This window comes from Apium graveolens, chromosome 2, assembly GCF_009905375.1.
Source record: "Apium graveolens cultivar Ventura chromosome 2, ASM990537v1, whole genome shotgun sequence".
NCBI classification, from domain to species: domain Eukaryota; kingdom Viridiplantae; phylum Streptophyta; class Magnoliopsida; order Apiales; family Apiaceae; genus Apium; species Apium graveolens.
In genome coordinates this window covers 89,951,976-90,024,064 of record NC_133648.1, presented here as the reverse complement: position 1 = coordinate 90,024,064, position 72,089 = coordinate 89,951,976, and the positions used below count along the sequence as shown (strand labels likewise).

Here is a 72,089-nt window from a genome sequence, read left to right as displayed (position 1 = left end):
ATTGATTACTTACCCAACGTTCGGGAAGTAAGTCCATCTAATTGAGTCGGATAAGCGACAGGCCGGGGTACGGTCTATCAAAGTGTAAGTGGCTGGGTGGCAGTCCATCAACGCGTAAGAGGCCGGGTGGCGGTCCGGCACAAGGTCCTTATATGGCCAGGGTGATGACCGGTGGGGGATTCATCCATCTACTAGTAGAAAAGGTTACTTATTGGTATCTTTGCCTAATCAGCAAGATATCAGGTTTATGCCAAGGTTTTCTCCTTTCCAAATTCATTGGATATTGCAACTCTGTTTATAATTTTCATAACAGAGGTTTTCAAGGAGTGTATGAAATGTATATATATATATGTGTGTATATATATATCAGGACTTAATGAAGTATCTCGTAACTTCATTATTTATAATGATATTCAAAGATTGAATCTATTCAAATCTTGTCTTGTTGTCTCATCTATGTGATGAACTTTTGAAACTAATTATAACTTGAACGGTGGTAGTTCAAGTAGTATTTGGAAAAGATATAAGTATATTGGAGTATCTTGTAACTTCATCTTTTAAACTTATATCTAGTAAATGATTATCTTATGTATGTCAAAGATTTTCAGAAAAATGTTGAGACAAGGTTAGATATATGAGATCACCTTGCAACGATAGTTTTATACAGTTATAAACTGGAACTCTGTGTATATTATGCATGGAAGAGGACTTCCAAGATTTTGAAAAGTATATATGTATATATACTGAATATTTTGCGACTTCATCGCATTAAGATATCAAACTTGGTTCATTTCTTTTGACCAAGACTTTCATGAGTACTATGAGAAGGCTCATATATTGTTAATCTTTATACATATTATTTTGGTGGGCTTGCTGCTCACCCTTGCTTTCTTCTTTCATCACATAACAACAGATAGAAAAGATGAACAGGACCAAGCTCCCAATTCGCGAGCGGATAGGAAACGTTCCGCAGTTTCCTATAGGCATTGATGTCGCTGTAGCTGAGGTAGGAACTACCAATAGGCTAGGCTTCAACTTTTGATGTACCAGATTTATGTATATTATGAATTGTAATAATGGCAAAGAAATGTAAATTTATTCAGAAACCCTTTTTAAGGTGTATTGGCAGATAATTGTGGAATAAAATGACTTGTGATTCTTTTTGGATATTCATCTCTGAGACTATAACTTGTGGTGTGTGTGTTTATTGTGGGGTCACAGTACAGAGTAGTTGATTATTTATTAAGATTGGGTGTTATTAAGGGAAATGGAACTCGTGACAACCCGGATCCCCGACCCCGGATTTGGGGGTGTTACAATCGAGGGCTAAAGGAAAATATCTACTGACCAGACGTGAAGAGAAAATGGGGGAAAACGTAAATAAATGTTATACCTACCCAAGAATTAAGGCGGTACATCAAGTGCTAGATGGATACTTTTCGCCAAGATATGTCGTAGTGAAATCAACTGAGAACTAAAGGTGAGAAAAGCGTTAATTGCATCATTATCGATAGGTTATCCAAACCTAATCATTCTCTTTTATTAATAAACAATTCGTCCAATAAGTGGGTTAGTTGCTGCTTGAAGAAATGGTGGTACGTCCAGATCCAAAAATTTATTGTAAATGATCAATATTGTTTAATGTGAGATTTGACAGGAGTATTCAGAATACGATGAATTATGTCGAACCAGAATAGTATATACCACTCCTAGATGAACGGGCATTAAGTAAGGAGGAATTAAAAGATAGGAATTTGGCTATGATAACTCAAGGGATTCAAGCTACTCCGAGAATATGATACGAGACATAGATGTCAAAGAAGACTCTCTGATAGTGTGGCACAAAGAAAGAATAAACGTTATATATGACTAGACGTCAAGGAAAGCATTACAGTCAGTTCCGTATGAGAACTTCTTAGAACCAAAATAAATGATAATATGGGTTAGAATAGGCTGGTGATTCCCCCAGGTTAGTGTATTTTCTTCTAAATAGTAAGAGATTTTCACTCAGTAAATAAACTCGATTGTGATTCAAGGAAAATAAGAAATTGTGATAAGTTTATGCGTCAATCATATTCAGTCGATATTTTCTCGTTAATTCTTAATTCTGGAGTAATTTCGAGAATGTTAGAAATCGAATACGCCATGGTTTCAATATATCATTCGCAGATGGACAAGAAGATTAAGAGAACGATTAAAGAGCCTCAAATGCGATTGGAAGCGATTATAAACTAGGTTAATTGAACAGAGAAACATGTGGGAATGGGGTTCAATAACCAGTAGTTATTGCAAACTTTCATGAGCACGAATTACTAGAATTACAAAGAAAAGAGATATAATAGACGTTATGCTGGTGTTTGTGAAACAGTAAAATAGGCAAGATAAGTGTAAGTGAGTTGGCTTCACCGCCACACGTATAGCAGGTTCATAGGCGTTTATGTGTGTATACTCATAAAGACTAATTTCTCCATTATATAAAATGGAGGATTGAATTGAGTTATATGAGCAACTAATAGAATTTGATGTCAGCAAGAGGCTGTTAAGTAGTGAGTGATGCTATGAGTAAACGTTTATGAAAACTTGTAAGGTTGAGGGATCAACCTGAGAAAATCGATGTGAGAGACTTGGATGTATCATTATCTGATCCTTAGTGTGATTCTGAGGACATAATCCTTTTAAGGGGGAAGGATGTAATATCTGGGATATCGCGTGTAATTATTTTTATCAATAAATGATTATTATGTGATTTTTGGTAAATTATCTGATGATTGTTGCGGATATGTGGATGCTTATGTGTGGTAAAGTATAAGTATGTTAGTTTTATTATGACCAGAATAAAATATAGAGAATTGCGGTATTTTTCTGATAATTTTTGGACTGTTATATGATTTTATATTGATTTATGAATTTATTAATTATTTTCTGAATAATTAAAAAATTATTTTATAAAGACGAGAATCGTCCAACTTCAACCGTTTTTACGTTTTTACAACCCGAAACTCTTCCGAAAACTCCTTCCTAACCTAATATGATAATTCCAGACATTTTCCAGTTTTGATTTTTTCGATTCGGATTACGGTTTGACCCGTGCGGGGCCCGGCATAAAATTTTCGATACGATAACCATTTCGATAAACTAACAAAACCCGTATTCTCGAAAGATGGGACATTATTACATTATTTTCGTATAAAGTATTTTATTAGAAGCCCGGTTTGGATAATTATCCAATACATGACACTTTAAAATTACGATCAAAAGTTTCAAAACCTTACACTTTACCCCCTGGAATTTTTATTCTTAAAAATTTTGTTATTTATGTATTTCTTTTTCCAAAAATACTTTTCAATATTTAAAAATTCAGAAATAAATCTGAATTATTTGGTTAATTAATCTTAAATAATAATTAATTAATTAATTATTCAATTAATTTAAATATTAATTGATTAATTGATTTAATTAGTTATTAGTTAATTTTAATTGATTATTTATTTTGGATTTATTTATTTATTTTGTTTTAAAAATCACGAAAAATAGTTTCGAACTTTAAAATATTATTTTAAATTATTTTCAAAACTCGATAATTATTATTTAATTATTTTAAAAACTAGATTCGGGTGTTCGAACCATGTTATTTAATTATAAAATGATTCAGAGACCCGTTTTAACTCCGAATAATGTTCAAAAATTCGTAATAAGTACCTGGAAAATTATTTTGGCCCCGAATCTTCTTTGAAAAATTATTTTGATCGAATATATTGTGTGCTATGTGCTACATGCTATCTGATTGATGTGTTATATGCCTATGTGGTTATTGTTTGACTGTTTTAGTCATAACTTTCAATCCGTAAATCGGATTTGGGTAAAACGAAGTGTAGATAAAAGCCTATGACGTCTATGTGATGATTAGAATGATATGAGATTGAGTATTGATAGATACTTGTGATGCCTAGCAGAGTAAGTGAGGCATAGAAAAGAAGGCCAGTGATCAGTAAATAAAACTGAAGTGTAGAAAAAGAAAGCAAGTGATTGATGAATAGAGGCAAGGCATAGGAAAAGAAGGAAAGTGATTGAAGAGTAAAACTATAAGATGAGTACAAGTAAAGTTGAAAATCATCTGTGATAAGGCAAGTACTTCTGAACCTTCTTCAAGATATATTGAAAATATTTTTAAACTTTCTCATAACATGTTGCTAGTATTCAAAATAAATCCTATTTTATATTGCAAGCGCTTTAAACTATTCAACCTTGAACCCTGATTCTTATTGATCTTGAGCTATAATCCTTATTCTTCATAAACCATTGATTGTTGAATTCTCATATACGAGCCAGACACATACGATACTACTCCACTAATACATATCTACCACATACTGATTTCTGATATTGAATTGCTTGACATACCAACACTTATTCCTTGTTTAACAAAAGACCAATCCTTGGAACCCTTAAACCCTCGGTCTTCTACTTTCTAATTCTTTCCTTGCAAACCTCAGTTATTGCTATTATGACTAGCTGAGTTAGTTAGCTCACTCTTGCAAAACTTTTTATGTTTTCAATAGTTAAAAAGGAAAATTGTTGGTAACGAGGATTCCCAGTCCGATGTGCGAGCTAGGCTTCCAGGTTAAGTTGGATCTAGCTAGAAGGAGCTTTATATTGTAGATGAGTTATGCAAGATTATAAGAATGATATCATTATCAATTGTAAGTTGAACTAGTTGGGATTTGGTACGATGTAATAAAAGTTAAGGTTGTCGTTTGTTTTCAAATTTTAACCTGTTGCGATCTGTGGTTGTGTAAAGAAGGGTCAATGCATATAATATTTTATATCCAGGTTTATATATTGTGTGTGTATGTTGTGAACCCCAAACTTCTGACCCGGGCTTGGAGGGCGTCACATAATATGAGTATCTTCTTCCTCTGGGTCCTCCACAAAATAGTGGGCGTGAACTTCTCTATTTGGTTTTACTTGGATATTTGTTGCATCCTCTTCGGGATGGCTCTTTCCTTCATACCTTCTCCTGCGGAATTCTTTAACGACCTTGTGGTAACAGTCACGTGATTCGTATTGTGATCCCCTCAAGCTGTTAACTTCATTAGGCGTAGGAAACTTTATCATTAAGTGATGTATCGAGGTTATCACTCTGAAGGCTCGTAACCAATGTCTGCCTACCAGCACATTATGCACGGATTCTTGATCCAACACCTTGAATTCTATCATTTGAGTAACTGACAGAGCTTCTTCCCCAAGTGTGACAGGAAGTCTAATCGAACCCATAACCCTTACTGCTTTTCCAGTAAATCCATAGACATGCGCATCTTCAAAATTTATATCACTATCTAGGAAACCCAATTTCTTGTACATGCTATAGTACAAGATGTTCGTAGAGCTTCCGTTGTCAAGAAAAACCTGATGCACATTCATTATACCAATGAGGATAATTATCACTAGCACATCATTATGAGGATGATGCACCCATCTCGACTCTCTTTCTCTGAAAGTAATATCAGCAAACTCCCCTTTAAATATTTTTGGTGGTCTATCCTCCAAGCTATGAATATTGGTGAATGGTTGGTGTTGCGCCTCTCTAGCATTCCTCTCCAACGCCCGATTACTATCGCCGACAAATGGGTGTCCCCTAAGAATTTCCCTAATACTTCCAGCCCTTTGGAATTTGACATCTGCTGGCTTCTCATTGATGTCTACTTGTGGGGGATGCCTTTCCCCTTTCCCGTTGTCATCGCTTCCTCTGCGTCGCTTTACCTTGTCAATCCATTCTCTCAGATACCCTGCCTTGATCAACTCTTCAATTTCATCTTTTAGGTGATGGTATTCGTAAGTATCATGCCCGGTAGACTCATGGTATTCTCAATAGTTCTTTTTATCTCTACTCTGCCATGAGGTCAAGCATTTCGGTTTCTTGAAGATTCCTCTATCCTTATTTACTTCAAAGATGTGATAAATGGATGCCGCCAAAGGAGTATAGTTGCTTACCCTCTTTTCATAATTTGACAGTGGACTCCACTCTCTCCGCATGCTCGTGGCATTGACCCTGTTGGGACTCCGAGCACTCCGTAGATACTTTGGACTTGCAGACCTATCTCTCCTCTTAGCTCGCCCCTTTGAGTTGTTGGTGTTATCATTCTTTTTTGTCTCAGCAAGCGACTGCTCGATCGCCTTGAATGATTCAGCCTGAGCAAGTACATCAGCTAATGACACAAGGTATTTTCCTTGCAAGTGTTTCCAGAAGTCTGTTACCATGCGCAGACCAGCTATAAGAAGTATTTTCAGTGTCTCGTTAGTCACGCCTCTTACCAAGGTAGACTCTGCATTGAACCTTTTGAAGTACGAAGTCAAGGTCTCTCCTTCCTTCTATATCACATTTTCCAGTGTGGTAACAGGCGGAGTATACTTCACTGCAGCTTGGAGCCGAGTCAAAAACAAAGTTTTCATTTGTTCCCACTACATGATAATCCCCGGACCAAGTTTCTAAAACCACTGTTGAACACCTTCTCTAAAGGTGGCTGCCAAAAGATGACACCGTACCAAATCAAGTACTTGATATACATCCATTTCTATATTGAAGAGTCCTAAGAACTCCACGGGGCCAGAGTTTCCATGAAAATGCAAGTCATTAATCGTGTTCCTATATCCAACGGGTAACTGTGCTTTCCTTACAACAGCAGAGAAGGGGGATGGAGCTTACGCAGTTGTTGTGACCCTTCCTCCTTCTAGATGGTTGAGCAGCCTCTTAAGGTCATTCACATTGAACGTCCCAACTCCAAGAATGGTTTGAAAATTGAGTTGTTGGGGTTGCTCCACAATCTGTTGTTGTTCCCCCTAGTTACCCCCCGGGAGTACTGGTGGATCTTTCCGCCCCTCGCTTTGAGGTTGCGCTTGTAGTATATTACCATCTTGATTTTGAATCTCCCCTTATGCATGAGGTATCTCCTGGTCACGTCTCGGTGCCTCATCATTATTTTGCAACCTTTCTTGAATTCGGACGCTGTCTCTGTCATGAGGACGCGTCCTCGATCCATTGCCCATAGCACTGTGAGAAGCTATAGGAACAATAACAGGGGGTTTCTTTAGCTGAGGGTGTGCCCTCTCGTCTCCCGTGATATGGCACCCTTTCACGCTGGTATCTCATCCTTCCCCGTCCATTCCTTGGATAACCTCGGCCATAATTTCCAAACCTTCCACGTGGAGGGGCACGCTCGTGTTTGCGGTGTCGCACCCTATCATCCCTTGGATATGTAGGGGCACACGCGCTGTATCACAGGGCCTTGTTTCTCCATCATTACCTTCCTTTTTCCATTCCGATAACAACATCCTCAAATCGTCATCTTCCAACCTTATGCCAATTCTTCTCTTCAGGGTTGAAAAATCTCTTCTTTCCTCATCTTGATTCTGGATATTTTCCGCACGACGACGCTCGTCCATCGTACGTCCAGAACTATGTGGGTGCGGAACAACCTATTTTTCGATACGAGGCCTCTCTCCTCCGTTGGTGTCCTCGTTAATAAGTTTCACAATAGGTTCAACATCATCAGAATACTCCAAGCGTCATGGAAAGATTCGAGGATTTCCTTCACTAGCTTGGCTTCGAACATCTTGGGTGTCTCCTTCAACCATAGGAGCCTTCTCCACGGCGTGGTCATGGCGGGGAAAATGACGTCCTCTCCTTGTCTTGTGACGCTCCACCATGCTCAACCTTGAATTAAAGTTGTTCAAGGTGTCCCCCATGCGATACAGCTGCTCCAAGATATCAGCGTTGCTGATGAGAACTGATGGTGTTCCTCCCACATTCAGAGCTCGCGGAGGATCCATCATGTTTCTAGGCACGTAGGGTTCATGCTAGCTTTAGGAATGTCCAACTATGAGGCCCAAGCGCAAAGTCCCAAGGCTCGTCCGTAATCATAGGACTTCACGGATAGTGCATCTCCCTCGCAAGGATAACACTCTATTATAGATATCTCCCTTGATTTATGAACGTAGGTATAGCTACGGTTCACCCTAAATACCGGATGCGTCCCTGTCCCCCAAATGAGGATAACCCACCGGATTACAGGATAGGTGATCCCAAGCTCTTGGGTGTAAAATACAGGATGACTCCAAAGTTCTCCAACGGGGACACCCGTTGAATACAAGAACAGAGCTCCCAAAGCACACACCAATGTTCATCCCGCATCACCAATGAGGACACCCGTTGAATACAGGAGAAGACCTTCATTTATCAGGCATACCCCTAGAGGCCTTCTAGATTTAGATGGACACCCCCCTCCTTGACCGACTCAAGGAGGGAATTCTTCAAAGAATACCTACAACAAATATGTTAGTGAAAATAATCCTTCACTGCTCCTTCTATGCTTGTCTTGTCCTGAACTTGTCCTTATTTTCCTTGTACTAGGTGAGGACAAGCCCAACTATTCAAATAAATCCAAAAGTATGCATCTCTCTAGGCTAGGACGCGTCCTCATCTTGTGGAATGCATACTTCTTGCATTGCAACTTGCATGTCATGTAAACTATATCACGAATTTCAACTAACGTGGGCGCGTCTTAGGGGAAGGACGCGTCCTATCTCTATGTATTGAAACTGGTAAACTAATTCCTTATCCTTTTGTCCCAATTTGATTTCTATTGACCTGTTCTTGACCCGAAATGATTTATAACCAAATTTTGGCTATAATATGGACCACCAAGAAAATGACCGAACCACCTTCTCCACAAATAACTGAAGCCTTTAACTATCTTAATCAAATTTCAGTTAGTCTCTCTCACTCTCAATCACCTTTTTTGTTGGATTCTCTTAATTTTTCTCTTCTCTTTGCCTTACCATAAATTTGTAGGATGCTAAATATAAAATATTGCGTCCCGGTTCTCTTACACCTTGTTGGAATAATATAAATATAATTTTAAAAATAAGTTTACTTCAAAAGAAAATTGTGAGACTCTTCATTGTACAAGACCTTTCATTTTGAGATTCTTCATTGTGCAAGACCTTTCATTTTGAGACTCTTCATTCTAAGGCTTTTTAACACCCTTAATTAATAATGTGACCTATGACTTTCTACTATCCTTAAGTTACTAGTTTTTACCCCTATAAAAACTAGCTATCTCCCCTCATTTGAGAACACACAAACAAGTTTTTCTCTCAAGTACTATCATATAAATATAAACATACTTTTGGGCAATGATCAAGAGTGATTTTTAATCTATTTCTTTGTACTACACCAAATAAATAGAGGTCGTGTAACCTTGGAGGTTGATTTCAAAGAGGCCGTGTGTATGTAGCGGGGCAAATTCAACTTTAGGGCAGTGTTAACTCACGCCACGACTCCTACATTCTCACAAGTTATTCAGTTTGCTTTCTCACCTTTTCTTACATTCTAAAGTTGAATTTTGGTGTTATTACATATCTTATCTACCACAATGACTTCCAATACTTTTATTCCTGATATGTCTAAGTTAGACCCTTTTGATGGAAAAAATTATAAAATGTGGTCCGATAAGATGGAGTTTTTCTGGGTCAGATTGGAGTAGATTATTGTCTTACTAATGATTTAGTCCCCAAAAATTCTACAAGAGATTTTGAAAAGGATATTAAGACTTTTTGTTGAATGTTATTACATTATATGACTGCTGCTTATATTTAATCTATAGTAAATCTTTGAAGGCCAAAGAAATATGGGATGCTATAAAAACCAAGTGTGGTTCTGATGATTTTGGGACTAAGAAATATGCATGTAGTCACTGACTAAATTTTCATATGTCTGATGATAAGCCTGTTCTTCAACAAGTTCATAAATATGAATATTTGTGTGCTGATATTATTGCTGAAGGAATGAAAATATGTGAAATGTTCCAACCTAATTGTCTTCTTGAGAAATTACCAGCATCTTGGCAAACATATGTTCATGCGATAAAGCATAAATAAAAGGACTTTACTCTTCAAGAGTTAGTGTCTCATATCAAGATTGAGGAATAAAATCGAATTCAAACAAATGAGACATCACTTGTTCATTCTTCCTTTACTGCTAATCTTGTTGAGTCAAAAGATGTGGGTCGTATAAGAGGACCAAAAGATAAGGGTCCAAATCAGCTTCATGGCACTAAAATGAAGAATAAGAACATCAAAGGGATAAGGCATTTTAAAGGAAATTGCTTCACTTACGGAAAGTTTGGACATGCTGCCAAGGAGTGTAGGCAAGGACATGGACTTGGTTCAAAAATAAAAGAAGAAAAGTCTCAAGCTCAAGCCAATCTCACTGAAGAAATCATAGTTGTTGTCTTATCTGAAGTAAATTTAGTGAGCAATATTTCTGATTGGGTGGTGGATATATGTGCAACTTGCCATATTTGTTCAAATAGGGAGATGTTCGAAGACTATGACAAAGCATTTAATGGTGAATGCGTCTTTATAGGCAACTCAAGCACTGTGAGTATACTTGGAAAGGGAAAGGTTTCTCCTAAACTTACCTCTGGAAAAACTATTGCATTGCATAATGTTTTGCATGTTCCTGATATTCGTAGAAACTTAATTTTTGGAGCTTTATTGAACAAAGTTGGTATTAAATTAACTTTTGAATTTGATAAGCTTGTTCTTACTAAAAATGGTGATTTTATGGGCAATGGCTTTTGTAATGGAGGATTATTTGTACTTGATATTTTGACTAGTAATAAAATTACTACAGCTTCTGCTTATATTGCTGAATCTGTTACTTTATGGCACGCTAGACTAGGTCACGTCAATGTTGCTTCTGTGAAAAGGCTTAAACAACTTAGTCTAATACCTGAATTCAACAATACATTTGTTGATAAATGTGAAGTATGTGTAGAAGAAAAACACCCTAAAAGGCCTTTAATAAAATTGGTAATCGGTCATCAGGATTTCTTGAATTAATTCACAGTTATTTAGGTGACTTTAAGAATACAATGAGCAGATGAGGTAAACGTTATTATATCACTTTTGTGGATAATTTTTCTCAATACACCAAGAACTACCTGTTGAGTTCGAAAGATGAGGCCGAAGAAAAATTTCTCATTTATAAGGCTGAAGTTGAGAATCAGTTAAATACAAAAATTAAAAGGTTAAGATATGATAGGGGCGGAGAATATAATGGGAAAACTTTAAAGAAATTTTGTGAACTAAATGAAATTATTCATGAGGTTACAACTCCATATACACCTGGACAAAATGGAATAACTGGACAAAAAAAATAGAACTCTTAAGGATATGATGAATGCCATGCTTATTAGTTCAGGAATGCCTATTAAGATATGCGGTGAAGCTATTCTTTATGCTTGTTATGTGCTTAATCGTGTGCCATATAAAAGGTCTGACAAAACTCCTTATGAATTATGGAAGGGTTTCAAACCCAACCTGAGTTACCTCAAAATGTGGGGGTGTTTGGGAAAAATAGGGCTCCCGGATTTTCAAAGAAGTAAAATTGGGCCCAAGACTGTTGATGGTCTTTTTTCGGTTTTAATGGTGGTGCATATAGACTCATTCTTAAGGATACGTCTGGCTTTGGTCCATTTAAAGAGTCAAGAGATGTTGAGTTTTTTGAGCATATATTTCCTATAAAAGTTCATGTGCAACCGTCCTTAGCTTCTACATCTTCTTCATCTATATCAGATCATAATATTACATCTTTTAATGAAAGTCCTGAACCTAGAAGGAGTAAAAGAGCTAGAGTTGAGACTAGCTTTGGGCTTGACTTTTTAACTACTTTTTTGATTGAAAAAGAGTTTGTAGGTGAAGAGGAGATAAATGCTTTCATTCTTAAAGAAGACCCTAAAACCTATGAGGAGGCCATGAGATCAATTGACTCTAATTTTTGGATAGAAGCCATTAACAGTAAAATAGAGTCCATTATGAATAATAACACTTGGGTTTTATGTGATCTTCCTAGATGTTGTAAATCACTGGGAAACAGGTGGATTTTCAGAAAGAAATATTAATCTAATGGATCAATTGAAAAATACAAAGCCATGCTAGTGGTTGGTGGGCATCGATAAAAGAAAGGGGTAGATTTCTTTTATATTTATTCTCCCGTGACCAATATTTCCACCATAAGAGCTTTAATAGCTCTTGCATCCATTCATAATCTTATTGTGCATCAAATGGATGTAAAGACTTCCTTTTTAAATGGAGATTTAAATGAGGAGATATACATGAAGCAACCAGAGGGATGTGTTGTCCCTGGATATGAAGACAAGGTATGGTGGCTTATAAGATCATTATGTGGTCTTAAACAAGTTCCAAACGACTTGTATAAAAAAGTTCATCAAACTATCACCTCTAATGGCTTCCAAGTAAATGGTTTTGATGCATGTTTTTATTTTAAATTTGATCAATTTGGTTGTGTGATCATATGTCTATTTGTGGATGATATGTTAATCTTTGGTACCAATATTGTAGTAAATACAAGCAACTCTTTCTAAAGCTCATGTTTTAATATGAAGGATTTAGGAGAAGCATATGTGATTCTTGGCATAAAGATTACTAGGAATTCATATGGGTTAACATTAAACCAGTCTTATTATATTGAGAAAATTTTAAAGAAATTTAATCAATTTGATTATACCGTTGTGAAAACTCCATATGATCCTAGTATTCATTTCAAAAAGAATAAGGTAACAGTGTTTCCCAGGAAGAATATGTCAAGATAATTGAAAGTGTAATGTTCTTAATGAACCATACCAGGCCTGATATTGTGTATGCTGTTAGTAGACTAAGTAGATATACTCACAATTCTAATCGTGATCATTGGGGTGCTTTGATTAGATTGTTGAAGAATTTAAAAGGCACTATCAATTGAGGTTTGAATTATCAAAGAACTCCATGTGTTTTAGAAGGATATTGTGATGCAAATTGGGTGTCAGAAAATGATGAGATTCAGACTACTAGTGGTTATGTCTTTACTCTTGCGGGAGATGCTATATCTCGGAAATCTTCAAAACAAACTTGTCATGCTAAATCCACATAGAAATCTGAGTTTATTGTGCTGGAGTTGGCTGGACAAGAAGCCGAATGGCTAAGATGTTTACTTGCTGATATTCCTTTGTGGGGGAAGCCAACTCCATCAATTTCGACACATTGTGACTCACAAGCTGCAATAGGACTAGCGAATAATCAACTCTATAATGAAAAGAAAAGATATATTCGCTTGAGGCATGCTATAGTTTGAAGTCTGATCATAAATAATGTGATATCACTCGAATATGTAAAATTAAAGAGGAATATTGCAGACCCTCTCTACAAAGGCCTTTGTAGAAAATTAGTGTTGGAGTCAGCACTATGAATGGGTTTAAATCCTATTATGGAGTGAATTATGGTGGATATCCATCTTAGACATGTCTAAGTTCAATGGGTCAAACGAAATCACAAAAGAACTCATTTTATGTATACTACTACCATTCCTATAAAGAAAGTGATGTAGTATTTTTGTTATTGTCATATGTGTAAGATGAGCTAATACTCTTAATTAGTTCATAGCTTCGTAAGAGGTGGTTTGCGGAAATACAAACTTGATAAACTTACCTATTTGAATGTGGGGGCTACGCCCAACCTCCTGTGAGAGTCCTTTAGGCGAAGGACCTCTAGAGCGTTCACGAAAATCCAGGTAACACATGGGGCATTTTTTCCTAATAATGCGAAATCACTTCTTGATTTGAGAAATATTTAAGTGCGCAAGTATGTTCTCACTAACTACCATGAGAGGTTCAAGAACTTTCTACCTAACATGGTTGTGAAGCATGTTTGTATGCACTGGGTATCAATTCAAGTCCACAAGACATTGATGCTTAGAAACCGACTATCCATTGCCTAAATTAATTTTCTTTTGAATCATGTGGGGGAATGTTGGAATAATATAAATATTATTTTAAAAATAAGTTTTCTTTAAAAGAAAATTGTGAGACTCTTCATTTTGAGACTCTTCATTGTGCAAGACCTTTCATTTTGAGACTCTTCATTCTAAGGCTTTTTACCTCCCTTAATTAATAATGTGACCTATGACTTTCTACTATCCTTAAGTTACTAGTTTTTACCCCTATAAAAGGAGCTCTCTCCCTTAAGTTGAGAACATATAAACAAGTTTTTCTCTCAAGTACTATCATATAAATATAAACATGTTGTTGGGAAATGATAAAGAGTGATTTCAATGTATTTCTTTATACTACACCAAAGAAATAGAGGTCCTATAACCCTGGAGGTTGATTGCTAATAGGCCGTGTGTACGTAGTGGGGCAAATTCAACTTTAGGGCAGTGTTAACTTACACCACAACTCCTAGATTCTCACAAGTTATTCGGTTTGCTTTCTCACCTTTCCTTACATACCTGTGGCCTTTTCAAAAATCCAAATTTGTAATGTCAATTTCACTACTAAGAACACTGATATTGAAGATGTTCCGGAGGAGAGATTTTTTGCTGAGCTGACACGTCCTGCCACTACCAAGGTTCTTTCTACCAGGATATACCTGAGCTTGGGGCCAATCGACACTATTGCAGGTTTGTTTTTGAATGTGTTATTCATCTCTTAGTACTATTAGCTAAATTTTTTCTCTTGCTTACTTGTTTCATATGTTTGTTCATCAGGCTACTTGTCTTAGTAACTCCTATGTATTCGTCTTGTAGGAGATAGATTAAATGGCTGCTATTACTGCCGCCACTATAACAATATTTGGCATCCTAAAGGCGAATTCTCACGTGGCTATGATGAAGTGTTCAAAACACTTTAAGACATAATTGAAATCGCAGCTGTCGGTCAGGAGAAGCACTTACCCATGTAGGTGCTTCTCCTACTGTTAGTTATCCAGAATTAACCTGTTATTAGTTTCCGGGTTCCATATATATATATGCTTCATTTTTTCTGTCAATGTTTGCTTCTTGCATTTATTGGTAACTCTCATTGTCCTAATTTGCTTAAACTTTTTGGTGATTTTGGTTTTAATATCTAAATCTGCAGGCTTGAAGAAGTTTCTCAGGCCCTGGAAACAAAAAAGGAAAACAAGGACTTAGCACAACATTTTGATGATGCATGCATTTATGCAACTGAAGTCGTGAAATTCATCAACCAAAGAGATGTTAGTTCTCTTCGGAATGCTATTTTTTTTTCTTTAAATTAAATCATGAATCTCCTTTCTTGTTAAATTATTTGGATATTTCTTTGTCTTCTGATTGCCTTGGACTAAAATTCTTTGATTAAAAACTATGAACTGGTGAACGTGGGTTCGGTACACGTGTGATCCTGTCAAAATGCTCATTCTCCATGTCAACTTCAAAGCTAAGAGCATCTCCAATAGAGGTTTCCAGGGGGTTGCCAAATCTTATGTGGCATGGCACCCTTGGTTGCTAACCTATTGGAGTTGTATAGTTTCCAAGAGGTTGCCTACCAAGATTGCCAAAACTTGACAACTTCCTAAAATGGTTAAAATACATATACAAATGCAAAATGTTTATATCAATAATGCTTTTTTTAGTTTATGAGTCATTTACAATTTAATTTAAGGGATCATACAGGTAACAATTAAAGGTTGTTAACTATTGGAGTAGAATGTTGCCAAGTTGATATAAAATTGAGTGAAAATAAAATATTAATATATATGATGATTTGGCAAAGTTGGCAACTAGCTTGACAACCCCTTATTGGAGATGGTCTAAGGAGAGTGATCATATAGCTCCAGGGAAGTTGTTTTTTGCCGAACTAACATGTACCAATGGGGTTTTTTCTTTTAAGCGTTGCAGGAATTTATGGCCTACAGAGTTGATGTCAGGTTTGTTTTTGGCATGTTGTAGTCATGTGATGTGATTTATCACTCACTGCTAGCTGGTGCATTTTTTTATATCTTTGCCTAATTCTAGATTTGTTTGTTTCGATGATCAAGATTACATGACACTTTTCATTTAAAAAAAGAAAGATAACAAGCTACTTATTTTGATAACCCGATAAATTCGTCTTGCAGGAGATTTAATAGGAGATAAAACGAATGGCTGCTATTATTGCTCCAAGTTTAACAAAGTCCGGCATCCTTTAGACGGAGGATTCGTACGTGGCGGTGATTCATTATACATTTCTGACGAAGACTTCTATTACTAAGAGACACAACTCACTTGAACTTAATCAAAGCTTGCTAAGTTTTAGTACCAAAAATCCTTATTGTATTATATTTAGAACTCTTAGGTTGACTTTCAACTCTTGTTATGCGACCGCAGTAGAACTATTTTATCAGTTCTTGGCGTGTATTTTGTTGTTTATGTATTGTTACGCCCAAATTCCTTCGAATGGATGAATAGGCTTCAGCCTCCGTGAAAATAGCTTCGACTTAGACCTGAAAGTGAAGAGAATGCGAGGGTTTGTACCCCCGATTCACCTCTGTTATAAGAATAAGAATCTGGTTGTAAAGTGGGTAGAACATACAAGAAAAGCAGAGTGTTTTTGAGAGAATGTGTCTATGTTTTGTCTTACTTTTCAAGGGGTTTTATACCCAATTTTGTCATGAATGCTCATCCGTTATTCATCATTAAGGAGGGAGTGAAAAGGGGGCGTTATGTCCCTTTTGCATTCCAACATTCGGGGAGAAAGATGGGCCTCGACCTGAGGTTCTCCGTGGGCCTTTGGCTTTTGGGCCTGGTGGACCTTTGGTCCAATAGCTCAATCGTCCGATGGGGCTTCATTCAGTGGGCCTTATTGGGCTCATAGCCAACATGTCCCTGTCCTTCGGCTGGGCCTTCGGGCGGGCCGATGGACATTAATTCTGGCCCATATTGGGGAAAAGAAACTCTAGGGCGACTGCTCAGTTTTACCTCGATCTTCGTTTGTACACGTGGCAAGCTTGTGGGAACTTGTGGTGCATTAAAGTGACAGCTGTTGGCACGTCGTTTCATGGATTAATCTTAACCATTGAATCTCAACCGTTTTAATCTAGGATGCCCATTTTAAAACCCCCCAGATGTCGCCCTTTTAAAATCGTTTTAGGTGCCTATATAAGAGCCATTTTGTATTTCTTTTCCTTTTTATCACTTTCAGTTTCTCTCCACAACAACAATCATCCTCAAGTTCAAAAGTCACGGGCAACAACAACTCAACTTTTCAAGATCACCCATTTCAATCAAGGAGCATCTTCAAATTAGTATATCCCCTTTCTTTTCTCAGTGTTCCTTACATTTTCATGCAAGTTTTTGAGTTTTTACTGGTTTTGCATGCAAGTCCGGTGGTTTATTTTTCTTTTTTCTGGGCTTTTAAGTATATTTTGTTGTTGTGTTTTGGGGTCTTTTGGTTTATAGGGTATCCCTGGGTAAGCAATTGGAGTTTCTGGGTTTTTTTAGTTTCAGGGGCCTCCCATGGGTTTAAATATGGCATGCGAGGCATTTTTTGGCCGAGAACTCTCTTCGGGGGGTTCTTGGCCTAAGAACGTCCTTCAGGAGCCAACCCAGGGGGCAGATAGGCGGTTTGGAGTTTAAAGATGGCAGGAGAAGGGTTTCTAGGGGCAAGAACTTTCATCGGGAAACTTGCCTTTTGGAACATCCTTCGGGAGCCGACTCCAGATTCTTTTTCTGTTCGCTCGGTTCTAGGATGTACTCGACCATTTATCCTTTTTCATTTTTCTTTTGTCTTATCCCGAGTACATGGACTAATGTCTCTCTATTTCCGAATACAGGGACATGGACCGAGCGAATCGCCCTCCAGAGACTTGGGACCCAAGGTCGGGCACTTTGGCAGTAACATCTTCAATTCGCCGTGAGAGAACGGGTCGGGATCTCTTCAGATTGGAGGCGAATTATCCGGCGGCGAACAACCGGTCGGAGGTGTCGAAGGAGAGGATAATTTAGATGTATTCAGATTTCTTCGTGCCTCAGAACTTCTTCTGGCTCTACGCCCCCAAGAAGAATGAGCGGATGTACGATACTCCCGGGGTGCCGGAGGGATACGGCGATTACGCTATCGGGATTTCGAAGGCGGCGTTCAAGTGCGGCTTCCAAGTGCCGACGTTAAAAATAGTGAAGCATCTTTTCAAATAGATGGGGATTGCTCTGGGGCAGATGGACCCAAATGGGTTCATCCATATTAATTGCTTCCAGAATAGGTGCCTCCATGCTGGAATCACTCCTACCCCGAGGCTGTTCTGGTGGCACTACGACTTTCGAAGGAACCCGAAGAGCCCGAGGTTTTATACCATCGCTCGTCGGGCTGGCCAAGTGGATTAGATGGCCACTAACTCTAGTAACAAGAACACCCATACTCATTGGTGTTTCGTGAGTGGGCGGAGGCTGGCCCCAATGTCAGTCTGGCGGGATGCGAATCCTTCGCTGCTCCTTGCCCCGAGTTTAACAGAGAGGGAGAATAAGGACTACGTGGCCCTGGTAGATGTCCACGTGAGCAAGCTAGGTCCCGAAGAATTTCGGGACAGAGATTGGCTGCTAAGTTTGTGGGGTGGGGGTAACTAACTTCTCCTTCGTCTATCGTAGTCTGCTTTTATTATTTGTGTAGTAGCTTTCTTTCATTCTTTCATACTTTCCTTCATTCTGTCTTCTTTATCGTGTGACGTATTCTGCCTTATTTTTGTTTTTCAGTGTCTTCCATAGAGGCCTTGATTGAAAGGAAGAAGGCCAGGGCGGCCGAGAAGAGGGCCACAGAGGAGGCAGCGAAGAAGAAGGCTGTTGAAGGAAGGGCCACACTGAATTCTTCAGAGGAGAGGCCCGAGGCTGAGAGGGTCTTGCCGTATCGCCAGGCCCCAGCTGCTTCCGAGGAGGATGAGCCGGAGATTGTGAAGGAGGGGAACCCCTCTAAGAGGACCCGTAGCCGGGAGGGGGTCGTTCAGTCTTATCTCCCCAGATGGGGTGTGCTGACGTCCGACCACACTGTCTACCCGGCGAGGCAATCCACGAAGGAGGTGGCTTCAGACTTGTGCAATGGTCTCTAGCTCCCGGCCGATCTGCCAACCTTTGCTTCGACTTCTCCGATCAAGGCTTGTACTAAGCTGTTGTCCTTTTTTTCCCTGGTATGTTTTTGATTTTATTTCTAATTTCATTCGTCTTTATCCCTCAGTACCTTTCTCTTCCCTCATTTAACGCTTTTGCCTTGTCTTTTTTGCAGGCGGCTCCTTGGGATGCGGCCGTGGAGGACAAAGTTCGGGACATGGAGACTCGGATGGCCGAGGTGAAGGAGCTGGAGAGGAGGGCCACGTCGGCCGAGGAGGAACTCAAGAGTGTGCAAACCCAGAATGAGGTGCTGGACGGTCAGGCCACCGTATTGCAGGGTGACAAGGCCAAGCTGGAAAATGCCCTGGTGAAGGTGAACCGGAGGATCTCCCACCGGAATGTCCAGCTGAAGAAGTCCCGCAAGGAGCTTCGGAAGACGAAGAAGCAGCTGGACTTGACGGAAGAACGCTACTTTTAGTTCGGCGCTGACTATGTCCTGGAGAAGGCTCACGGCCTTAACTGGGATTTTAAGCAACTGCTAGACGACAGCCTGGAGGATCCTATCGACCAGGCAGCAGTTGAAGCCCCTTCTGTCTCCTCCGGCATACCCAACTCTTGCAGCGGCTTCCTTTGTTCATCTTCTTGTAATTTCATTTTTTGTAATTGATACTCCTGCCTTCGAGCTTTTGTAATTTAACTAGCCTTCGGGCTTTTATATTTTAATGCATCTTTCTTCTTTTTGTCAGCATTGTTTCTTTTATTTTAATCGCATCTTCGACTTTTTCATTTGTCATAGCAATTTTAATAGAATGAACGCATCTTCGGCCTTATTTTTTGCCTTAGCAATTTTAATAAAATGACTTGTATCTTCGGCTTATTTGCCTCAACAATTTTAATAGAATGAACCGCATCTTCGGCCTTATTTTTGGCCTTAGCAATTTTAATAAAATGACTTGTATCTTCAACTTATTTTCCTTAATAATTTTAATAGAATGAACCGCATCTTCGGCCTTATTTTTGGCCTTAGCAATTTTAATAAAATGACTTGTATCTTTGGCTTATTTGCCTTAACAATTTTAATAGAATGAACTGCATCTTCGACCTTATTTTTGGCCTTAGCAATTTTACTGCCTTACTACTACCCATTACGGCCCCGAGTGTTAAAGGCCAAAGGTGACTTCGGGCTGTTAATACTTTGAAAGGCTTCTGTTGGGCGAAAGAACATGGATGCTGATCATTTTGTGATTTCCCTTTGACCGGCATGACTTCGTTCATTCGGTCAATAAAGAGGAGGGGCTGGTCTTCTTCGGGATCGCCCCTAGACCAGGTCGTCGTTGCTCTGTGTATATTTTTTGAATATATGCGTGATTGAGGCCGAAGAGTCCTGTCTTTTTTGGGGATTGCCCCTAGACAGGGTTTCCTTCGGTCTTCTTTAATATTATTAAACAATAAGGGAAGGATGAGGGAGGAGGTCTTATCTCAGGATTGCCCCTAAAGATTCTTCATTCGTCCTTACCATATGCATTCCAAATTAAATAATAGTGATGGAGTGAAGGATGTTTGCTTTGCGCGGGATTGCCCCTAGGCTGTTAAATATACATGCTTCGTTCATAACTTGGACAAAGATGGTGGCCGGAGGGTTTATCGTCTTCGGGATCACCCCTAAATAATACTCCTTTGGCCGCGTGTTTGGTAAATATAGAAATGTGACAAAAAGTGCATTTTCATTTATAATTGAACTGCTTACACTTCTCATATAAAATTCAAGTACAAATTTAACTTTAAAAGAAATTTCTTACTGATAAAACTTTCAAAGGCGGCTGACATGCCAGGTGTTTTTGATTACTTCGCCTGATAGTGTTTCAAGCTTGTATGTTCTTGGGCGAACGACCTCGGTCACCTTATAAGGCCCTTCCCAGTTAGGCTGAAGCTTTCCTTGTTTGGTCGGCATAGAAGCAGCCAGCTCCCTCAGGACTAGGTCTCCTACTCCGAATGACCTTTTCTTAATATTGGAGTCATAATGTCGGGTTGCCTGTAGTAAGTATTTCATATTTCTTTGGTGGGCATCTTCCCTTTCTTCTTCCAATAAGTCCACGTTCGCCCTTAGCCCAAAGCTGTTAGTTTCCATATTATAGACCTCAGTTCGGTACGATTTCAATCCTACTTTGACTGGGACCAGGGCTTTAGTTCCATAGGCCATTCTGAAAGGAGTTTCCCCTGTTGAAGTCCTAGAGGTCATTTGGTAAGCCCACAAAATCCAAGGGAGTTCTTCTGACCACCTTTCTTTAGCTTTACCCAGCCTCTTCTTTATCCCTCGAAAGATTACTTTGTTTGCCGCTTCGATTGCCCCATTCCCTTGCGGATGAGCGACTGAGCTAAATCTTTGTTCAATTACGAAGTGGTGCAGGAACTTGCGAAACTTGTTTCCAATAAACTGAGTCCCATTATCAGAGATGCAAGTCTTTGGAATTCTGAATCGGAGAATAATCTGTTCTAGGAAGAACTTCTTTACTGCTTCTTCGATTATGGCCGACAAAGGTCGGGCTTTGACCCACTTGGTCATGTAATCAATGGCAATTATGCAGTACTTTGCTTGCTTCGTGCTAGTTGGGAGAATGCCAACTATGTCCACGGCCCACACGGCGAATGGAATTGGACTTAGAACGAAAGTCATTTCTTCTGGGGGCTACCTCGGGATAGTGGCGAACAATTGGCACTGTACATACTTCTTGGCATACTCGCTGGCATCGGCCTTCAGGGTTGGCCAGAAGAATTCTTGGTGAACGATTTGAAGGCGAGGGACTGACCGGCCAGATGCTCGCTGCAAATTCATTCGTACACTGCCTCAAGAGCTTGATGTTGTTCTTCGGTATTTAGGCATCTCAGGAGGGGTTGACTGACTGATCAGCGATACATCCTTCCATTAATGATAGTGTAGCTCGACGCACTGTACTTAATCTTTAGTGCCTCCCTTCGGTCCGGAGGTAGAATACCTTTCTCCAGAAAGTTCCTTAGGGGAGTCATCCAATCATTCCCCTGTGAATCTCTAGACATTCTTTCTTCTTGATCGAAGGCGTCCTGGCTTCGGTGAGGTAGATGGAACCAGTTAGGCTATGTGTCTCAGCCGAAGCTAGCTTGGAAAGGGCGTCTACTCGTCCATTGTTCTCCCTGCCAATTTGACTTAGCTCAAAAGTTTCAAATGAAATAGAAGCATCTTTTACCTTGGTGGCGTAAGCTTTCTTCCAAGGGTCTTTCTGCTCATATTCACCATAGAAGTGCTTTACAACCAGTATAGAGTCGCTCAAGGCCCTTAGGTGCTTCGCCTCAAGACTTCGGGCCAGCTCCATCCCTGTGAGGAGTGCTTCGTACTCTGCTTCATTGTTCGTTAGAGGAAAGTTGAATCTTATAGCCTGGCATATCTCGAACCCTTCGGGGCTAGAAAGTATTAAGCTGGCCCCACACTTTTTCCTAGCTACCGACCCATCTACAAAGAGTTTCCATTTTCCTGGGGTCTGAATGAGCTGTTCGCCGGGCGTGAGGTCCTGCGGCCCCGAGAATGTGCACAAAGTCAGCTAGAGCTTGGGCCTTGATCGCCGTTATGGGGACATACTCAAGATCAAACTCCCCCAGTTCAATGGACCAGGCCATTACTCTTCCCGAGGCTTCGGGCCTTGTTAAAATCTTCTTCAAGGGTTGACTGGTGACAACTTGAATCGTTCAGCTTTGGAAGTAATGTCGTAATTTTATGGAGGCCATAACCAACCCATATGCAAACTTTTCAGCATTGGGGTACCTCGTCTCTGCATCTTAAAGGACATGGGACACATAGAACACAATGCGTTGATTGCCTTCATAATGTTTCACAAGCACCGCCCCTAAGGTTCTATCGGACACAACCAGGTAAAGCTGGAGAGTTTCCTTCGTGCCAGGCCTCATTAAAAGTGGTGCCTTAGTTAGGTATTCTTTCACTTCTTTGAATGCCCTTTGACACTCGGGCCCCCAATCAAAATTCTTTGATCCCTTAAGCGCGGAGAAGAAGGGGAGTGCCTTTTCGGCTGATCTGGAGATGAAACGCTGAAGGGCGACGAGTCGGCCGGTCAGCTTCTGGATGTCTCTAATGCATTTAGGGGCTTCCATATTAATAACTGCTTCGATTTTTTCAGGGTTCGCCTCTATCCCCCGAGCGCTGACCATATAGCCAAGGAACTTGCCACTAGAGACTCCGAAGGTACATTTGTTCGGATTGATCCTCATGTTGTTTTTCAGGAGCGTCTCGAAGCACTCTTTCAAGTCTTCGGCATGATCTTGGAATAGTGACTTTACAATCATGTCATCCACATATGCTTCCATGTTCAGGCCGATCTGCTCTTTAAAGACCTTGTTTACCATTCGCTGGAATGTGGCTCCAGCGTTCTTCAATCCAAAGGGCATTTTAATATAAGCATAAGTCCCCTTCGGAGTTATGAACGCTGTCTTGGGCACATCCTTGTCATTCATAGCAATTTGATGATAGCCAGAAAAAAGCATCCAAAAAGCTAAGTACCTCGTATCCTGCCGTAGCGTCTATTAGCTGGTTGATGCTAGGCAAGGGGTAGTGGTCCTTCGGACATGCTTTATTGAGGTCCGTATAATCCACACACATCCTCCACTTCCCATTTGACTTCTTGACAACCACCACATTGGCTAGCCAGTCAGGGTATTCAATTTCCTCAATGAACTTGGCTTCCAAAAAATTTTCTACTTCGGCTTCTATAACCTTCTGTCGTTCGACTGCAAATGTCCTCTTCTTCTGCTTCACTGGTTTGGCCTCAGGCTGTACATTCAAGCAGTGCTTAGCCATCTTGGGATCCAAACCGGACATGTCCTCCGGCCCCCAGGCAAACACATCATGGTATTTCCGAATGACAGCTACTACGTTTTCCTTTAGATCTGCCCCCATGTTTTTCCCTATCCGAACCATTTTTCCCGAATGGCCTGTGTACAGTTCTACCTCTTCGGTTTCCGCCGCGGGTTCGGTGATCGGGCTCGAGAGATCCGCTCCAAACTTTTCCAACTCAATATTCAGTGTTTCACGGCTTCCACTGGGCTCGGCTTCGACCCGCTTTCTTTTCCCGGTTTCGTCCGGCCCTCCGTATTCTTGATCCTTCTCCAGGTCCTCAAGCATTATGATTTTGGCAGTTTTTTGATTGCCCCTCATTTCTCCTACCCCTTTTTCGGTTGGAAACTTGAGTTTAAGATGGGGTATAGACTCCACCGCTTCAAAGGTCGATAAGAAATGTCTTCCGAATATGGCATTGTATGGGCTCTCAATCCGAACCACATAGAACTTCATCGGCTTCTCAACAATATATGGAAATTTGCCCAGAAGGACAGGGAGCGTGATTGTTCCCTCAAACTGGATGGGATGTCCTCCAATGGCGTAAAGGGGAGCCTCATTGCAGGGCTCTAACTGTTCTCCGGCCAAATTCATCTTGCAATAGGTTTTGTGGAACAATATGTTGGCCGAACTCTTGGTGTCTACCATCACCTTCCATATTTTATTCTACTCGATGATAGGATTTATTATGAGAGGGTCCTCGTGCGGGCGAATGACATCCTCGTAGTCCTCAGTGCTAAAAGTCATGGGCATGTGGGGCTTCTCCTGACTGAACTGATAGAGATTGTGCACTTGTCGGGCGTATTTTTTCTTGGCTGTCTTGCTATCCTTGTCTAGGATGCTGCCCCCAGATATAGTTTTTACTTCGCCCCTTATCCTATCCATTTATTTTGGCTCTTCGGCCTCTACCTCCTCTTGGTTTCCCTTCGGCCCAAGCCTGTCTCTTAGTTCTCAGACGAACTGATTAAGTTCTCCGTCTTTGATCATACGCTCAATGAGCCTTTTGAGGTGATATCAGTCATCGGTATTATGCCCCTTGTCCCTGTGGTAGTCGCAGTATTTGTAATAACCCCAATTTTTTGAATTTTTGAAACAATGTTGAATAGTAACTTTTGCTGATGATGCTGATTAAGGAAAATTATCAGACCACTGTTAGGGCGAAATCACGCACTAATATTCACGCAAGTATACGCATTCGCAAGTAATATAGAATACTTTCTAGTTCGTTCCCTCAGAGACTCAGACTAATTTATTGTCTAATTTAACTCACTCACCAATGTATGATTACTTCTCAATGATAAGATAATAACACTTAAAATTGTTGATTAAATATTAACTATAATTAACTACTTAATTAACCACTTAACTAACACTGCAATTTATCAATAATAAAACACTCATGAGATCATAACTTCATTATTACTTCCTTCTATAGCCATAGTTATTACCTTTAGCATGTGACAGTGATGATATTAATTGAATAACACGAAACTGATAAAAGCCAACTTTCATTGTACTAATACCATTCTACCAAACATCCACAATTAAGATAGAAGTTGAATAGTCATCAATTATGTTGAGTTCCTATATGTCTACAGAAATTGACAACACAACGATTTAAGCACAAGTTATTCCTTTTGATTACATAGGGCAAATAAAACTGTTAGAGTTACCCACTAATCATGCACAATGTACATGAACCTATGCTAGCATGGTAAGTTCTAAATCTCAAGATCCACCGTCGCTTCACAAGAGATTAACACCCTATCTTATATGTTCGCGACACACATAAGACGAATACGCACAACCAATACTAGATATCATGCAATCATCACATACTAAAGTATTAAACAATTAACTAAAGAATTCCATAATAAATCCGTTGCAACCCCATGATCACGATTAGCCCATAATAGAACTTATCGCCATCATGGGTTCATATGAAATCATGATAACAAACACAAGAAAATAATAACTAAACTAATTATATTAAAACAGAGTACGTCACAAGAGTAACTAAGTCAAGGCAAGAAAACTAGCATCCAACGTTACAACGAAACAAGAATCACAAGAATATATGCTTCCTCTTCGCTGCTGTGTGCTAAATCGGTCTTCTTCCTTATCTCCTTCGCTTCTTGCAAAACACAATCTAAAACATAATCTCCTCTTAATACTCTGTGAAAAACGTCTCAAATCTACTTATATAATAGTCCCATAAAACTCAGATTACATAGAAGTTGGAAGCCAAACAGAAGTAGAAGTCTAAAATAATATATCTTTTTCCCCGACCCTGCGCGGCCGCTCAGCATTTCTGCGCGGGTGCGCAAGGCTGCTGCACGGCCGCTCAGCATTGCTGCGCGGGCGCGCAGGACCCTTCTGGAAAAATTCCATGTTTGCTCCGTTTCTTCGCCGTAATCTGCCCGTTCTTTTCCTCTCGCAATGGTGAACACATGCCAAGGCTTATTCTTGATGATTCCTCCTCCGAAATGCAACTAATACCCTGAAATGCATAAACACTAGAAAAACGCATCAAATACACAAAATACTTGATTTCAAGACACCAATTTAAGCCATTTTAAGACGTTCTAAGTGGTATAAAATGCCACTTATCACACCCCCAAACTTAAATCGATGCTTGTCCTCAAGCGTCACAGACTCAAAAAAAAATAAAAATATGCATGAATGCAATCTATATGAAAATGCAACGATCCCCCTTACTACAATTAACCAACCAAATTGTCACGTCTCAACGAATGCAGTTAGACACTAAAGATCAAGAAACCCATGCAAACGGACATACCGCCAGAAACGTGGTGTGTGCAAATGCTTAACAGATATGCTTTGGAACTAGACCAATTACTATGACTAGACTATCCTCAAGGAAATCCTACGATTATACAAAGAATAAAAATTCTAAGCACAAAGTGATATACAACACTACAAGAACTCTGGAGCTTACTACAGAATCGTGCTTTTTATTTACAACTCAAATGCTTATTTGACCGTGCAATGAGTGAGGTCCACAAAAGACTTATACAATGGTATCCATGTAACGAGCGTTAGGTTAGCGGATCCCAGACTCTAAAAGCCTTAGGTCACTAGGCACAAAGTCCCCTAAGAACTTAATAACTCGAATACCAAAGAGCCCACTCTTGATCAATTACGCAATTTTTTTTTCTCTCTGAGCAAGTGCGTTTCGCTCCATCTTGCTCAACCCTAGACTACTCGCATAACATGCGAGCCGGCTACTAGCCATTTGACGCCTAGCCACAACTAGCAACAAATTCCATTTTTACTCCATTTTTTTTTCTTTTTCATGCCTTTACCACTAAGAACCTATTATCAAATTCTAAGCATAATAAATAGATTATCCTCGAAAATAATCAGATCATAACAACAATCTAGTCCTTAAGCATTCTCTAAGACTTAGTGACAATACAAGTGCTTCTAGCATGCATATCAACCTACACAACTTAATATCACTTGAATGCTATCACTACACTCGTATCAATATCACAATTCAGTCGATAAATCATTGCAAAAGGGATCATGGTATATGCATGAGCTATATGATTTGACAAACAACTAAAGCTATATAAAAAAAACTATATGGCAAAAATTATGCAACTATATGAACTAACTATTATGAATATGCAGCTATATGACACACACAAAATATTCCTTAACTACCACCCCCAAACTTAAAATCTTCACTGTCCCCAGTGAAGGTAGTAGAAAGGAACACAGGGTATACCTACTCGGAGTCATCATCATCATCACCCTCAGTGGGTGGAGTATCAGGCGGCGGGTATGCAGAGTCCTCACCAAAAACTGGCCACTGGATATCAGCTCCAAGGCCTCGAAAAGCAGTCCCTAACGCAAGGGTGAGCTCCTGAGCAAACCTGCTCTGCGTCTCATACATGGCATCCATCCGCCGTGAAAGCCTCCTATACTGGGCATCACCCATCCCAGCACCCTCCTGAGCTCTCGAAGAACTAGCCTCACCACGCCCTGGCCTGGCCATAGTAGCACCTCGTGCTGGACGCCCTCCTGGAAGACGATAACCCAGCCCATGCTCCTCAGGCTCACCACCGGTCCACTCCTGCATCCCATTCAGAGTGCCAGAATCTATAGGAGCTGCTGGCAACTGCAACTGCTCATGAGCCGGCCAGTTCACTCCTACTGCATGGCATAGCTTTGTAACCGTGGATGCATAAGGGATGTTCATATGCTTTGCTCCCCTCAAAAACTTCAGAATTCCTTGGTAGATAAACTCACCAAGGTCCACATAGTATTCCTCATTCAGAACTCCCCACAACAGCTGTGCTCTCTCAACTGTGATCTCGTGTGCATGTGAAGAAGGCAAAATATTAGCACATATAAATGCATTCCATGCACGGGCATACATGTTCATGGCGATCGCCGGAAAGTGACGATACTCATTATTGGCTGGACTGCGGTTCCAAATTGTGCCCGGTCGACAGAGAGTCGTACAAATCAAATCCAAGTCAAAATCCTCAGCAGTCTTTTCATTCCAGTTCTCCGCCTCGGGCTTCCTCTCTCGCTGTCCAATCACACGGCGAATCGCCGCAGGATGATAATCAACCGTCAGCCCACGAACTACAGAAAACCCATTCTTTTCAGCCTTCGCGTTCGCGTAGAACTCGCGAACAACACTCATCGGTACTGCTTCGGGTGACTCACAAAAAGCTATCCACCCCTTCTCTGCAATCATGGGCAACAACTCACCATCCCTCCCTGATGGTAAAAACCCCCTCTCCTTCAGAATCGGCTTCCCCAACAGCCTAGTGTACTCCTCCTTCGCGGCTCTGTCAGTTAACCGAGGCCTTGCAGCAGTACCCCTTGATGAATCAGCAGTAGGAACGGTGCTGCTACTGTCAATAGTGCGTGCTCTCTTGGGTGCCATTGATTTGTGAATAAAAATGTGTAAGAACTGATTTTTTTGATGTTTATGAGAGGGTTTAAGTGTAGGAAGTTGTGGGAGATATGTAGGATAGGTGTATGTATATATAGGGTGTGGAGTAGGTTAAATTAGATTAGGAGTGGGGTTGAGGGATAAAATCATGGGGTAATGGGAAAAGAATTCGTGGGTTTATGGGCTGTAATGGGTTTTTGTGTTTTTGTTTGTTTTTTTTTTTTTTTTCTGAACTGCAAAAAATTTTCTGGAACTCGACCCCTGCGCGGCCGCTCAGCATTTCTGCGCGGGCGCGCAGAAAGCTGCGCGGCCGCTCAGCATAGCTGCGCGGGCACGCAGAGGGTCTCTGGAATTTTTTTTTTCAGCCCCTGTTTTCTGATTTTTTTGTGTTTTTGGATAGGTTATTAACTTCTAAGGGTTCCTGTAACAACAATTCATGGGTTGCCTCCCACGCAGCGCTTCTTTTTCGTCATTAGCTTGACGTTCCGTACCTTTCTCACGTAGTCAACAAAATGGCACTAATCACCTCTCGGTTTGCCATGTCCCCATAGTAGTGCTTCAACCGCTGACCGTTAACCTTGAATGCTTGGTCCGAATCATTCTCAAAAATTTCCACCGCTCCGTGTGGAAACACAGTTTTGACAATAAATGGTCCAGACCACCTTGATTTCAACTTCCCAGGAAACAGTCGGAGCCGAGAGTTGAATAACAGAACTTGTTGCCCTGGCACAAATAACTTAGGATGTAGCTTCCTATCGTGCCACCTCTTTACCTTTTCCTTATACATTTTGTTATTCTCGTACGCTTGAAGTCGAAATTCATCAAGTTCATTAAGCTGAAGCATTCTTTTCTTACCAGCTGCATCTAAATCCAGGTTCAATTTCTTCAATGCCTAGTAGGCCTTATGCTCAAGCTCCGCCGGTAGATGACATCCCTTACCGTACACCAACTGAAACGGTGACATCCCAAGTGGAGTTTTGTATGCTGTTCTGTAAGCCCAAACAGCTTCATCGAGCTTTAAAGACCAATCCTTCCTTGACGGACAAACAACCTTTTCTAGAATGCACTTTATCTCTCTGTTAGACACTTCCGCTTGACCATTTGTTTGCGGGTGATAGGCAGTAGCTACTCGATGATTCACATTATAACGCTGCATCATAGAAGTGAACTTACGGTTGCAAAAATGCGATCCTTCATCACTTATGATTACCCGAGGTGTTCCAAACCTTGTGAAAATTTGCTTATGAAGAAAATTTAGCACTGCCTTTGCATCATTTGTCGGTAAAGCTTTAACTTCGACCCATTTTAAGACATAATCGACTGCCAGCAAGATGTACTGATTATTGCAAGATGAGATAAAAGGCCCCATGAAATCGATTCCCCATACATCAAAGACCTCGACTTCAAGCATCACATTTAATGGCATCTCATCCTTCCTTGACAAATTTCCCACTCTTTGGCAACGATCACACCTTAAAACAAACTGATGAGCATCCTTGAACAAGGTGGGCCAGAAAAAACCTGCTTGCAGAATACGAGCTGCCGTCTTCTCACCTCCATAGTGTCCACCATAAACCGTGGAATGGCAGTCTCGTAATATCCCCTCCGTCTCACAGAACGGGATACATCTCCTGATGATCTGGTCAGCTCCCTGTCTAAATAAATATGGTTCATCCCACATATACCACTTCACCTCATGCAGAAACTTCTTCTTTTGCGCGGATGTCAAATTAGAAGGCATTATATTGCTGACAAGATAGTTTACAATATCTGCAAACCATGGTTCTTCCTCCTGAATTGCAAACAACTGCTCATCCGGAAAAGATTCATTGATTAACGTCCTATCTTGTAAAGTAGAATCGGGATTCTCCAACCTAGAGAGATGGTCAGCTACTTGATTCTCGGTACCTTTTCTATCTTTAATCTCTAACTCAAATTCTTGAAGTAAAAGCACCCAACAAATGAGTCTCGGCTTCGAATCCTTCTTAGAAACCAGATAGCGAATAGCTGCATGATCAGTGAATACTGTCACTTTCGTACCAAGCAGATAAGATCGAAATTTCTCAAAGCCAAAGACTATAGCCAAAAGCTCCTTCTCAGTAGTGGTGTAGTTCAATTGGGCCCCATTTAAAGTCTTACTCGCATAGTAGACCACATGGAAGAGATTTTTCTTGCACTGTCCCAGAACTGCACCTACCGCATAGTCACTCGCATCACACATCATCTCAAACGGTTCTGTCCAATCTGGTGCTGTAATAACTGGTGCCGTGATCAAACTCTCCTTGAGAGTCTCGAATGCTGCCAAACATTCATCATCAAATTTGAAAGGCACATCTTTCTCAAGTAAATTGCACAACGGCTTAGATATCTTTGAAAAGTCCTTGATGAATCGCCGATAAAAACCCGCATGACCGAGAAAACTACGGATTCCTTTCACCGAATTAGGTGGGGGAAGATTTTCAATGACTCCCACATTGGCCTTGTCCACCTCCAGACCTTTGCTAGAGACCTTATGCCCAAGGATAATGCCTTCACGCACCATAAAATGACATTTCTCCCAATTAAGCACCAAATTAGTTTCCACGCATCGTTTGAGTACGGCGTGCAGATTATTCAAACATTCATCATATGAGTGTCCAAAGACGGAGAAGTCATCCATGAACACTTCGACGTTATTTCCAATCATGTCAGAGAATATAGCCATCATACATCTCTGAAAGGTGGCCGGGGCGCCACATAACCCAAATGAAACTCTTCGAAAAGCAAATGTGCCAAATGGACAAGTGAAGGTAGTCTTTTCCTGATCCTCTGGTGCAATACAAATCTGATTATACCCGGAATACCCATCCAGAAGACAAAAATACTCATACCCGCCAATCTGTCAAGCATTTGATCAATGAATGGGAGAGGGAAGTGATCCTTCCTTGTGGCTTTGTTCAATTTTCTATAATCCATGCATACTCTCCATCCTGTAACTGTTCGAGTAGGGATGAGCTCATTCTTTTCATTTGCGACCACAGTGATACCTCCTTTCTTAGGTACACATTGCACGGGGCTCACCCACGAGCTGTCAGAAATAGGATAAATGATGCCTGCATCTAGCCATTTCATAATTTCTTTCTTCACCACCTCCTTCATGATCGGGTTCAGTCTTCGCTGCTGTTCCACAGTTGGCTTACTACCTTCCTCTAACAGAATTTTATGCATACAATATGAAGGACTTATCCCCTTGATGTCTGCTATGGTCCATCCTATAGCCGATTTGAATTCTCTCAAAATCCTTAAGAGCTTGTCTTCCTCACTACCTGAAAGGTCAGCTGAAATAATAACAGGTAACGTAGATGAATCACCTAAAAAGGCATACCTCAAGTGTTCAGGTAATGGTTTGAGCTCTAAGGTAGGCGCTTCCTCTATTGATGGTTTGAGCTTCCCTTCAGCGTTCTTGAGGTCAGAAGTACCAAGAGATTCAAATGGTATATCCAGCTTTCGCTTCCAGGGAGAAGCGTTCAGAAATTGTAATTGCTCGTTGCTATCTTCATCATCACTGTCAAATTCCCCCACTAAGGCCTTTTCCAATGCATCAGACATTAGCATGTGATCGAGTTCCGAAGTAACCGCAGAATCAATCACATCCACTTTTGAGCACTCCTCATCTTCTGTAGGGAATTTCATTGCCTTGAATACATTGAAGGTCACATCCTGATCTTGAACCCGCATAGTAAGTTCCCCTTTTTGCACATCTATCAAGGTACGGCCAGTAGCCAAGAAAGGCCTCCCCAAGATTATGGGAATCTTCTTATCTTCCTCAAAATCCAGAATAACAAAATCAGCAGGAAAGAAGAGCTTATCCACCTTGACGAGCACATCCTCAACTATGCCCCTTGGGTAAGTAATGGAACGGTCCGCCAATTGTAGCGACATGTATGTGGGTTTTGGATCAGGCAGATCCAGTTTTTTAAAGATTGACAACGGCATCAGATTAATGCTTGCTCCCAAATCACAAAGGCACTTGTCAAAAGTTAGATTGCCAATGGTGCAAGGAATGGTGAAGCTTCCTGGATCTTTCAGTTTTGGTGGTAACTTTTGTTGCAGAACCGCGCTGCATTCTTCCGTGAGAGCAACGGTTTCAAGGTCATCCAGTTTCACCTTCCTTGAAAGAATAGTCTTCATAAACTTCGCATAACTAGGCATTTGTTCCAGAGCCTCAGCGAAAGGTATATTGATGTGAAGTTTCTTGAACACCTCCAGAAACTTCCCGAACTGTCTATCCAGCTTTTGTTGCTGCAATCTCTTAGGAAAAGGTGGTGGAGGATAGAGCTGTTTCTCCCCTGTATTAGCCTCAGGCAGAGTGTGTTCAACAGTAGTCTTCCTTGGTTCCGTCGCTTTCTCCCTTTGCTTAGATTCTTCATCTCTAACTTCAGCTTCGACTTCTTTTGCCTTTTCAGCATCAGCTACTTTTCCAGACCTTAAGGTAATAGCCTTGACTTGCTCTTTAGCTTCCTTCCTGCCTGGTACTTCCGTGTCACTGGGAAGAGTGCCATGTTGACGATTGAGCACTGCATTGGCTAATTGACCGATTTGATTTTCCAAGGTCTTGATAGAAACCGCCTGACTCTTGCACAACAGCTTAAGTTCCTCAAAATCAGCACTAGTAGGTGTAGCTGTACTTCCCTGTTGAGGATATGATTGTCTTGTAGCATACTGCTGTGGTTGCTGGAATCCAGGTGGGTTAAACTGTTTACTCACTCCTTGCTGATATGGTGGCTGAATAACATTCTGATTATTTCCCCAGCTGAAATTTGGATGATTTCTGTTGTTAGGATGATAAGTCGCTGGCACAGGCTGCTGTTGTCGCTGATAATTATTCACATACTGAACAGATTCATTGACAAGAGAACACTGATCCGTAGCATGAGAACCTGCACAAAGCTCACAAACCATAGCTATTTGATTAACTCCATACGTAGCCAAAGAATCAACCTTCATTGATAGCGCTTGGAGCTGGGCTGCAATAGCGGTGGCTGCATCAACTTCTAGAATACCTGCTACCTTGCCTGATGTCATCCTCTGAGTTGGGTTTTGATGCTCATTTGCAGCCATCGTCTCAATAAGATTGTACGCCTCAGTATAGCTTTTAGCCCATAAGGCGCCTCCAGCTGCTGCATCGAGCATGGGCCGAGATTGGGCCCCCAAACCATTATAAAAACCAGTGATTACCATCCAATCCGGCATTCCATGATGTGGACATTTTCTCAACATTTCCTTGTAGCGTTCCCAAGCCTCGCACATAGATTCTGTAGGTTGCTGCGCAAACTGAGTAAGAGCACTCCTCATAGCAGCAGTCTTTGCCATTGGATAAAACTTCACCAGAAACTTTTGCGCAAGATCTTGCCACGTAGTGATGGACCCAGCTAGTTCAGAATGTAACCAGTCTTTAGCTTTATCCCTCAGTGAGAATGGGAAGAGCCTCAACTTGATAGCCTCATCAGTCACGCCATTATACTTAAAAGTGCTGCAGATCTCGACAAAATTCCTTATGTGCATGTTGGGGTCTTCAGTTGCCGCTCCTCCAAAAGAAACAGAATTCTGCACCATCTGAATAGTGCCCGGCTTGATTTCAAAGGTGTTAGCTTGAATAGCCGGATGAAGGATGCTTGACTGAATGTCATCAATTTTCGGCCGAGAAAAATCCATAAGAGCTGGATCAGCTTGAACAATACGATCTCCCATGTTTACTAGTTCTTTCTGCTCAGTTCCTGAATCCGAATCCTCAAAATCTAACTTCTCCGGAGTATCAATAACTTCGTCTTTTCCTTCAGCTGTATCTAAGGTCCTCTTGCGAGAACGAGTTTGCATAAACGCTTTCTAAAGTACCTGAAACACAACCGAAAAGAGTAATTAACTACTACGTCCTAATCACTGAGTCCTAATGACCAATGATGGTAAGTACATAAACTAAACAAATACGCCGAGTCCCCGGCAGCGGCGCCAAAAACTTGTTAGGGCGAAATCACGCACTAATATTCACGCAAGTATACACGTTCGCAAGTAATATAGAATACTTTCTAGTTCGTTCCCTCAGAGACTCAGACTAATTTATTGTCTAATTTAACTCACTCACCAATGTATGATTACTTCTCAATGTTAAGATTATAACACTTAAAATTGTTGATTAAATATTAACTATAATTAACTACTTAATTAACCACTTAACTAACACTGCAATTTATCAATAATAAAACACTCATGAGATCACAACTTCATTATTACTTCCTTCTATAGCCATAGTTATTACCTTTAGCATGTGACAGTGATGATATTAATCGAATAACACGAAACTGATAAAAGCCAACTTTCATTGTACTAATACCATTCTACCAAACATCCACAATTAAGATAGAAGTTGAATAGTCATCAATTATGTTGAGTTCCTATATGTCTACAGAAATTGACAACACAACGATTTAAGCACAAGTTATTCCTTTTGATTATATAGGGCAAATAAAACTGTTAGAGTTACCCACTAATCATGCACAATGTACATGAACCTATGCTAGCATGGTAAGTTCTAAATCTCAAGATCCACCGTCGCTTCACAAGAGATTAACACCCTATCTTATATGTTCGCGACGCACATAAGACGAATACGCACAACCAATACTAGATATCATGCAATCATCACATACTAAAGTATTAAACAATTAACTAAAGAATTCCATAATAAATCCGTTGCAACCCCATGATCACGATTAGCCCATAATAGAACTTATCGCCATCATGGGTTCATATGAAATCATGATAAAAAACACAAGAAAATAATAACTAAACTAATTATATTAAAACAGAGTACGTCACAAGAATAACTAAGTCAAGGCAAGAAAACTAGCATCCAACGTTACAACGAAACAAGAATCACAAGAATATATGCTTCCTCTTCGCTGCTGTGTGCTAAATCGGTCTTCTTCCTTATCTCCTTCGCTTCTTGCAAAACACAATCTAAAACATAATCTCCTCTTAATACTCTGTGAAAAACGTCTCAAATCTACTTATATAATAGTCCCATAAAACTCAGATTACATAGAACTTGGAAGCCAAACAGAAGTAGAAGTCTAAAATAATATATCTTTTTCCCCGACCCTGCGCGGCCGCTCAGCATTTCTGCGCGGGCGCGCAAGGCTGCTGCGCGGCCGCTCAGCATTGCTGCACGGGCGCGCAGGACCCTTCTGGAAAAATTCCATGTTTGCTCCGTTTCTTCGCCGTAATCTGCCCGTTCTTTTCCTCTCGCAATGGTGAACACATGCCAAGGCTTATTCTTGATGATTCCTCCTCCAAAATGCAACTAATACCCTGAAATGCATAAACACTAGAAAAACGCATCAAATACACAAAATACTTGATTTCAAAACACCAATTTAAGCCATTTTAAGACGTTCTAAGTGGTATAAAATGCCACTTATCAACCACGCTATATAGGAGTACTGTTATGGAAATTCTAAGATCGTATTATTATTCCATAAAGTAAATGAGTGTATGTAAAGGTCGTTAGAATTCGAATGCGGACACTTTGTTTTTTTCCCGAAGATCCACCAGATACCGAAAGAATTGAGTATAAGGTAACATGATAAAAAGGATTTAAATTCAAGGATTATAAGAGAGGATCATAAAAGGAATATAAAATATTGAGAAAGGTTAGGGGGACCCAAGTAATAAGATCCCGAATATGATCCCTCAAATGACGAACGAGAACGAAAGTTAAGCGAACCGTATAACAGATAAGCGATCATTAGCCAAGTAATTAAGGGTTAATCAAAGAGGGTAGTGGATGATGATGTCATCACATCACAAGGAGAAGCCATGTGTTAAAATATGACACAAGCATGGTGACATAAGCATGACAAGGAGTTTTGATTTGTTGGTTGATTTATAGCCATGTAAAACTTACCATGGTAAAAAGCTAATAATTTGCCAAGCCAAAAGGAAAGCAACCAAGCATTTCATTTCACACTTCCCAAAATCAACCAAGCCAACTCTCTCTTCTTCCCCCCATTATTTTGCTTCGACTTTTTCTTGAAAAATCAAGGAGAAATTTTCAAAACTCAAGCTACACACCTTCAAAAATTAAGAGGTTTGTATCCTTAGCTTCCATAATTCATGACTTAGTTATGTTATGAGTTTGAAGCCATGATTCCAAGGTTTACTAATCTAATTAATTCATCAAAGTTCTTGATGAATAGTGTTTTCAAGAAACTAACTTTGTGTTTTCTTATATTTTCTTCTAGATCCAAGCTTAGTAGAAATAGTTAGTGGTTATTCAAGGCTCCCTAAGTGATTTTCCACTCTCCAAGGAAGGTATAACTTCTCAAACCCATAGTCTTAAGTTTTGTTTAGCTGATGGGTTAGTGTAATGGGTGTGTAATCATGTTTAGAGCTTTGTTTAGTAAGTGGTTTTGTTGATTTTGGAGTTAGGAGTGATACTTGCTAGATTTGAAGTTCTTGGTCACATTTTAATTTGGTTTAGATGAAAAAGTTGAGATCTTGAGTTATGGTTGAATGATCTTTTATTTTAATTAAAATATGGTGGAATGGTGTTGATTGGTGGTGGTTTGATATTGAATTGATTTGGTAAAATTTGGGAATCGCTAAGTTATAGCCATCGTAATGCCCAATTTTCCTTAGACTGTTTTGTGCATGACTTTTGCACCCGAAAATTCACTGTCATAAACTGACCATTACCATTCTTAGAAATTTTATGATTCAAGCTTCGTTTAGATATGTCGTTCGCTTAGATCCGATTTATGGTTTAGGAAAAACGACCATTTTAAGTAATGGCATTTCGCGAGCGAACCCCGAAACCTCGAGTAACTTTGAGACCATAATTGAGACCCATAAATGATTAATCAAAACACGGAACAATTATTAAGGTGGATTAGGAAGTTGGTAAAGTACTCGCAAAAGAGTCGCCTTAAAATTCGTAACGGTTAATTTATTAAAATTAGTGGAGCCGAGGGTACGCGAGTGGTTAACGCAAATTGTTAAGCGTATAAGCGACCATTAGGGTATGAGTGAGTTTTGACTAGTTTCTTAAGCGACCGTAGTCTAATTCCGGATTATGTTGTTGTTCATAGGTTACCGGACCCACTCTAAGCTTAAGTCTATCCCAGAACACTCGCAAGTTTTCTACCCGTTATACTGCTGTTGTGATGTAAATATATTGATGCATTATCTTGAGATAAGTGCATTGTTGTTATTAGAAAATCTTACGATACATTGGAGCATGTTGATATGGTATATATATGCATGTTGTGAAATCTTGATATTTTATTATCAATTCAAATGCTTATAAACTGCATAATACCTATGCTAGAGATAAGTAGTAGTTGCGTATACCCTTAGTATAGGGGACCCAAAGGTGAATATTTTCTAAACTGGGAGTCGATGTTCCCGGGTATAATATAGGTAACTATATATATATATTATTTTGTATAACTATTAATCGAATAAGGCGTATTCGATAGTTTTGAATAATAATAATCAAACTTATTTTCGATTATTCAAATAAAGATCCTACTTTCGTATAAATATATCTTTTGTTATTTATTATTCGTTTCAAGTATGAGTTTTTAAATCTTCTACTTCAATTATTTTTATAAGGATTAACCTTTATGGGAATATTATTTAAATAATAATATTCAGATATTTTGTAATATATCGGGACTGATTTATTTTATTAAATCATTATTACTCTAAACATATTTTAAAATGTTTTCGAGTCTTTAAAATGGTTTTAAAAATTAGAGCGGATCCCAAAACTCATTTTCAAATTTAAGATCTTCCTTTCGAAGGGGATTTAAATACTCGCTCAAAATCCAAGGGATCCTGCTCCGTGGCATATTTTTGGCGCAATGAAGTTGCTAAATTGATAAAAGAATTTGATTATTTGCCCAAATTTCGAGAAGTAAGCCCAATCAAAATGCATCGGTATAGGCGACATGGGCTCAGTGGGAGTCCATAAAATTTGTAAGTGGCTCAGTGGGAGTCCATCAAGGTGTAAGTGGCTGAGTGGCAGTCCATCTAAGCGTAAGTGGCTGAGTGGCAGTCCAGCATAAGGTCCTAATGTGGCCAGGGTGATGACCAGTGGGGGATTCATCCATCTACTAGTAGAAAAAGTGACTTAATTGGTATCCTTGCCTGATCAGCAAGATATCAGGTTTATGCCAAAGTTTTTTCTTTCCAAAATTCTTGGGAATGACAACTCTGCTTATACTCCCATAGCAGAAGACTTGAAAGAATTTGGAATGATCACTTAACGCGGATTGAGTTTTCTTACGACAATAGATCGTATGTCAGTATCGAGATGTCCCTTTATGAGATCCTTGAGGGAAGACAATGTCGATCTCCCTTATGATAGGATGAAGTTGGAAAGCGCAAGATGCTCGGACCAGCAGTGGTCCAAAGGACCAAGAATATAATAGATCTAATCATAGGACGGCTGGGAGTAGCCCAAGATGGACATAAGAAGTATGTTGTTTTGACAACGAAAGGACAAAGAGTATGAAGTAGGGGACCTATTGTTGTTAAAGGTATCCCCTTGGAAAATCTTGGAAAGGAATGATGAGGTTCGGAAAGAAAGGAAAGCTAAGTCCACGATTTATTGGACCCTTGGATATATTAAGATGTATTGGGAAGTTATCAAATGAATTAGCCCTACCCCCGAACCTGCAACAAGTTCGCAATAAGTTCCAAGTATCAATGTTAAGGAAGTATGATCCAGAGGCGAGACACATAGGGGAATATGAACCCGTAAACCTCCGACCAGACGTAACGTATATGGAGCAACCGGGAAGGGTTATAGATCGAAAAGGAATAAGTGCTTAGAAGAAGGGTTATCAAACTAGTCAGAGTTTGGTGGTAGAACCACAATGTGGAAAATTGACTTGACAGTTAGAAAGTGCAATGCTAAGAAAGTATCCCTATTCATTTTTTATCTGATTCCAGGACGGAATCCTTTTAAGGAGGAGAGACTGTAATAACCCCAATTTTTGGAATTTTTGAAACACTGTTGAATAGTAACTTTTGCTGATGATGCTAATTTAAGGAAAATTTTTAGACCACGCTATATAGGAGTACTGTTATGGACATTCTAAGATCGTATTAGTATTCCATAAAGTAAATGAGTATATGAAACGTCATTAGAATTCGAATCCGGACACTTTGTTTTTTTCCCGAAAATCCACCAGATACCGAAAGAATTGAGTATAAGGTATCATGATAAAAATGATTTAAATTCAAGGATTATAAGAGAGGATCATAAAAGGAATATAAAATATTGAGAAAGGTTGGAGGGACCCAAGTATTAAGATCCCGGATATGATCCCTCAAACGACGAATGAGAACAAAAGTTAAGCAAACCGTATAACAGATAAGCGGTCATTAGCCAAGTAATTAAGGGTTAATCAAAGAGGCTAGTGGATGATGATGTCATCACATCACAAGAAGAAGCCATGTGTTAAAATATGACACAAGCATGGTGACTTAAGCATGACAAGGAGTTTTGATTTGTTGGTTGATTTATAGCCAAGTAAAACTTACCATGGTAAAAAGCTAATAATTTTCCAAGCCAAAAGGAACGCAACCATTTCATTTCACACTTCCCAAAATCAACTAATCAAACTCTCTCTTCTTCCCCCCATTGTTTTGCTTCGACTTTTTCTTGAAAAATGAAGGAGAAATTTTCAAAACTCAAGCTACACACCTTCAAAAATTAAGAGGTTTATTTCCTTAGCTTCCATAATTCATGACTTAGTTATGTTATGAGTTTGAGGCCAAGATTCCAAGGTTTACTAAGCTAATTAATTCATCAAAGTTCTTGATGAATAGTGTTTTCAAGAAACTAACTTTGTGTTTTCTTGTGTTTTCTTCTAGATCCAAGCTTAGTAGAAATAGTTAGTGGTTATTCAAGGCTCCCTAAGTGATTTTCCACTCTCTAAGGAAGGTATAACTTCTCAAACCCATAGTCTTAAATTTTGTTTATTTGGATTTTCTAATGTTTAGATGATCGGTTAGTGTAATGGGTGTGTAATCATGTTTAGAGCTTTGTTTAGTAAGTGGTTTTGTTGATTTTGGAGTTAGGAGTGATACTTGTTAGATTTGAAGTTCTTCGTCACATTTTAATTTGGTTTAGATTAATAAGTTGAGATCTTGAGTTATGGTTGAATGATCTTGTATTGTGATTGAATGATGGTGGAATGGTGTTGATTGGTGGTGGTTTAATATTGAATTGATTTGGTAAAATTTGGGAATCGCTAAGTTATAGTCGTCGTAATGCCCAATTTTCCTTAGACTGTTTTGTGCATCACTTTTGCTCCCGAACATTCACTGCCATGAACTGACCATTACCATGCTTAGAAATTTTATGATTCAAACTTCATTTTGATATGTTGTTCGCTTAGATCCGATTTACGGTTTAGGAGAAACGACCATTATAAGTAATGGCGTTTCGCGAGCGAACCCCGAAACCTCGAGTAACTTTGAGACCATAATTGAGACCCGTAAATGATTAATCAAAACACGAAACAATTATTTAAGGTTGATTAGGCAGTTGGTAAAGTACTCGCAGAAGAGTCGCCTTTAAATTCATAACGGTTAATTTATTAAAATAAGTGGAGCCGAGGGTACGCGAGCGGTTAACGCAAATCATTAAGCGTATAAGCGACCGTTAGGGTATGAGTGAGTTTTGACTAGTTTCCTAAGCGACCGTGGTCTAATTCTGGATTATGTTGTTGTTCATAGGTTACTGGCCCACTCTAAGCTTAAGTCTATCCCAGAACACTCAGGCAAGTTTTCTACCCGTTATACTGTTGTTGTGATGTAAATATATTGATGCATTATCTTGAGATAAGTGCATGGTTGTTATTAGCAAATCTTGCGATATATTGGAGCATGTTGATATGGTATATATATGCATGTTGTGAAATCTTGATGTTTCATTATCAATTCAAATGCTTATAAACTACGTAATACCTATGCTAGAGATAAGCAGTAGTTGCGTATACCCTTAGTATAGGGGACCCAAAGGTGAACATTTTTCTAAATCGGGAGTCGATGTTCCCGAGTATAATATAGGTAACTATATATATAAATTGTTTTCTATAACTATTAATCGAATAAGGTGTATTCGATAGTTTTGAATAATAATAATCAAACTTATTTTCGATTATTCAAATAAAGATCATACTTTCGTATAAGTATATCTTTTGTTATTTATTATTCGTTTCAAGTATGAGTTTTTAAATCTTCTACTTCAATTATTTTTATAAGGATTATCCTTTATGTGAATATTATTTAAATAATAATATTCAGATATTTTCTAATATATCGTGACTGATTTATTTTATTAAGTCATCATTACTCTGAACATTCTTTAAAGTGTTTTCGAGTCTTTAAAATGGTTTTAAAAGTTAGAGCGGATCCCAAAACTAATTTTCAAATTTAAGATCTTCCTTTCGAAGGGAATTTAAATACTCCCTCAAAACCCAAGGGATCCGGCTCCTTGGCGTATTTTTGGTGCAACGAAGTTGCTAATTTGATAAAAGAATTTGATTACTTGCCCAATGTTCGGGAAGTAAGCCCAATAAAAATGCATTGGCATAGGCGACATGGGCTCAGTGGGAGTCCATAAAATGTGTAAGTGGCTCAGTGGAAGTCCATCAAGGTGTAAGTGGCTGAGTGGCAGTCCATCTAAGCGTAAGTGGCTGAGTGGCAGTCCAACATAAGGTCCTAATGTGGCCAGGGTGATGACCAGTGGGGGATTCATCCATCTACTAGTAGAAAAGGTTACTTCTTTGCCTTGATCAGCAAGATATCAGGTTTATGCCAAAGTTTCTTCTTTCCAAAATTCTTGGGAATGACAACTCTGCTTATACTCCCATAGCAGAAGAGTGTATGAAATGTATATATATATAGGCGTATATATATATATGTATATCAGAATTAATGAAGTATCACGTAACTTCATTCTCTCAAATGATATTTTAAAGATTGAATCTATTCAAGTCTTATCTTGTAGTCTCATCTATGTGATAAACTTTTGAAACTGAATTCAAGTAGTATTCAGAAAAGATACAAGTCTATTGGGGTTTCTTGTAACTTCATCTTTTCAACTTATATCTAGTAAATGATTATCTTATTCATGACAAAGATTTTCAGAAAAACGTTGAGACAAGGTTAGATATATGAGATCACCTTGCAACGATATTTTTATACAGTTATAAACTAGAACTCTGTGTATATTATGCATGGAAGAGGACTTCCATGACTTTGAAAAGTATATATACATATATACTGAATATTTTGCGACTTGGTCGCGTTAAGATATCATATTTGGTTCATTTCTTCTTGACCAAGACTTTTATGAGTATTATGATGAGAATGTTCATATATTGTTAATCATTATACGTATTATTTTGGTGGGCTTGTTGCTCACCCTTGATTTCTTCTTTCATCACACAAAAATAGATAGACAAGATGAAAGGACCAAGTTCCAATTCGCAAGCGGTTAAGAAACGTTCCACAGTTTCCTGGAGGCGTTGATGCCGCTATAGCTGAGGTAGGAATTACCAATAGGCTAGGCTTTCAACTTTTGATGCACTAGACTTATGTATATTATGAATTGTACTAATGGCAAAGAATATGTATATTTATTCAGAAACCCTTTTGAGGTGAAATGACTCATAATTGTGGAATAAAATGACTTGTGTTATTTTTAGGTATTCATCTCTGAGACTATAACCTGTGATGTGTGTGTATATTGCGGGGTCACAGTACGCAGTAGTTGGTTGTTTATTAAGATTAAGTGTTATTAAGGGAAATGGAACTCGTGACAACCCGAATCCCCGACCACAGATTTGGGGGTGTTACAGTATTTATCGGAGTTCTTCTTATGGTTTGGGACCTTCATTTTTGACGGTCTAACGAATCCAGGATTGCCCCTGATTTCATGAAGAATCTTGGAGATCAGCGCATTCAAAGGGGTGAACACAGCCGAATCTCTATCTCCTCGTCGTTCGGCCTCTCGATCCGTCTCTTTTCTTCCTTCTTTCCTACCATCCCTTCGGTCAGTGCCTGATCTTGAGCCTTCGTATTTGTCAGCTCGCTTCAATCGGTCATTCCTTCGGGAATCCTTATACCCCCAATACTCTACATTTTTCATAGAATGTTCTCGCCCCTCACATATATATCATTCAGGGATCTAGGGGAAAATCGTAAAGAGATGAACGAAGCTTTTTACCTTTATAGGGGTCCAGCCCCGCCGTCAAGAATCCCATTGCTTTGACCTTGTCCATATTAGTAACCATTCCAGCTTCCCCCTTAAACTGAGCGAGATAATCCCCCAACTCCTCATTCATCCTCTGTCTGTAATGGACCAGGGCTTCAGTGTCCTCCGCCTTTCGGCACAGGTGAGAGTAGTACTTCAGAAACTTCCTTTTCAGTTGCTCGTAGGAGCCAATGGACCTAGGCTTAAGGGATTTGTACCACATCGAAGCTGACCCCTTCAGATCGATCTTGAACATTTTGCACAGCATGATATCATTCTGACCCATCCCGATCATTAGCAGCTCATACTTTTCGCAGTGGTCCTCAGGGTCTCCCTTCCCGCTGAACTCACTCATCTTAGGGAATTGCCTTTCTTCGCCCGGGGGGTCGATACTATTCAATTTCTTGGGTCACGACCGGCTCCCTATCGGCCCTCCTATCGCCAAACAAGGCCTTTTCTAGGAGAGTGAGACTAAGGAGGGATTCGCCAGGCTCCTCATCTGAGTCAGATGAGAAGGGTTGCTTCGTTCCCTTCCTTTGGGGATGCGAATCAGAGTTAAACTCATCTTCTTCGTCATGCGCCCTTCGATCTCTTCTATCCTTATTCATTCTTCCCTGCTCGTCGGCCTGCAATGCTTCACGTAAGGTCTTTTCTTGCAGTTCAATATCTTCTCTTTGAAGCTGTAGGGCCTTGAGTCACAGCGCATCAGCCTCTCTCCGCTTAGCGCGGGCTTCTGCATCCTTTTCTGCTTGGTCACTTTTGGCCTTGCCCTTCTCCGCGGCCTTTTCTGCTCGGATCTTTAGGAGCAAGGCTTCTTCTTCAGGAGTTAATGTGATGACTCCATCTTCGTCCACTAGGGTGGATTGTTGCCCTTTATCAGTAAAACCAGGTGGCGGTGAATGCTCATGAATTATTTCTGTTATGCTCTCGTTATCTCGGCTTGTAACTCTCGTAGTTCCCACAGACAGCGCCAAATGTTACGCCCGGATTTCTTCGGATGGATGAACAGGCTTCGGCCTCCGTGAAGATAGCTTTGACTTAGACCTGAAAGTGAAGAGAATGCGAGGGCTTGTACCCCCGATTCACCTTCGGTGCGAGAATAAGAATCCGGTTGTAAAGTGGGTAGAAAATACAAGAAAAGCAGAGTGTTTTTTAGAGAATGTGTCTATGTTTTGTCTTAATTTTTAAGGGGTTTTATACCCAATTTTGTCATGAATGCTCATCTATTACTCATCATTAAGGAGGGAGTGAAAAGGGGGCGTTATGTCCCTTCTGCATTCCAACGTTCGGGGAGAAAGATGGGCATCGGCCTGAGGTTCTCCGTGGGCCTTCGGCTTATGGGCCTGGTGGACCTTCGGCCCAATAGCTCAATCATCCGATGGGCCTTCATTCAGTGGGCCTTATTGGGCTCATAGCCAATATGTACCTTGTGAGCTGTTTATGTGCCTTGTCAGTGATTTGTTATTAAATTTGATGTGAATTATTAATGAAATTAAAAGCGAAATTGGTATCTTAGCCATTTATGCAAGTGTGTGTTGTTTGAAATCATTTATATGCTGTAATGTATGAATCATATATATGATATATTGATATTATATTCAGGCTTAATTAAAATAGTTTGCACGCATGAGCAATTCCATCATGAAAGTTCACTTCTGCACAGTTTCACCATCTTTATATTTAAAATTTTACAGTTTTGACATAGGTTGTCTGTTCGGTCGTGTATGAACTAATTAAACAGGTTTTGCCTTCATCCATTTCTCGTGACCCACATGTTTCATTTGTTTGGAAAATATTACAATTACTACATACAACCTACTTTACATACTTACTCTATCTCCATTAGATTGCAAAAAACATTGAGATACTTGGGGCCCGTTCGAACTTTCTTAACTTATGACTTAAAGTTAAAAAAATATCATATAAATGATATGAAAATCATAACTTATAAATTATTTAGGTATTTGGATAAGTGTACTTATAAGTGATAAATTATTACTTATAAATGATTTTGGCATTTGGATAATTTTACTTATAACTTGGTTATAAGTTGGTGATGTGTTTGGTAAATGATAACTTATAAGTTATAATATTTTTAAGAAAATCAAAATTTTAACATATTAAATTCAAACATAAAAAAAAAAATTTAAAAGACAAAATTTAAAACAAAAAAATTGAAATATAAATTACTAAAAATGACAAATTTGAGTAAAAATTAGAGGGTTTACGTAATACGAGAAGCAATTTCATCACATTTTGTAATCCACATATTATCAGGGTTACCCCCTATTTCGGTCTCTGCATCCCTATTATTATTTGTCATGGTAGAACTTTCAGGAATGTAACTTACACTTTCAACAGTTTCAAACACACCATCTTCAACATTTGATTTCCGAATATAATTGTAAATCGTCATTGTAGCCAAAACGATGTCGGTTTGCGTATCTATCGAATATGCTGGCAAGTTTGCTAAAATAGTAAATCTAGCTTTCCAAACTCCAAATATTCATTCAATAACCATTTTACACGAAGAATGAAGATGATTAAATCTTTTTTTTTACATTTCGAGGTGCACGTGCGGTACCATTACTCCTACGAAAGTCTTGAATGTGATATCTTATGCTTCAACCTTTGTACGGAGCCATATATCCTTTTTTGTGTGGATAGCCTGCATCTATAAGATAAAATTTATTTCCAGTTGATGTGGAAAATTAAGTTCTGCTCTAGATTTAGCCTCTGTTAAAATGCGACTGTCGTGCGCGCCGCCTTCCCATCCAACCCAGGATAAAGTAAAACACATGTTAAAATCACACAACGTGAGAATATTTTGTGTTGCATATCCTTTACGGCCAAAATAAGGTGTACGCTCTGATTCATGTATCCGACATTTAATATGTGTGCCATCAATAGCTCCAACAGCATTCTGTATTTGAAATTAAAAATATTTAAAATTAATAGTTTTACATATATAAATAATAATGTACATGTACTTGTCAACTTACTTTAAAATATGGATAATATTGACGGTGTTGAGGTTTATGATATCCAGCTCCAGTATTATAATTTGATGAAGGAATTATAACATCTTTCACCATTCTACATATTGCTTCCAAAACAGAATGAAAATTCCGAGTAATTGTCTCACCTGAGTGATTAAACATTTCTTGCATTAAACGATTTCCTGTCCCATGAGCAACTATCATTAGAAATATTCCAACTTCCTCATATGTAGTCATTCCATGCGTTGGTACCAATCCATACCGACGCTGCTTCCAGTTTTATTAGTTATTGTCCTTTAAGAATCCTCTCTATAATTTATTAGTAGAAAATTCGTTATGTTCAACTGAGTTTTCTGCCTTTCGATGTTCAGTTTGTAAGTTGATCTGGTATTGCAAAGCACAAATGCTCACAGGAAAAGGCCGCAGCCACTAATTGCAAACCTCGGTTTATCATAATAGATCATACTTCCTACATGGCATAGATGCATAAAAGATTCCCTCATCTGCTCATTTCCCTTGTTATCATAGATTGATCGATCTTTCAAGGGTGAAACTTAAACTGACATAGGAGAGAAACTTTTTCCATTAGGTCCTCAGATTTCCATGTGAACATCTATATTAGCACTCAACCTTAACTTACTTGTTTTGGTTTATCCTAAACATCAGGTTTTAATATTGTTGCCGTCTATAGACAATCACTAACAATAATTAAGAACATATAGAATGATAAAAAATACAGTATAACACTTCCTTGTCTTTATAAAGCACACATACTCATGCATATATTGTTACTTGTTAACATACACCTTATCAACATCTCTTTACTCTTAGTCCTTTTCAAAAATCCCAAGACAATCAACATGCTTTCCCTAGAAGCCATTCAAGCAAACTCTAGATCAACAAGATTAATCTGATTTTTTATTTGAACCAGCTGAAAGCCTAGCCTTATTCAAGACAATGAGCACTTTAAAATGTACACTTTTCATTTATCAGACCTTCTGTTCATTTACAAAACTGCAGTAGTATACATATTTATCGGTAACAACCACTTACATATTAAAAAAACGGGAGTTTGACAAGTCTATAAGCTACTATTGTAAGTCTTTCATTTACTCCCTAAGTAATATTTAGAGCAACTAAATAATTTTACTCTACTAACTAACAAATTATGACAGTGTAGAAATTAAACTGAGAGGGACTGATGTGTGAGTTTCTGAGCAAAAAACATAAACATTTTATTTAATTCAATTATTTAATTCGACAAACGACAAACTCAATCAAATAACAATCTTAAAAATAAACAGGAAATATATTGACAGATATTATGAGGATTTTACCAGTATTTTTGCTACCCCACCATGATGTAGATGCTTCGATTGTCTTCCATTTCTCGTTCCACCCCAAGCCACTCTCCCCAAATTTAATCTTCCTGAATAACTGATAATCAATTTTTATTGCATTTCAGTGATTCTTGAATTTCCTAATAGTATACTTTACAGTTGGTTTCCGCTTCTTGAATTCCTGATGAGCCGTAATCCACCCTTGTTTGTTCAAAATTTTTCTTACCTTGTTACCCTTTACGACCTCAGAAGCACATAACTCATATCCTTCATTGAGTTTCATCAAGAATTCTATCATCCTCATATCTTCTTGACTTTACATACTGTATCTCCATTGTTTCTATTGCACTTAATGATACAAGCTTTTCTACATATTACTGTATCATAGTAAGTCTGTGTCTTTATGAAGGCAATTTATCTATATTCTCTGAAATCTTGCCAGTTGGAGCTTATTATAATAATTTTTGCTTAGATGACTTACCCGTAAGTCACCCCAGTTTGTGGCATATGCTTGCCTTGTGAGCTTGCTCTCGCTCCATGTCATCCTTTAATAGTTCAACAGAAAACATGTGTTGTGATGGATGAAAAAACTTAAAAAAACGAGCTCCGTGACTCAATTGAAAAAATTGGTAAATTTAATTTTAATTTAGTTTTACGTAAAATAAATTTCGTGAAAATAGTTTTCCTAATTTTTCGAAAAAACTATTTTTTATTAACCAAAAAATTATTACTACATTTTTCCCAACAAAAACTGTCACAAATTTTGTTAAGTTTATAATAATTACATCAATATAAAACTAATCAAAAACTAGAATTAAAAGATTGCATTTTGCATTTTCTAACAATATGTCCAAGATGAATTATGAAGGCGAGGATGAAACTGAAACTAAGAACAATTTAACAAATCATATGAAACTTAAATTATACATAATCTTCAAACTTTACCGTTTGATTATATTTTCAAAAAATGTATTATTAATTTTAGTGCGGGAAGTGTGAACAAGAAACTAGTGAAAAGCTTATCCTTTTTCTTTTACTAAAAAAATCAATCAGAACCTATTAATATTAGTCTAACCTTAATGATTTGGAATTATTTAATGCTTATTTTTGATCTTATTCTTGTCCAATGTTCATAGTATTGTCCATATGCTATTTGTCATTGATTAATGTTGACAGAGGAATTTGGGAGCAAGAAAGTTTGAGGTTCGTAGCCGGAAACAAGATCTGTGACGGTGGTTCTTTGTCGGAAACATGAACAGTAATTGATAGATACGATAAACAGTATTCGTCAAAAAAGATGAACAGTGTTTGGTTGTGTTGATTATTGGGGGCTGAGATTTCTTAGGGTTAGCGGTGGCTTCTTTGCGTTCTCGCTTCTGACCTCTTACAATTTTCCTACTTATCCCTATTTATAGAGAATCAAGCCCATGTAGTTATTGGGGAACAAGAAACCTAACGGGCTTAGATTTCTTATCCCAAGGCCCAGTAGGAAACCTACTGGAAACCGTCTTCTACTAGCTTTAGGAATGTCCGCCGATGAGGCCCAACCACAAAGGCCCAAGGCTCGTCCGCGGCTTCGAGACTTCACGGATAAGGCATCTCCCTGGCCAAGGATAACCCTCCGCTACCAGCTGTTTCTCTAGTCCGTGGACGCAGGTATAGCCGTGGTTCACCCCAAATGTTGGACGCATCCTTACCCCCTGATAAGGAGCCCCTACCATATTGCAGGACAAGTGATCCCAAGCTTTTGGGTGCAAAGTGCAGGATACTCCGAAGTCTCCCAACGAGGACACCCGTTGACTACAGAGACAGAGCTCCCAAAGCACACACCAAATTTTACCCCACATCCCCAATGAGGACACCCATTGACTACAGGAGGAGGTCTTCAGTTCAGGCATACCCCTGTAGGTCTCTGACCACGGATACCGCCTTTCCTGTAGATATGCTACAGGAAGGAGTCCTTCAATAGAGTACCTGCATCAAATAGGTTAGTAATAATAATCTCCCTCTTCCGAGAATCATCCAAAGAACCCGTCCAAGTAACCGTGTTGAAGTCCCATCGAAGCTATCTTTCTCACTCAGGGCGCGCCCTAATACCTTAGGGCATAGCTCTAAGAATCATTTGAACTCCTTTCTTCATATATCAATAGGGTGCGTCTCCTTCATCAATGAGGGTGCGCCTTGATTATGTAAGGCGTCAGCATTACTCTTCTCGTATGCATAAGGGAGTGCCTCCCCATATCTGTAGGGCGCGCCTTCTTCCTTTGTGATAAAATAGATGCCTTATCTTTCCTTAATTTTAGGCACCAAAATCCCAATTCTGGCCATGACCCGGTTTTGACCCGAACAAAGTTTATACCAAATTTTGGGCATAACAACTACCCCCCAAATTCCATATGCCATTGAAAATGGGATTGGAATTTTCAACCCCCCTAGCAAACTTGAAAAATTTGTATGAGCATCTACCAATTTGAGGGTATGCCCTTACGAACTTATTCATTCCTCTTTCTTCATCCTGCTCTATTTCTTATTTGAACATAATATGGCTTGTCTCATGAATCTATACAACAACTTTTACACCCCCCAGCGTAATATCTGTCACTCTCTACTGCTTCTCATCTTTATAGCTTTAACCTTGGCGTGTCTAAATAGGTTTACCACTTATGTACCATATCTATAAGCTTACATGAGCTAAATCGGCGTAAGAAACAAGAGAAATTGTACAAAAGTGTGCACCTAACTTACCTTGGAAAAACATAATCCATTAACAAAGGTTCGAGGGTGTTCTCAAACTTTTTCATCCCAATATTGGTCTCCTATGGACACGTCTTAAACAGAAAGGGTCATTATAGGAGGGCGCTTTCTGAGGGAAGGCACAATAAGAATAAAAGACAAGTTCTCTGATTTTCAAATAATAAATAATCTTTGATGAAAGGAGGACGTGCCTTGTCGGTGATAGTGATCAGTCCATCGACAACACAATACCATTTCATATTTGATTTCTTGCTCCTTGTCAAATCATAACTCTAAATCATTGTTCTCATCTTTTCCACAAATAATGTGATTCATTTATTTAACTCAAAGTCAAAACCTTTAGGATCTTCTACAATCATATATTTTTAGAGGGCGCGTCCTTTATAGTGGCGGCGTCTTCCTCAAATAAAATTAACATCTATGAATTAGAGGGCGCGTCCTCTTTACGAGGAGCGTCTTCCTCGACAAAGGTAATCATCCTTGGAGGGAGCTTCCTCTATAAGAGGCGTGTCTACCTCGAAAAGGTATTCATTCTTAGAGGGCGCGTCCTCTGTAAGAGGAGCATCTACCTCGACAAGGCTATTCATCCTTGGAGGGCGCGTCCTCTATGATAGACGCATCCACCTCAACAAGGGAAATCATCCTTGGATGGCGCGTCCTCTATTAGAGAAGCATCCACCTCGACAAGGGAAATCATCCTTAGAGGGCGCGTCCTCTGTCAGAGACGCATCTACCTCGACAAGGGAAATCATCCTTGGAGGGCACGTCCTCTTTCAGAGACGCATCTACCTCGACAAGGGTATTCATCCTTGGAGGGCGCATCCTCTGTCAAAGACGCATCTACCTCGACAAGAATATTCATCCTTGGAGGGCGCATCCTCTGTAAGAGACGCATCCACCACGACAAGGAAATCATCTTTGGAGGGCGCGTCCTCTGTCAGAGACGCATCTACCTCGACAAGGGAAATCATCCTTTGAGGGCGCGTCCTCTTTCAGAGATGCATCTACCTCACCAAGGGAAATCATCCTTGGAAGGCACATCCTCTATCAAAGACGCATCTACCTCGACAAGGGAAATCATCCTTGGAGGGCGCGTCCTCTGTCAGAGACGCATCTACCTCGATAAGGGAAATCATCTTGTCGAGGGCGCGTCCTCTGTAAGAGTCGCATCCACCTCGTCAAGAGTAATCTACAGAATCTTCATGTAATTAATTCAAATCAAAGATCAATATTCTTAGAAGGCTTCTATCTTCTACAAAGCTCAAAGGATGCCGAAACTATCTCAGGTAGAAACATCTCTTGGGCATCTCACAAAGTGTCATCCAATAAAGGGCATCTCACTCTCAATATTTCTGTGAGGGCGCGCCTTAAAGAAAGGGCGCGTCTTGAAAGACAAGGAATTAGTTCTAGTCGAACCATTTATCAACTATTGACTATGACTCATCCGATCATCAAGACATCTTCATTAAAAACTTCCATAGACTTTTTCTTCTGAGGGCGCGCCCTGGGAAGGCAATTTTCCACTGAATTTCTCACATGCAGAGGGCGCGCCTTAATAGATTATGATACTGTGCTTGGAAAATCATGAGATTTTTCCCAGATAAGATTTCCTACCTGCAAGAAATACAATTAATATGGAACTTTAAATGTTACCTAGAGGATGCGTCATAGAGGGACGGACATGTCCAATTAGCGAATTCTCCTGAAATTTATTAGGAGTCCCTTGGGCCTCGAATATCTTCATCAAGGTGTGTTCTAAGTGTTTGTGGGGATCTTCTCCGTGCCAAATCTCTATCACAATATTCTTCCTTCACAAGTCCCAGAAACAATTAACGGAAAACACAACAAAACTAGTCGAGTGTTACCTAGAGGAATCGTCTTAACGGCGATGACTAGCTCATGATAGTAATGTAAGATTTTATACATCACAGAAGCATGGTAAAACATTTTCTTAATATAAAATCCATATAAACGCATACAAATCGTGAATAAATCAAAGGATCGAAAACTAACCTTTAATAGCGATCCAAGAACGATGAACGGAGATCCCTAGCAGCTGCTCCTCAAGTGTGAAGCACTCCACCGGTATCCACCAAGAGATCAATGTGATGGAGGAGAAAGGGGGTGGGAGAATTAGTTGCCTCCCTTTCTTTTCTACTTTAGAATTAGGGTTTTTCTTTGGGTTGAAGGCACATAGGGTTTATAATGGTATATTTATAGGCAAAATTTTCAGCTGAAAATTTTCCCATAAAATATTATTATTATTAACCCTTTAATTGATTATTCTTATTAACCAATTAACTAATAATTAAAACACCTTTTAATCATTAATCCCTTTTCTAAATACTTTAGAAAAATAATTCTCTCACTTGATTTAATTTCCAAAATTAAATTCTTAATTAATAATATTAAGAACTTTTCTTAATTAATTTATAATTAATTAAATCTCATTTAATCAATTATTAAATTTGCTAATTAATTATTTATTTAACAAGTAAATAATCACCAGCCATTATTAATTAATTCCTCCACCATTAAATCCTTCTCTTTTATGGTGTGACCCAAGCCGGCAGTTGAAATAAATAATAATAAAACTATTTTATCATTATTTATATAAATTCTCTAATTTATTAAATATGATTAATTAATAAATTAATCATGTTTATTCTACATCGTGAGGGATACTTCTCAGCATATCGCGACTATCCGGATAATACGAATTCACTGCTTAGAATACCAAGAACCTATTCAGTGAATAGTTACCATACAATCAATTCCTTCTACCCTACAATGTCATGATTAAATACAAGGCATGGAACTTGTGTCAAGCCTATCTTATTTAATCATATGCTTTCCCATTCACTATGCTTAGTTCTAATTAATGTAAATTAGAAACTCCTTTCTAATTTCATTCACTCTGGCCAGAGATTCCTGAACTAGCATAAGTGGATCAGCATTGAACATTCTCTTCCTTCACTGGAAGGGATAGATCCTTTATTGATCATACACTATCTTCGTGTACAAATTCCTATACCCAGTAGAGCCCTTATAATTATTCCTGGAGACTAAGAACTAAACCAAAGCATAGTTCAGTGTACACAAGATGACTATGATGATCTCAAGTCTTAGGATACTTGTACAACTATCACTATGTTAACAACTGTTGACACGTGAGTGAACTCCATCAGTTGTTCAGCTGTGTGAGTCATGTTCAGTGAACTTATTCTATAATAAGCACCTACATACTAGTTATAGTGTCACCACACAAATGTCTATGAGAACAGACAACCTTCATAATGAAGCAAACATAGTATGTACCGATCCTTGCGGATTATTAATTACCAGTTAGTAATCCTTCGACCAGGAACTATTTAAGTTTAGAGTTATCATCTTTTATGTCTCATTATTATGATCTCATCACAATCCATAAAAAGCTTTACTCTAAACTGTGGTATATCTTATTTAAACACTTAAAGTAGATAAAGCCCGCAATAAAAACAAAACAAGTCTTTTATTAATATCAATGAAATCAAAACAGATTACACAAAATTTATTCCTAAATCCTCATACATGATTGGACTTAGGACACATCTTTTTCAATCTCCCACTTGTACTAAAGCCAATCACTCTGGTATCTAATACTCATCTTGTCTTTATGACGATCAAAGTGACTTTGAGAAAGTGGCTTTGTCAAAGGGTCTGCTATGTTGTTATATGTGTCAACTCTCTCGATGTTGACATCTCCTCTTTTAACAATCTCCCTAAGCAGATGAAAGTGCCGCAAGACATGTTTGGAATTTTTATGAGACCTAGGTTCCTTGGCTTGTGCTATTGCTGCATTGTTATCACAATACAACACAATAGGCTCTTTAATGCTAGGAACAACTCCCAACTCAGAAACAAATTTCCTCATCCAAATGGCTTCTTTTGCAGCCTCACTTGCATCTATATATTCTGCTTCCACTGTGGAGTCAGCCGTTGTAGACTGTTTGGAACTCTTCCAACTAATCGCACCACCATTCAGAGTAAACATGTACCCTGACGTGGATTTGCTATCATCACTTTCTGATTGAAAACTAGAGTCAATATAACCCTCTATTTTCAACTCAGATTCACCACCAAAAACAAGAAAAATGTCCTTAGTCCTTCGCAAGTACTTAAGGATGTTCTTCACTGCTTTCCAGTGGTCTTCACCTGGATTGGACTAATATCTGCTCGTCACACTAATTGAATAAGAAACATCAGGCCTAGTACACAACATCGCGTATATGATAGATCCTATTGCTGAAGCATAAGGAATCTTACTCATACGCTCTCTTTCCTCAGGTGTCTTAGGAGACATCTTTCCGGAAAGGGACACTCCATGGCTCATCGGTATGAGACCTCTTTTGGAGTTTTCCATGCTAAACCTTTTAAGCACTTTCTGGATATATGTACCATGGGTAAGACCTATCATTCTTCTAGATCTATCTCTATAGATCTTCATACCGAGAATGTAGGATGCTTCTCCCAAGTCCTTCATGGTGAAGTTCTTCGATAGCCATACTTTGACTGATTACAGCATCGGTATATCATTTCCTATAAGAAGTATGTCATCCACATACAATACAAGAAATGTTACCGCGCTCCCACTATCCTTCTTGTAGACACATGGTTCATCTATGTTTTTGATAAAACCAAACTCTTTAATTGTCTCATCAAAATGGATGTTCCATCTACGAGAAGCTTGCCTTAAACAATATATGGTTCGCAGCAGCTTACACACTAGGTGTTCATTTCCCTTGGAAAGAAAACCCTCTGGCTGTGTCATATACACTTCCTCTTCAAGTTCCCCATTGAGGAAGGCCGTTTTCATGTCCATTTTCCAGATCTCATAGTCGTAGTAAGCAGCAATTGCAAGCAAAATCCGAATTGATTTTAACAGGGCTACAGGCGAAAAAGTTTCATCAAAGTCAATCCCTTGCCTTTGTTTGAATCCTTTTGCCACGACCCTGGCCTTATAGGTCTCCACCTGGCCATCTGCTCCAATCTTTCTTTTGTATACCCACTTGCACCCAATAGGCTTAACACCTTCAGGCGCCTCAACCAGAGTCCATACTTGGTTGGTATACATAGATTTCATTTGGGATTTCATAGCACTATGCCATTTCTCTGAGTCAACACTACTCATAGCCTCATTATAGGTCACAAGGTCGTCATCGTCAATGATTGACAACTCATTGTCATTCTCAATGACAAGGCCATAATACCTCTCAGGTTGGCGAGACACTCTTCCTGACCTATGAATGGGCTGTTCCACAGAAGGTTGTTCAGTCTGAACAGGTGTTTCCACTTGATCCGTAGTAGTTTGTGCTTCTTGAACTTCATCAAGTTCAATTTTTCTCCCACTGTTTCCTTCATGGATAAACTGCTTTTCCAAGAAGGTAGCATGTCTGGAGACAAACACCCGATGATCGGTATAAAAGTAATACCCTAAAGTCTCTTTAGGATATCCCATAAAATTACATTTTACGGATCGCGATTCCAGCTTATCTGGGTCAACTTTCTTAACATAAGCTGGACATCACCAAATCTTAACGTGTTTAAGACTCGGTTTCCTTTCTTTCCATATCTCATATGGAGTTTGAGGAACAGATTTGGAAGGCACCTTATTTAGTAAATATGTTGAGGTTTCCAATGCATAACCCCATAGGAATACTGGAAGATTCGCATAGCTCATCATGGACCGAACCATGTCTAACAAAGTTCGATTTCTCCTTTCAGATACCCCATTCAACTGTGGAGTATATGGAGGAGTCCACTGGGAGACTAGACCATTTTCTTTGAGATAATCTAGAAACTCTCCATTCAAGTATTCACCACCTCGATCTGATCGAAGAGTTATAATACTATGTTTGGTTTGTTTCTCCACTTCATGCTTATATTCTTTGAACTTTTCAAAGGCTTCAGACTTGTGTTTCATCAAATACACATATCCGAATCTAGATCGATCATCTATGAAAGTAATGAAGTATGAAAATCCATCCATGGCTTGCGTAGACATTGGTCCACATACATCTGTGTGTACCAATCCTAGCAAATCTGCAGCCCTCTCTCCATGTCCATTAAATGGAGATTTGGTCATTTTACCCAATAGACAAGACTCGCATGTAGGATATGATTCAAAATCAAAGGGGTCAAGTAACCCTTCCTTATGCAATATCCGCAGTCTATTTTCACTAATATGACCAAGTCTGCAGTGCCACAAGAAAGTGAGATTTTCATCATCCCTTTTTCTTTTATTAGTTTGTTCAATCTGAAGTAAATTATGCTCTACGTCACATACATACAGACCATTATTTAAAGTACCACGTCCATAAAGAACATTATCTCTAAGAATAGAACATTCATTATTCTTAATAATAAATAAAAAACCATCCAAATCCAACATAGGAATAGAAACAATATTCCTCACAATAGAGGGAACGTAATAACAATTATTCAAAATAATAGTCTTGCCCGTAGGCATATGTGTTAGGTCACACACACTGTAGAGGGGGTGAATACAGTGTAAAATACAATCAAATCGAACTTTAATATCTCAAGTAACAGAAAACAAACTTTATTGAAATAATAAACTCTGTTACAGTATGGAACTGTTACCTCTCAGTGATGAACAAATATCATGAGAGCTGCTAAGGTTACAATGAATAATCTTCTCGAATATGATAACACTTATAGTGTAAACCCTATGTCTGTGTTTATATATTACACAGTTACAAGATAATCGCTAATTGATATGGAATATAATTCTGCTTCCTAAAATATATCAATCAGATATCTTTTCTTCCAAGTATTCCATTCTTCACGGAACTCCTTCTTCATGCATATCTCTTCTTATGTTTATCTCGATCTTCTTTCCTTTAATCAGCTACTATCCTTATCTGATTGTCCTTCAGCACTTAAGTTCTGATATCCAACTTCTGATGATTATCTCCTGATAATATAAGTACTGATATCCTTAAGTCCTGACTTCCAGTATAAGTACTGATTCCCAGTTAAGTACTGATTTGTCCTGTTAAGTAAGATCTGAAAACTAAACATAAATCATATTAGCCATGATATTATCAAATATATCTAACAATCTCCCCCAACTTGTAAATTAGCATAATATACAAGTTTAACAGATATTTGATGATGTCAAAAACATTAAGTACAAATGCATGAGAATTAGACTAGATAACTACAACTTACAGTCCTTAAAGCTTTACCAATATTTAACTTCTGATAACAACTTCAGTCTGTACAAATATCAGAATTTAAGCAGTTGTAGATCTTCGACTAGGCTTCATCTTCTGATCTCTCTGATGTCAGGAGTTGTTCTGAGATAGTTCTTCAACAAACATCTCCCAACATATCTAAGTTCATCAATCATTCTCCTTTTGGCATCTTTAAGCTCTGCAGTATCTTCACCAATTTAAAAGATTGCAGCCCTGAGATCATTAATCTTTGCTTTTCTTATATCCTGATCCAGTCTGATCAAATATGCTTTATCAGACTCAAGATTGAATTCCACAGCCCTGTACCCTAGAAAGGTAGTTATAATTTTAGCAGTGTTGGGCTTCATTTCAACTATATCATCCTTGTGATCTCTGTACTTTGGAACATATGTGCTGTCAGACTTAACAGAATAAAGCCTCTTCTATCTCTGAATCTGATCCTTCAAATAGTTTGCAACAGTTCTTGTCAATCTGTCATCCACTTGAAGTAAGAATAGTACATGCTCCAGTTCTTCAAAATACTTCAATGGAATGGCATTTTGTCTTATATGATAAACCCTACCATCTTTCATGAAGTACAACAAGATGTATTCTTTCAAGTAGGTATGGTAAACCATTTGTACAGATTCCAGTTGATTCAATCTCTCAGGAGTTGCTCCAATACCTGGTTCACTCAAGGAAGTTGGATCATTGGTAGTGTTATGTATTCTTCTTTCATCAGCACTTCCCAATCCAGTTTTATCTCTTGCTTCCTTTCCAGTAACTACTCTAACTTCAAAACCACTTGTAGTAGTCTTCAAAGGTTGAGTCTATTTTGCTTTAGTGAATCCTGGTAGGAGTGTCTTTGGTCTAACTTCTGATATCAAGTTAACTTGAGCTGTGTTAGAGGTTACTTGCTTCTTTAAAATATCAGAACTTACTTTATCTTGACTCTGAACAACTTGAGCCATGACAGAGGTTTTAAGAACTTTTCTTGAAGTCAGAGCAAGATCATCATTTTCATCAGTAATTTCTTCATCCTCAGGAGGCACATAAACCTTGATAGGTTCATCAACCTTTTCTTTACCCTTGGATCTTGGATCTATCTGCGGTTGTGATTTAGCCAATGTTGCTTCAGCATTTGTCCTTTCTTTTATCACAATGCCTTTGAGTTTTGGAAGTGGCTTTTTACCAGAAGCTTCAGATTTAGATATGACTTTCTCTGATTTAAGTTTGGCTTCTTCCTCCATTAAACTCTCCAAGTCCATTCCTGGATTTTCCTGAAGAAATAACTGTCTTGAAATTTCCTCATCAAGATCTAAAAGTTCATCAGAACTTATCCTTTTACCAGTAGCAGAACTTATTATTTTCCCAGTATCAGAACTTGTCCTCTGACTTGTGATTTCAGCTTTTCTTGATGTGAATCCTCTACCTTGACTATGACCTCTACCCATTCCAGAGCGTCCTTGATCATCCTTTTCATTATCCTTCCCTTTCAGTGTCTTGTCAGTCTTGCATTTGGACTTAATTACTTTCTCCCCCGTTTTGGCATCAGCAGGTAATAGGAGAGAGACAAGCAATTCCATTGAGGATTGGATTTGAGTAAGTTGAGATTGCTGAGAAGCTTGATTTATCAAAATATCATTAATCTGAGCTTGTTGTTTTTCTTGAGTCTTCTCAATATCAGCAATCCTGTCAAAGGTAGGTTGGAAGAACCTTTTCTTGTCAAGTTTCCAAACTTCTCCTTGCTTAATAAATTCTTCCTGAATTTTGTGTAGCTCTGCATGAGTAGTTGAATGAAGACCTTGTAGATGTTTAGTACTCAATGCAGTGACTCGAAGCTGGGTTTTGAAATCATCAGAATTTAATATTTCATCAGCTTTAGTCAAGTGCTCAGCAAGATGCATTGTATTTAGAACACAGGATACTGAGTTCCATTCCCTAGTCCACTCCTGTCCTGCAGGAGTTTCACTCCAAGGCACTGGTGCTTCTCTGGTAACAAACTTCTTAACCAGTTCAGACTTAAGAATAGTCTATTGAGGAGCATGTCCTGAAGGACCTGCTTCATCAGCATCTGCAGTTGGAGCAGCATCACCAGTATCTCCAGCATTTGCAGCATCAGAACTTACAGAATCAGTATCCTCTGATAAAACAACAGTGTGAGTAGCAATGGAGGCTTCAGCATCCTCTAATTGCTGATCTGGTTCTAAGTTCTGATCAACAGCCATATCCTGATGCTCACCTAAAGTCTGATCATCAGCATCTTGATGCAGAGAAGGTGTTGTAGATAACTATGGAGTTTGAACAGCATCAGTAACAGGTGTTGTTGAAGGATTAGTTGTTGTTGGAGCTTTTAAGAGAATTACTTCAGGCACAACCAAGTTTTGAACATCAATATCAGAACTTGTGCCTGGATCAACAGGAGATACAGAGGATGTGTTGACCTTTTCAGAAACAGCTTCCTTAGATGGAGTTGATGGAGAAGAAGTGACTTTAGCAAATTCCTTTTCTTGTGAGATCAGAGATTCCTGATCCCCTTCCCTAGCTGCTTCCTCTTCATCATCTGAAACTGGCCTATTTGCCCTCTGTTTCTTGTATCTCTTTGTAGATTTGGATTCCTTGGGAGTTTCAGGAACTGTCATTCTTCTAAGCCTCTTGAGAAGCCTAGATCCCCCAATTCCAGAATCCTTCTGAGAAGTCTCTTTCTCAGCTTCATTTACAACAGGTTCTGAAGAAGGAACCTGTTCCTTAGTATCAGATTCATCTCTCAAAGCAATCCTCCTTCTCTTTTGAGGTGTTTGAGGAACAATCTTTGTCCTCTTAGGTTTGGAGGATGAAGGCTTCACAGTAGGTGCTGATGATGAGGGTTGAGCAGTCTGTGAAGTGGAGAGATATGATTTGATATATTTGCTGAGGGTTGGTTGAGTAGAATGAGTGGTAGGTGCTGATTGTTGTGGTGTTTGGGTGGTTGTTGTTGGTTGAACATCAGAATAAACAGATCTATAAGTATCAGGATCAGCATTGACTAAGATCAGTTTTACAGACTGAGGAATCTGTAAAGGTCTAACCACTGATTTCTTAGTGTCAGCATTTACCAGGTCATTAAAGTAGCGTTTTGCAACCTTAAAAGGTGGAGTTGAGGAACTGACTAATTGAGGTTCATCAGTACAAAAAGTATATATAAGTTGACAGAATCTAGCAAAGTACACAACAATCTTATCCTCTGTTATCCTATCTCCTATAAAACCAATTATACCAGTTGCAAAATCAAAATGAGTTTGGTTTATAATAGCATACCCGATGTGCTGACTCAAAATTGGGATAGCATCAAAATTCGAACATTTGTTCCTAAAAGCTTTAGTGATGCAGTCAAAGAAGAAGCTCCATTCTCTTCTGATATGAGCCCGTTTCAACTGCCCAAGTTTTGCCAAACTCTTTTCATACCCCAAATTGGCCATCAACTCCTGAAGAGCAGATTCCTCTGGAATTGAAAAAGTACATCCTTCTGGGAGATGTAGAGCCTTGCGTATTGTACCAGGAGTGACTGCATATGAAGAATCACCCACTTCAAAAACAATACTAGGAGTGCCATGAGTACCACCATTATCAAAGTGCCCAGTCCGCCAAAATGTCAGAACTTGTTGACTCGAAAAGACTGAAGGCTGGGTCAATGCATACCCAATTTCACTATGTGCAAGAAGATCTTGCACAAAATGCAATTCAGATGGAGCTTCAGCATGATCAAGAATTGCAGCATAGTTGTTTGGAACAAACTTAGCTCCATCAATGATTAAATCCTTAGGTGCCATGTGAAAAGTTGAGATTGAAGAGTGCCTGTTAGGTGTTTGATAAAATGTCTGTATGAAAAACCAACGTGAGAAGAAGAGAGAGAGAGAGATAGTAAAAGCAAGTAGAGAGAAAAAGTATGAAATGAAATAAAAGATTAAAAAATCCTCTCTCCGTCGTACTTATACTCTGAAAAAAAATATTACCGTTGGACACCTGTCAGACATGCAGTAATAACGGATAGTTACTGGGCGCGAGAAAACAGTAATCATTACCTGCCCACTGGCCTTTTTTCAAGGAAAACCCGTTCCACTTACCCAGATATTCCATTAATCAAGGTGAAACAGTTTTAATTCAAAATTGAAACCGTTCCCACTGATTTAATTATTTTTCACTGCATCATTAATATTTTGAAAATAAATCAAGTGAAAATGACCAAGATAAATCAGATGAGTAAGTACTGATAAAGGAAAATTAGAACTTAAATTAAAATAGAATTTATATGGTCATCAGAATATGAATCTTTATCAGGATTTATCAATGCATTACAAATTAACTTAGAGACAAAATCTTGAAACAAAAACAAATTTCATTAATATATCAAGTGAATACATTCATGAAATTGAAATTACATCAGTACTTGTACAAGATTTCCCTAAGCTGTTAAACCTAACATCAACAGCCTTTGTCCTAGCTCAAGAAGCAGGGCAAGGCTGATGATGAAGAAAAACAGGAAGAAGAAAATAAATCATTTCTTCTTCCTACTCTCGACAAACAGAATGGCGAGTCGAATGATTCGCTCTTGCTAGCGGAGAGCTTCCAGCCTTTCCTCCTCCAATCGCTCCAGATGGCGATGGTAGTCCATATAGAAGAACAGAAAGTGGGTGAGTACCTCCTGTGGGGTAGAGTCCCATATCTCATCAGGAATGGCAGTGATGTGCCATTCCTGCTGCCAATCGGCACAGCTTAGCTCCATATTGAAAGTTTCGTAGTTCAAAAACATGTTGTATCTGACCATGGTGTTTTTGAAAGAAAAAGTATGAAGGTAAGGTGATGTTGAGAGAAAAGATTTGATGGGAAGGCTGATGTGAAGAGGTTACTTATATAGGCAAGAGAATGCCAGGAGACGCAAAGGAATTTAATGTTGACAGGTAGAATGAATTCTACCTCGTCTCCCCAGACTTAGAAAAAGAAAAAGATTCATTGGAAAGAGAAAACATGTTTTAATGCGCACAAGAAGCAAGTAAAAGTTGACTGTTCAAGTACAAATACCATTAACCCTAACCATAGTGACTATTAATCTTCCACTTCAACATATTCTAGTTTGAACCGAGACTGTTATCAAATTTTATCCATAGATAAGTCAAGTAAAGAATTAGACTTTAATATCAGAACTTAGACTTATATCAGAACTTAACAGTCATCAGAACATAATTTCTTAACTCGAAAAAGGAATGCCTATCTGAGTAAGTCCTCATACAAGTTCTGAGTTATATTCTTCAGAACTTAATCAGCAGAACATGCAATCAGAACTTGTCCTCAGAGTTTGTGCAAAGTGACACAATGACTGTTTATCTAAAACAACATAGACCACCACAGTAATTTTCATCATTCATATGGAGTGAGTAGTGTGTGCATTAAGCTAAATGTCAGACAGAGAGTAAAGTCTAATTCATTTCAGTATATCTTAGAAATAAGGCATAACTAAAACTTTGCTAAAGAGCTGTCATTATTCTGTAAACTACTGTTGAATGAGTTCATGCTTGAGTCTACCTCAACTATTGTGTGCTAATTTTATGCATCTTTTTGAATTCCATTTTACAGTGGCTTATCAGTGTAAGTGAGTCACGACTGCTGATCAGAATTTATGCTATTATCATAGTATTTCTCCAGTAATCATAGAGTGTGAAAAGTCACCAAGAAAATATTTTGCTTTTCTAATGCATATTTACTTAATACCAGCAATGCACTTGGGTCGTCCCTTCCACATTTTTACTCTAGATCTCAAAGGAGTACCTGATTTTATTCTTTGATCCTTTTGCTTTTTTTTTTGATAGGAGAGGTTTATCAACACTTAGTGCATTCAGCAGATTTACTAGTATCAGAACTTAACAGATGAGTAGCATTATTCTAATTTGTGACTTAGTAATAAGATAAAAAAAAGTAAACTCAACTTAGCTCTATTATCAGAATTTGCTTGTGTCAATAGATTTCCACAGAAATAATTACTTCTTACATGGGATCATTTGATTATTGAAGACTACTAGGTCAGCATCTAGCACAGTTATCCTCATAAGATTGAATAGTTACTTTAATAGACATATCACTTATCAGAGTTTAGAAACATATATCAGACAACAGTCAGTACTTAAACACATTTATCAATTAATCACAGAATACACAAAGAGATTAAATTCTGTAAATACTGATCATAAAGTCTGATAAAACAGAACAAGACTAGGCAGATTTTGTTAGATATATTTGATAAAGTCATGGCTAATATAATTTATGTTTAGATTTCAGATCTTACTTAACAGGACAAATCAGTACTTAACTGTTAATCAGTACTTATATTGGAAGTCAGGACTTAAGGATATCAGTACTTATATTATCAGGAGATAATTATCAGAAGTTAGATATCAGAACTTAAGTGCTGAAGGATGATTAGAGAAGGACAGTAGCTGATTAAAGGAAAGAAGATCAAGATAAACATAAAAAGAGATATGCATGAAGAAGGAATTCCGTGAAGAATGGAATACTTGGATGAAAAGATATCTGATTGATATATTTTAGGAAGTAGAATTATATTTCATATCAATTAGCGATTATCTTGTAACTGTGTAGTATATAAACACAGACATAGGGTTTACACTATAAGTGTTATCATATTCAAGAAGATTATTCATTGTAACCCTAGCAGCTCTCGTGATATTTGTTCATCACTGAGAGGTAACAGTTCCATACTGTAACAGAGTTTATTATTTCAATAAAGTTTGTTTTCTGTTACTTAATATATTAAAGTTCGATTTGATTGTATTATACACTGTATTCACCCCCTCTACAGTGTGTGTGTGACCTAACAAATGGTATCAGAGCCAATCTGTTAACACACATACAGCTAAAGATCCAAACACAATCATGTCTGACACAGAAACTCCAACTAAGCCTACCAAAACTGAAGAACCTCCAAAGCCACAAATTCAAAGTCGGTATGAGACTATCAGGGTTCCCATACTGAGACCATATGAATATCCAATATGGAAGGTAAGGATGACCATGTTCCTGGAAGCAACAGATCCAGAATACCTTGATAGAATCAAGGAAGAGCCTCACAAACCAACCAAGCTCGCTGTTGCAGTTGCAGGTGAAGCAGCAAAGACCGTACCAAAGGAGAAGAGTGATTATACTGCTGAAGATATAGCATCAATTGCTAAGGATGCCAAGGTACGACACTTAATGCATAGTGCCATTGATAATGTAATGTCAAACAGGGTAATCAACTGCAAGACTGCTAAGGAAATATGGGATGCTCTGGAAACAAGGTGTCAGGGAACTGACACAATTAAGAAGAACATGAAGACAATACTCACTCAAGAGTATGAACACTTTAACTCAAAGACTAATGAGTCATTGAATGATTTATATGATAGATTTGTCAAACTTTTGAATGATTTGTCATTGGTTGATAAAGAGTATGATCTTGAAGATTCAAACCTTAAGTTCCTGTTAGCTCTTCCTAAATGCTGGAATTTGAAGGCAACGACAATAAGAGACAACTACAATCTTGATGAAATAACTCTTGACGAAATCTATGGAATGCTCAAGACTTATGAGCTTGAGATGGAACAAAGAAGCAAGAGGAAAGGAGGAAAGTCAAGGACAGTTGCTCTTAAGGCTGAAGAAGAATTCCTCAAAGCAGCTTCCTCAAGGAAAGACAAGGGTAAAGCTCTTGTCATAAAGTCTGAAACTGAGTCATCAAGTTCTGAAAGTGATGATGACTCAGATTCTGAAAGCTTGTCTGAGACTGATGCTGATGAGGAGATGATGAAGCTGTGTGCTCTTATGGTGAAAGGAATCACAAAGATTGCATACAGGAAGTTCAGGAAGGGAAAGAAATTTTCCAGGAAAGGCATAAGTTCTGATAAGAAGAATTTCAGAAGATCTGAAGGCAGAGGAGGAAAGTCTGACAGAGGAGATTACACCAATGTTAAATGCTATAACTGTGGTGAGAAAGGCCACATATCTCCTGATTGCAAGAAGGTAAAGGGTGACAAAGGCAAGGCTCTTGTCACAAAGCAGAAAAGCTGGACAGACACCTCAGACTCTGAAAGTGAGGAAAACTATGCATTGATGGCAAATGCTGATAAAGAAAGTGCTGAGAGCAGTTCTGAAGCTGCTGAAACAAAGGTACCTCAGACTACTTATACTTTTCATACTGATGATATTAATGAGTTGAGAAGATATCTTAAAACTATGTTTGTTAGTTATAGAGATCAAACTTTAACATGTGAAAGATTAACTTCTGAAAATCTTGCGTTTAAGAAAAGAAATGATTTCTTAGAAAAAGAGTTAGTCATGTTCCATCAAACTCAGAAGGATAGAGATGATGCTTTTTATGTTAGGGATGAAGTGCTAAAAATGAATGAATCTCTAAAAACTGAGTTAGAAAAGGAAAGAGAGATTATCAGGACTTGGACTAACTCTGGCAAAACAACTCAAAATTTGCTAAGTAGTGGAAACTGGAAAGAGGGCTTAGGTTATGGAGAAGATAAGAATGATAAGGGAACTGGAGAAATTAAGCCTGTTGATAAGCAAAAGCCAAAGTCAAAACCTGTTAAGTTTATAACTGTAAAGTCTGAAAATGAGAAATCAGAAGTTACAAAGGTATTAACTTCTGACAAACTAAAACAGGAAAAGACAGCTGAAGTGAACATAGGCTTAATGACAAAGAAGCAGCTTAAGCATAAGCTGAAAGATGTTAAGAATGCAAACAAGGTAAAATCACCTAGGAAAAATAGGAATGGAAAGGAAGGTATGAATAAAAGCAATAATTATAAACCTGTTCCTGATGCTCCTAGGAAAACATGTCATAACTGTGGAAGTTCTAACCATCTGGCTTCTTTTTGCAGGAAGAATAAGAATATTAACTCTTTACCTTCAAAATCAGGAGTTAAGAGTCAGTCTATTAGATACAAACCACAAAATCCTTGTTTTCATTGTGGTAGTTTATGGCATTCCATTTATACTTGTAAGGAATATCATAGTTTGTACTATGATTATTATCAAATAAAACCTTCTTTGAAGAAAGTTTCCATTGTTCCTTCTAGTGTAAATTCTGATTCAAAGTCTGATAGTGTAAGTTCTGATAAGAAAAATGTTAACATAAACTCTGATGCTAAATCCGCTGCAAATGTTAACAAACTTAATAAGGCCAAAGGATCCAACCAAGTCTGGGTCCTTAAAACTAATAATTAGTGGTCTTTATGATTGCAGGGCAATAGGAAAAATATTCTAGTTCTGGACAGTGGATGTTCAGGACATATGATCGGAAATAAGGCCCTGCTATCAGACTTTGTGGAGAAAGCTGGCCCAAGTGTTTCTTATGGAGATGGCAATATTGGAAAAACATTGGGATATGGCAATATCAATCTTGGAAATGTCATAATTAAAGAAGTAGCTCTAGTCTCAGGACTTAAACACAATCTGCTGAGTATAAGTCAAATCTGTGACAGAGGTTATCATGTTGATTTCTTTGAAGAACACTGTGAAATTGTGAGTAAATCTAAAGGCAAAGTTGTTCTGAAAGGATACAGGCGTGGTAACATTTATGAAGCTAAGCTTTCAACAAGTACTGATGGTTTTGCAATCTGTCTGATGAGTAGAGCATCAATTGAAGAAAGCTGGAATTGACACAAAAAATTCTCTCATTTAAATTTCAACAATATAAATGAACTGGTCAAGAAAAATCTTGTGAGAGGACTGCCAAAGTCAGTATTTTCTCCTGATGGCCTTTGTGATTCCTGTCAGAAGGCCAAACAAAGAAAATCTTCGTTCAAGAGCAAGACTGAATCATCAATTCTTGATCCTTATCATCTACTACATGTTGATCTATTTGGTCCAGTGAATGTCATGTCTATTGCAAAGAAGAAATATGCATTGGTCATAGTGGATGAGTTCACCAGATACACATGGGTGTATTTCTTGCACACAAAAAGTGAAACTGCATCTATCTTGGTTGATCATTTCAAACATCTGGATAAAATGGTCAAAGATTCTGTGAAAATTTTAAGGAGTGATAATGGCACTGAGTTCAGGAATTTGATAATGGAATAGTTCTGCAAAAACCATGGAATAAAGCAGGAATTTTCTGCTCCTGGAACTCCACAGCAAAATGGGGTTGTTGAAAGGAAGAATAGAACTCTCGTTGAAGCTGCACGTACAATGCTTGAAGAAGCAAAGCTTCCAACCTATTTCTGGGCTGAAGCTGTGTAGACTGCTTGTTTTACTCAAAATGCAACACTCATTAACAAGCATGGAAAAACACCATATGAGATGGTGAAGAAAAAGAAGCCAAATCTGAAATACTTTCATGTATTTGGATGCAAGTGTTTTGTTCTCAAGACTCATCCTGAACAGCTATCAAAGTTTGATCTAAAAGCTGATGAAGGAATCTTTGTTGGATATCCACTTTCCACAAAAGCCTTCAGAGTCTATAATTTGAGGACAAAAGTGGTCATGGAATCTATCAATGTCTCTTTTGATGACAAGAAGATTACTGGTCTTGAAGATTTCATTGACCATGATCAGCTGAGATTTGAAAATGAAGACTCAAATTCTGATACTGAAACTCTGATGGAATAAACTCTGATGTTATTGAAACTGTGGTGGCTACGCCAAGGAAAGATGCACCTATGCAGGGGGAGCATACTCAAGATCCTACCACAGCTCAAGAAACATCAGAACATACATCTGGCTCTTCAAGTTCTGATTCATCAAGTTCTGATAAGCCAAGTTCTGATAGTGATGAAAATCTAAATACTGAAGACTCCAACTCAGAGAGCATAGTTTCAGGGGGAGCATCAGAAAATGAAAATGAAGATAGCATGGATCATGGGGGAGCATCCAGTTCTAGAGAAACCTTCCATCTGCAAGGAAGTGGACAAAATCACATACACCTGATTTGATAATTGGAAATCCTGATGCAGGTGTCAGAACTAGAACAGGTACTTCAAATGAATGTCACTACAATTCTTTTCTCTCTCAGACTGAGCCAAAGAAAGTTGAAGAAGCTCTTCAAGATGCTGATTGGGTGCAAGCAATGCAGGAAGAGTTAAATGAATTTGAAAGAAACAAAGTCTGGACCCTAGTGCCAAGACCAAAGAATAGATCTGTTGTTGGTACAAAGTGGGTATTCAGAAACAAAACTAACAGTGATGGCATAATTATAAGGAATAAGGCAAGGCTGGTTGCAAAAGGATATTCTCAACAGGAGGGAATTGATTATGATGAAACATTTGCACCAGTTGCTAGGTTAGAAGCCATAAGGATATTTTTGGCTTATGCTGCTCACAAAAAGTTTACAGTCTTTCAAATGGATGTGAAAAGTGCTTTTCTCAATGGAGAATTGGAGGAGGAGGTATATGTTGAACAACCTCCAGGCTTTGTAGATACCAAACATCCAGATTATGTCTACAGGCTTGATAAAGCACTTTATGGACTTAAGCAAGCTCCTAGAGCATGGTATGAGACTTTAGCTCAGTTTTTTCTGGAAAGTGGATTCAACAGGGGAACAATAGACAAAACACTGTTCTACCTCAACCATGGAAAGGACTTACTTCTGGTCCAGATTTATGTTGATGATATCATTTTTGGGTCTACAAATGACAAACTTTGCAAGAAGTTTGCCAAACTAATGCAGTCAAGATATCAGATGAGTATGATGGGGGAACTTAGCTATTTTCTGGGCCTTCAAGTCAAGCAGAATGAAGAAGGCACTTTTATTTGTCAAACCAAGTACACCAGAAACTTGCTGAAGAAATTTGGAATGCAAGATTGTTCAAGTGCATCCACTCCCATGGCCACTGCAACAAAACTGGATAAGGATACCGGTAAATCAGTAGATATTACTGACTACTGAGGTATGATTGGCTCTCTACTCTATCTAACTGCTAGTAGACCTGATATTATGTATGTTACCTGTCTTTGTGCAAGATTTCAAGCAGATCCAAGAGAACCTCACTTAACAGCTGTAAAAAGAATCTTTAAGTATCTTAAAGGAACAGCTGTTTTGGGATTATGGTATCCTAGAGAATCAGATTTTAAACTAATAGGTTACTCAGATGCAGATTTTGCAGGTTGCAAAATTGACAGGAAAAGCACAAGTGGAAGCTGCCAATTTCTTGGAGGCAGATTGGTTTCTTGGTTCAGCAAGAAACAAAAGTCAATTTCCACATCAAAGCAGAGTATATTGCTGCAGGAAGCTGTTGTGCACAGATTCTTTGGATGAAGAATCAGTTACCGGATTATGGGTTAACATATTTCAAAATCCCTATTTACTGTGATAATCAAAGTGATATTGCTATGACAGGTAATCCAGTTCAACACTCCATGACAAAGCATATCAGCATCAGGTACCACTTCATAAGGGAACATGTGGATGAAGGTACAGTGGAATTGCACTTTGTTCCAACAGATCAACAACTAGCAGATATCTTCACAAAACCACTATGTGAAGCCACTTCTACAAGATTGGTAAATGAACTTGGAATGGTTTCAGGTTCTTTTTCTAAATCTGTCTAGTTTTGTTCTGATGCATCAGACTTTATGATCAGTATTTACAGAATGTAATCTCTTTGTTTATTCTGTGATTAATTGAAATACGCGTTTAAGTACTGATTGTTGTCTGATATATGTTTCTAAACTCTGATAAGTGATATGTCTGTTCAAGTAACTATTCAATCCTATGAGGATAACTGTGCTAGATACTGACCTAGGAGTCTTCAATAAACAAATGATTCCATGTAAGAAGTAATTATTTCAGTGGAAATCTTATGACACTAGTAAATTCTGATAATTGAGCTTAGTTGAGTTTACTTTGTTTATCTTATTACTAAGTCACAAATTAGAATAATGCTACTCATCTGTTAAGTTCTGATACTAGTAAAACTGCTGAATGTACTAAGTGCTGATAAACCTCACTTATCAAAAGAAAAAGCAAAAAGATAAAAGAATAAAATTAGGTACTCTTTTGAGATCTAGAGTAAAAATGTGGAAGGAACGACCCAAGTGCATTGCTGGTATTAAGTAAATATGCATTAGAAAAGCAAAATATTTTCTTGGTGACTTTTCACACTCTATGATTACTGGAGAAATACTCTGATAATAGCATAAATTCTGATAAGCAGTCGTGACTCACTTACACTGAGAAGCCACTGTAAAATAGAATTTCAAAAGATGCATAAAATTAGCACAAAACAGTTGAGGTGGACTCAAGCATGAACTCATTCATCAGTAGGTTTCAGGATAATGACAGCTCTTTAGCAAAATTTTAGTTATGCCTTATTTCTAAGATGTACTGAAGTGAATCAGACTTTACTCTTTGTCTGTTATTTAGCTTAATGCACACACTAATCACTCCATCTGAATGATGAAAATTTCTGTGGAGGTCTATGTTATTTTAGATAAACAGTCATTGTGTCATTTTGCACAAACTCTGAGGACAAGCTCTGGTTGCATATTCTGATGATTAAGTTCTGAAGAGTATAACTCAGAACTTGTATGAGGACTTACTAAGATAGGCATTCCTTTTTCGAGTTAAGAAATTATGTACTGATGACTGTTAAGTTCTGATATAAGTCTAAGTTCTGATATTACAGTCTAATGTTTTACTTGACTTATCTGTGAATAAAATTTGATAACAGTC

General features: G+C 38.6%; 1 protein-coding gene and 1 non-coding gene across 2 annotated transcripts; one reads left to right on the top strand and one right to left on the bottom strand.

Moving 5' to 3' along the window:
• Positions 1–33,967: 33,967 nt before the first annotated feature.
• Positions 33,968–34,074, top strand: LOC141709488 (small nucleolar RNA R71). Its single transcript, XR_012570062.1, has one exon. It is a non-coding gene; the product is annotated as a small nucleolar RNA R71 (small nucleolar RNA).
• A 12,593-nt stretch (positions 34,075–46,667) lies between these two features.
• LOC141691267 (uncharacterized) lies at positions 46,668–47,286 on the bottom strand. Its single transcript, XM_074496006.1, has 3 exons — positions 47,053–47,286; positions 46,830–46,973; positions 46,668–46,724 (listed from the first exon to the last, which is right to left on the bottom strand). Exons 1-3 carry the CDS (start codon positions 47,284–47,286, stop codon positions 46,668–46,670), a joined length of 435 nt encoding a protein of 144 aa, XP_074352107.1.
• Positions 47,287–72,089: the final 24,803 nt, after the last annotated feature.

Excerpts from the sequence above, each read along its gene's own strand:
- LOC141691267 (XM_074496006.1), bottom strand. The coding sequence starts at position 47,286 with ATGACTACATATGAGGAAGTTGGAATATTTCTAATGATAGTTGCTCAT. Across the intron at positions 46,974-47,052 it reads AATATTATCCATATTTTAAA|AATGCTGTTGGAGCTATTGA; the intron begins GTAAGTTGACAA and ends TTTCAAATACAG. Across the intron at positions 46,725-46,829 it reads TGTGTTTTACTTTATCCTGG|ATGCAGGCTATCCACACAAA; the intron begins GTTGGATGGGAA and ends TTTATCTTATAG.